This window comes from Labeo rohita, chromosome 25 (assembly GCF_022985175.1).
Source record: "Labeo rohita strain BAU-BD-2019 chromosome 25, IGBB_LRoh.1.0, whole genome shotgun sequence".
Classification (NCBI taxonomy): Eukaryota; Metazoa; Chordata; class Actinopteri; order Cypriniformes; family Cyprinidae; genus Labeo; species Labeo rohita.
This window is the reverse complement of record NC_066893.1, coordinates 16,657,519-16,729,607: the sequence shown is the minus strand read 5'-3', so window position 1 is coordinate 16,729,607 and position 72,089 is coordinate 16,657,519. Positions and strand designations below refer to the sequence as shown.

Below are 72,089 nucleotides of genomic sequence, written 5' to 3'. Positions count from 1 at the left end.
CACTCTTCCTCTGCTTTTACGCACACCATCTCTCATTTCAAAAAGAAATGGGCTGCATTTTTTTTTCTTGTGACAACGTATATGCATGGACTTAGAGTGGAAGCTATAGATTTTCATTGTGCATCGTAAGTGGTTTTCTGTATAAACAGAGTTTTTATTGTTTATTAAGGCACAGGTTAGGGATTTGAACAAACCCTTAAAAGGAATTATTCACCCAAAAAAAAAAAAAAAATTTTGTCATTAATTACTCACCCTTATGTTGTTCCAAACCTGTATGACCTTCATTCATCTTTGGAACATAAATAAATTAAGATATTTTGATGAAAATCAAGAGCTTTCTGAGCCTGCATAGACAGCAATGCAACTGATACATTCAAGGCCCAGAAAGGTAGTAAGGACATCCATGAAATAGCCCATGTGACATTAATAGTTAAACAGTAATTTTATGCAGCTACGAGAATACTTTTTGTGCATAAATTGTCCATATTTGTCCATTTTTTGCTGGATATTGCTTTAAATTTTAATATGTAAATATGTAATCTCTCTCTTTTTTTCTCTCTCTCTCCCTCTGTTGTTGCACTTGTCCCTGTTTTGGTAGCTGCCCACTGGTGCATTTAATAAAATAAAAAGGACTCAAGCGTGCTGTAGGCATGGTGCAAGGTGATAGCTGGATCTGCTTACTGTAAATACTGCATAAAACCCCCTCACCTCCGTCACACGCAGAGGTGACTGTGACAACGAACCCTAGACATCTTAAAGGACCACAGAACCTTAGAACAGTTAGTTGTTCGCTCTCCAATAAGAATGGCTGTTTATCTTGTTCTGCTTCATTACATGAGAATAATCACAGCATTTTGCTTCATTGCCTCAAGTGTTGAAACTGCACCGCAGACAAAAGGAGCGTGTGTGTTTGTTTGTGCGAGTGCGCGGGGAGGTGTTGCTAGTCCAAGGGGGTGCTTTCGGAGTGGGAACGTTTTGCTGAGTCCCTCATCAGCAAGTCAAGTTTATCCATCTGGGTTGGCAGGTTTACTCTCTTGTCCCTAATTTTCTTTTGTCCTCCGGCAGGGCCTCTCTGTGCGGCTCATATACACACACATTCACACACACACACCTCTGCCTGCTGACCTGGAGTGTGTGTGAGCCTCTCACCGGTGCTTTTAAGCCAAGCTGTGAGCTGCTGGCTGACCGAGGCCGAATCTCTGTGCAACCAAGCATGGACGTAAAAACAAACACATGTTGAATTTATTAATTTCTCACTCAAGTGGATCATATTGTTATAACCTGCACAGCTAACAGGATTTTTTTTAGATATCTGTAACTAGAATTTTTTTTTTTCATTTTTAGTGGCATGTGAATTATCAAGGGACCTGGCAATACAGTGTGCAAGACCGGTAAAAAATTTGCAGTAATATATTTTTTTTAATTAGCGCGTTAATGCAGGCGATTAATCTTTTTTACATTAATGCATTAAAAATATTTAACGCAGTTAATGCAGGGGTGGGGCTAGGTTTGACCTCCCCACCCACAGCCACTACAGAATTGCGTTTATTTAGATGCAGAACGCAATAACAAGCACATCAAACTGAAAACTTTTCAGTAATGCACTCCAATGTCACCTCAGCACCAGGTGCGAGTCAAACGAGCGCGGAAACTGTACCGGTGAGAAGGTACTTCAGTAAAACATTAGTGAACTACGGTCAGATGAGATGTTTTCTGGTCATATGTTAGTGAAAACGAATCTTCCTGTCCTGTCAGGCGTTATACTGTGTTCATAGCACATGCTCTTCAAGTGCACGCACAAATATGCCGGCGCGCGCTGTATTAGGCTATAGCCTATTAAAATATAGCCTTTATCATCTTCAAACCCAAATGAGACTACGAGTATGTAGTTAGTCATAGTTATGTAGTCAGTTAAGTCATTAAGTTGCAAAAAAGGCAACTAAAGCGGCCTTAAAACTGTACATGTAAGTGTTTATTATTTAAAGTGACATTTAAAGCAGTGTCAGATCCCCTTCAAGTTCAGCAGCAGCGGCTTTTAAAGTAACAGTAGCCAAAATATCCTAATAAACAGCTGCTGTGATGTCTGTTAATCAAAGAACAAAATTAAAAAAGAGAAAATCAATAACTTCTGTAGTTTTAAGCTTTATCTTTTATTTAATTTAGATTTTAGTGTTTGATAACTTTATTACATTTGGCTATATTTTCTTGCTGAAGGGCACAGGTTACTGCCCTGATAGCACAGGAACATCTCAGAGATGTCTGTTTGACATCTGCATTTACATCTGCAAGACATATTTTTTAGATTGTTTGCTCATCTGCAATGCATCTATTGGACGTTTCCTAAGATGTCAAATAGACATCTATTAGATGTCTTTAAGATGTTTATGATTTAAAATGTATGTAAAACTGACATCTTACAGACGTCTGCCAGATGTTTGTACAAAGCAGATGCTTTCCAGATCAAGTGTTCTTTAACAGACATCTTGCAGACATACACGTGCTATCTGGGTATATAACAGTTATTATAATGGGTTTATGTGAAGATTGTTTTAACCCAGATAGGACACGTACGTCTGCAAGCTATCTCTTGATCTGGAAAGCATCTGCTGTGTACAGACGTCTGTAAGATGTCAGTTTTACATACATTCTAAATCATAAACATCTTAAAGACATCTAATAATCGTCTATTTGACATCTGATAGGAAACATCCAATAGACATATTGCAAATGAGCAAACCGGGTAAAAAATACGTCTTGCAGATGTAAATGCAGACGTCAAATAGACGTCTCCGAGACGTACGTGTGCTATCAGGGAAGCTACTTAAATTACAAGTCTAATAAATGTTAAATTGAAAGCTCTCAATTATACTGTGATGTTGAATGGTTGTAGTCAATGGTTAAATATTAGGAAACGAGTATCAGTGATACTTGCCTCAAGATGGCATTAAATAAATATACTATAAATATAACAATTATACAAAAGTCTACTTCCATCTATGTTGTTTCTATGTTAATTTGAAAATTGAATGTGAAATTATTGCACTATAAATGTATAATTAAAAATTGTAATGTTAGGTGGGATTAATCGCGATTAATTTCAGAAAAAAGGTTCGATTATTTATTGTTTTTTTTTTTTTTTTCAAAAAAAAAAATGTATGTCTATATGAACGCTATTATTCATTTAAAACATGACAGTTTGTACCACTTATTACCATCCATTAGATATTCAGTGATCACATTTAGTGGCTTATTAACTAATCTGGCAACATTTTCCATGTCTGTAGTCAAGAGGAACTTAACAGTTTACCTACTGAAGCTCCTTAATCAAATTACTGATTGAATGATGCTGCTTAAAACCTGATTACATGCGTGGTCTGAGCTGAATTAAGACACTCGAACAGTTCCAAGGTCCATCAAACATTTGCGACTGCAATGTTTGCGATATTAGGTTAAATTGGTCGTAAATGTCTGGTTAGCGTTTCAAGAGAGAAGTCTCAGAGCTTTTTGCTCTGTCTTCTCGTGCCGTACGGGGCGACGGGTTTAGATAACTCGGCTCAATTGTATTCAGTCTCAATCAGTAATCTCTCTTTTATTGAAGTATTAAGGGCCTATAATGGCTTCTAAGCTCTTGTGGGTGGCCGGTGGTAGCATCTAAAGAGCTTCGGTGCTGCTTCTTTAGGTCTGGCAGATCTTCTCGCAAAGCCACCAGCACTGAATGTGTCTGAATGCCATACCTCTCTCTGATTAAGTCCCCTGGCCTCGAGCAGCCGAGCGTGAAAGATCAAATGTGCGAAAACAGAGGAGGGTCCATAGTGACGTGATAGTTATCTGTCCCAGTCAATGCAAGGGAGCGAGATAATGGGTGCACATGAAACAAGTGGGCAGCACTGACAACCCCGGACTTATTTGATCCTCCCCAGACCGTAAAGGGGGCTTAAGCCAGGCCCTGTTTCACATAAGAATACTCGGTGGATAATTAGCATACTCCTCCTCCCCTCCTTTCACAGGCCGGCTGCTCTATTGGGTTGGCACCGCTTTGGTGTTTGGGACTTCACCCTCAAATGACCGATCTGCCCCGGTGTTGACCTGATGGCCTCTTTAGCTGACCACTTGATTAAGAGACTTGGGCGTCCTGTCACATTGCCACAATTCACCTTCTGCTTTGCTCTGCTGAAGGGTCTATACTGAGGCTGTCAGATGATAACAAATTTGAATCGAAAGAATTAGAATTAGTTGCAATCAGTTATGCTGCGTATTTGCTAAAAAAGAGACAAAACGTCTCTTTAGATGTCAATATTTAGTTTATTGCCAAATTCCAATATCTATCTATCTGTCTATCGTTCTGTCTGTCGTTCTATCATTCTGTTGTTCTATCGTTCTATCTGTAGTTCTATTTATCTATTGTTCCATCAGTCTATCGTTCTGTGTATTGTTCTATCTATCTATCTATCTATCTATCTATCTATCTGTCTATATCTGTCTATCTATCTCTCTGTCTATTTGTCTATCTATCGTTATGTCGTTCTGTCTATCTTTCTATCTGTCTATAGTTCTATCTGTTGTTCTATCTGTTTATCGTTCTATCTGTGGTTCTATCTATCGTTCTATCTGTCGTTCTGTCGTTCTATCTGTACTTCTATTTATCTATTGTTCCATCGTTCTATCATTCTATGTATTGTTCTGTCTGTCTATCTATCTATCTATCTATCTATCTATCTATCTATCTATCTATCTATCTATGTACCTATCGTTCTATCTGTAGTTCTCTTTATCTATCTGTTTGTGTGTCTGTCTGTCTGTCTATCTATCTGTCGTTCTGTCGTTCTATCTATTGTTCCATCATTTTGTCTGTCTGTCTATCTATCTATCTATCTATCTATCTATCATTCTATCTATCGTTCTATCATTCTATCATTCTATCTGTAGTTCTCTTTATCTATCTGTCTGTCTGTCTATCTATCTGTTGTTCTGTCATTCTATCTATCGTTCTATCGTTCTATGTATTGTGCTGTCTGTCTATCGGTCGTTCTGTCTGTCGTTTTATCTGTCTGTCTGTCTGTCTGTTGTTCTTTCTATCGTTCTTTCTATCGTTCTATTTATCTGTCTGTCTATCTGTCATTCTATCTGTTGTTCTGTCGTTCTATCTATTGTTCCATCATTTTGTCTGTCTGTCTGTCTATCTATCGTTCTATCTATCTATCGTTCTATCTATCTACCGTTCTATCTATCGTTCTATCTATCGTTCTGTCTGTCGTTCTGTCTGTCGTTCTATCTGTCGTTCTATGTCTGTCATTTTATCTATCTATCTGTCTGTCTGTCGTTCCTTCGTTCTATCTATTGTTCCATCGTTTTGTCTGTCTGTCTGTGTATCTATCTGTTGTTCTGTCGTTCTATCTATCATTCTATGTATTGTTCTGTCTGTCTATCTATCGAACTTTGTTGTTTTATCTATCTATCTATCTATCTATCTATCTATCTATCTATCTATCTTTCGTTTTATGGTTCTGTCATTCTGTCCTTGTGTCTATCGTTTTATTTATCTGTCGTTCTATTATTGTATCTATTGTTCTATCTATCGTTCTATCATTTTGTCTCTATCTATCTATCTATCTATCTATCTATCTATCTATCTATCTATCTATCTATCTATCTATCTATCTATCCTACATATCTATCATTCTGTCTGCTGTTCTATGTATCTATCTTTCTATCGTTCTAACATTTTATCCATTGTTCTGTCGTTCTATCTATTGTGCTATCTATTTGTCATTCCATATATCTACCTATTGTTCTATCTATCAGTCCATTTTTCTTTCTAAATATCGTTCTATCAATCGATTATTGTTATATAGATGTTTTTGACTGTCTTTTGCCATTTTTTAGCATCTAGTGCCATTTTTTTGACAGTCAGGAGAAAGTAAACTCAAAACTTCTCTTACATCTATAAAATAGTAGTTTAAATGTATTTTTTATACCCATTTTCTCACAAGATAAATGATTACTGTGTCATTTGGAATTGCTTTTATTCCCCTCCGTAACTTTGCTTGCATGTTTAAGGCCAGCCTGTCGTGTTAGTTCCCCGGAGGTGCATTAAAAACCTCCACACCCAATAGCTGGCCCTCTCTACTACCACCTGCCCCCCTCTAGAACACAGCCGTGGCAGGCTACTGCCATTTTAGCAAGTTACTTAGCGTCTGCTCTAGGGAGTTATACCCAAAAACTAGACCACATTAAAGCCAGTGTCCCCTCAAAACACTCCCTCAATGTCATTATTTAAATATCAGAATTGAAATTACTTCCCAAAGTTTTTACTGCGTGTGCTCTGTATGTGTCTTTAGCTTTTGTCAAACTAATTTTAAAGTGTTATGTTTGTTGGTTAACTCTTATATTTACATATAGGTTATATTTAATGCAAATGCTACCTATCAAAAAGATGTCTATTCCTATTTCTAAAATGAAAGAATAAAACTTAAGGCATCTCAATGAGTCAGAGATTTAAAAAAAAAAAAAAGTCTCCATTTGAGTAAATGATTGTCCTGATTCTCCAGCAAAGGGGTATAATCCTCAATTGGGCCAATTAGCACAAGCCTGGGTTCACTATCCGCAGACAAGCCAACTGATTAGAGCTGACACCAATCTAGTTCTCACTGCTGCAATGCCAGGTATGATGGGTCTACTTCAAAGAGCCTCCAGGCATCAGCAGGGCAAAGGATTGGAGGCCAACTTTGGCCGGCCTGCTAATCTCCCTGCTGCTAAAGCCACAGCGCTCCCCAGTACTCGCACAAAACCAGCTTACAGTTGCACAATCAGGAGGTATTAAGGCCTGGGTCTGAGTCATGCCAATTGCCTTTGATTTTCTGATCGTCTGACCGAGAGGATGGTCACACGTCCTGTCATATGTTTTTAAGGCACGCCTATGATTATATGGCTAAGTAATGCAATAAAAATATCTTTCTGGGCAACTTATCTTTACATTTAGATCTAAACTCTTGATGGAACACAGTTTTTGATTAGTTTTGTTAATGATGGGTTAATGATTTATGTTTATTAGAAATGCACAATATATTGGTATCAACTATCTATCTGTCTATTTACAAAAAAAAAAAAAAACACTATTTCAGTTTCTACTTTCCAAATTTCACATGATCCGTTATTAGCAGTGTCTTTATAATTATTTGAGAAACTTGCCAGAAATTTCTGTGTAACTTTTCATCTAAAGCTCACTTAAAGTAATCTATAAAAACATTAATAATGTAATATGTATATGTATATGTATATGTTAACTAATATATATTTAATTTCTTTTTATAAATGTATTTCGACAAACAGCATAGTGTTTAAATAATGGCCATAGAGGACATTTTTGAATTTTTAGCCATAATTAAAATATCAGGACATCCCTATAATGTTTATTCATACAAGTGCTATCAAAATACATGTTATCAGTCCTTTTTTGTTAGTTCTTGTAACTCTACAAACATGTATGCTAAAAGTAGCTGTTATTTTTCATTAGTGAGTCTGCAGCTTGACACATGATTGACAGTTCTGTCTTTGGAGAGGGTTCAGGTAAGGGCTGATTGCTGCTAAAGGGAGTTATGCAACTTCTAATTGATGAATTCTTGATAGATCCTGACTGGCAGAATGAAGAGAAATATGTCACAAAGCTTCATATCCAGAGCACATTCATGATCGCTGTCAAATGACTCCATTTTTATTTTAATATAGCCTACATTTCCGGACTTATTGTTAAAAATCAATTAGTGTACATCAAGATATTCCCAGTTAAAGAAGCTTAATGTGACTAGTCTTTGTAGGAAACAAAATGTGTTACACCGTCTACACCAGACGCAAGCGGCACGCTGCGACACCACAAAATACAGTAGAACCCATTATAATCAGTCATGCTGTCTACACTGGATGCGACGCGACACGACAGGACAAATACCCAACAGTAAACTGATTCCTCATTCTATTTATAATGTAAACAGCCTCAAACTGTTGCGGCACGACACGACAACTGTCATGTCCGGTGTAGACGCAGTGTTACAGCAAATTGTTCCCACAACTGATGAATGAAGCTCAAATTTCAAGTATACTAAACCGGACCTGGACTAGGTAAAGAAACACAGTTGGCTTTGTTTACTGGTAGATTAGCTAGTTATGGGCTAGTGAGGATTGTCTAAATTTAGACCTTTCATTTGAACTTTGTCTCAGTAAAGGTGTTTCACACGTAAAAAAAATTAATTACGACCTAATGTTGTGTCAATCACGTTTCCACACTGCCTCCGAAACATTCGTCCATCATAAAAAAGTTTGGATCAGGTTCGATTTTCTGTGTTGTCACATCCTTAGCAAGCATTTTGATAGGAATAATAGGATGAGGAATACCTAAAAAAAAAACAAAAAAAAAAACGAAAAACGCATACGCATACGAAAACTTCGGACTCAGTTTGCAATGACCTTAAAGGAGAAGTCCACTTCCAGAACAAAAATTTACAGATAATTTACTCACCCCCTTATCATCGAAGATGTTCATATCTGTCTTTCTTCAGCCGTGAAGAAATTATGTTTTTTAAGGAAAACATTCCAGCATTTTTCTCCATATAATGGACTGCTATGGTGCCCCGATTTTGAGCTTTCAAAATGTAGTTTAATTGCGGCTTCAAACGCGAAATCCCAAATGCGGTTGTAAACGATCCCAGCCGAGGAAGGAGGGTCTTATCTAGCGAAACGATCAGTTATTTTCATTTAAAAAAAATACAATTTAAAATACTTTTTAATCTCAAACGCTCATCTTGTCATGCTCTCCTTGAACTTTGTGTATTCTGGTTCAGGACAGTTAGGGTATGTCGAAAAGCTCCAATCATATTTTCTCCCTCAACTTCAAAAATCATTTTTTTTTTTTACAACCTCATTTGGAATCGTTTGAAGCCGCATTTAAACTGCATTTTGGAAATTCAAACTCGGGGCACCATAGAAGTCCACTATATGGAAAAAAATCCTGAAATGTTTTCCTCAAAAAACATAAATTCTTTACGACCAAAGAAAGAAAGACATGAACATCTTGGATGACAAGGGGGTGCGTACATTATCTGTAAATATTTGTTCTGGACTTCTTTAATTCATAAATAGAATGTGGGGATCGGTTTACAGTCTGGGATTTGTCGTGTCGTGCCGCACCCAGTGTAGACAGCATCACTGATTAACCTGATTGCACACATACATCACAGAGAGGTCTATTTTACATTTGCATTAACATCTTGAAGATGTGTTTTTAGTGTTTGCTCATCAGATGTTCGTACACAGCAGGTGCTTTCCAGATCAAGTGATCTTTAACAGATCTAATCTTGAAGACCTACGTGTGATATTTTGCCGCATCGCAATGCGCCCGTGTTCCTCATTAAAACACAGTTTTGTCTTGTAGCTACTAAATGCTACAATTTGACTAATAGGACTAGTATAATGCTGAGCTAAGTGTAGGTAGACTTACAGTAACATTCAGGTACATTAGCCTGAGGCTACCGTTCAGGACAGGTGTTATGTTGGATTAGTTTCTTCACACAGGAAGGTAGGCTAGGGCTCGACTAAGAATGTGAAACAGGCATGTAATTAAACTGCTTAAGCGGTCAGAGATTGAAGCTAATGAGAACTTCATCACTGACAGGGTGAGAATTTGGACTACATGACTGGTTTCAAGTTAGCTCAGCTTGATTTGCTTTGGAATGTAATGCATGCATTGCCATTGTATTTCTCAGAGGTGTCATTTGTTTTGAAGATTCTGTTAAATCATTTTGAGAACCTTAAGATTTTGTTGTACCAAAATCCCAAATTTATCAGCCGCTTTCTTTATATCTTGCTTTATACTTGGTTTCAGGTTGTAATCGGATGGAAAATTGCTCTCTTGATCAGTCAGGTAGCAATTTAATATGCTTTACAAAATAAAATCAGTATTTTGTTTTGATTTTACTTTGTTTTATTTAGTGTAATAATCTACAATTTTGTAATGTGAGTCAAAGAGTTATTCATTCAAAAAGAGCGAACATGATTTATGTGAGTTAGAGTTTAAATGATGAGTTAATAATAAACTTGTTAAATATTATATGTACCAAACATGGCATCTGTATTATGACAGTTTTTACTTTCATGCAGCATCTGAGACACATCTTTCTGATGCACATAAGAGAATTAACCCTGGTTATGTGAGTATTTAAATCACCCATATAAAAAAGAAATTTTGTTTGTAGTTGACAACTCTGTAATGTGATGTGTAAAATTCATCAACGACCATTTTAGATGCTTTTTAGACCATCAAGATGAAAACATTTGAATGTTAGCTGTGGGATTAAATGGATTTATATATTCATGAGGTATTTTGTGTAGTGAAATAGCAAACAAATTGGAAGTGGTTTCTGTTGTTGGAAGCTCCAGCTACAAGCCGAGCTGCTGGAGTCTAGGTCACCAGTTCAGGTCCTTGTCACCTGGAGTAGCGCTCTTATCTGAGCTGTTTTGTCAGATCCTGTCATGACATCTGTGCTCCTATTGGCTGCAATCTAACCTGAAACATGTTGGCATCAGCCTGCCAGAGGTACAGCGATGGGAAGAGAAATAGATGAAGGAGGAAAATTGAAGGAGAAAGGGCAACGGTAAAGACGAGACTGCAAATAAGGACAAAAAAAGCGGGGTCAGATTGCGGACTTTAGATTGTGAATTCAGAGCTTGTATTTTGTTCTTGTGCTACATGATGGTGGGATTTATTATGGCCCATGTTATGTAAAATTTAAGGTGCTGTTTTGAACATCGAAATTAAGATATTTTCAAAAATCAAAGAGCTTTCTGACCCTGGATAGACAAGGAGAAGTCCACTTCCAAAACATAGATTCACATATAATGTTCTCACCCCCTTGTCATCCAAGATTTTCATGTCTTTCTTCAGTCGTAAAGAAATTATGTTTTTTGAGGAAAACATTTCTGCGATTTTCTATATATAATGGACTGGTATGGTGCCCCAATTTTGAACATCCAAAATGTAGTTTAAATGCTGTTTTAAACTATCCCAAATGCGGTTGTAAATGATCCCAGCCGAGGAAGAAGGGTCTTATCTAGCGAAACGATTGGTTATTTTCATTAAAAAAAAACCATTTAAATACTTTTTAATCTCAAACGCTCGTCTTGCCTTGCTCTTCCTGAACTCTGTGTATTCTGGTTCAAGACAGTTAGGGTATGTCGAAAAACTCCAATCGTATTTTCTCCCTCAACTTCAAAAATCATTTCAAAATCATCCTGCATCGCTGCAGAAGTACCGACCCAGTCTTTGCAATGTGAACATGCAAAGAAGACCAAACATCCTTAACAAAAAAGGTAAAACAGCAATATAGGACGATTTTGAAGTTGAAGGAGAACATGAGGTGGGAGTTTTTCGAAACATACCCTAACTGTCATGAACCGGAACAAAAACAGTCCAGGCAGAGTAAGAGTAAAATATATAAATCGTATTATTTTTATGAAAATAACCTCGTCCTCGGCTGGGATCATTTACAACCACATTTGGGATCGTTTGAAGCCACATTTAAACTACATTTTGGAAGTTCAAAATCGGGGGGCACCATATCAGTCCATTATATGGAGAAAATTGCAGAAATGTATTCCTCAAAAAAAAAACAATTTCTTTACGACTGAAGAAAGAAAGACATGAACATCTTGGATGACAAGGGGGTGAGTACATTATATGTGAATCTTTGTTTTGGAAGTGGACTTCTCCTTTAACACAACACATTCAAGGCCCAGAAAGGTAGTAAGTACATTGTTAAAATAGTCCATGTGACATCAGTGGTTTAACCATAAGGTTATGAAGCTACGATAATACTTTCTGTGTGCAAAGAAAAATAAAAAAAAATACTTTATTCAACAATTTCTTCTCTTTAGTCCAATGACATTATGGTTGAACCACTTTCTACCATCTTTGGGGCTTTAACCACCTACAGTATAAACATTGCATCACTTTTTATATGATTGTCATTGCAATCTTCAAGAAAAGTTAATTTTATGCTGTAATGGCGTATCTCATTCAAACTGTTGCATGGCACATTGATTCGGACATGCGTTAAATAATCATTCAAAATGCATATGCTTGTATGACTTTGCAGTAAAATGTTAAAGAGATTAATGTGTTTGGGGGAAAAATATGTTTGCATTTCATGCAAAGTAGATAACTTTAAATGAACCCAAATGCAAATTGAATATAAACATAACTGACTTACTCTTTAAAAACTGGCAGACAGGTGTTATCATTTTTTATAGTTAGTTTTCATGCTTATGAAAAAAATGTGAAACACTTCACAAATTAGTATTGTGAGTGGTCACAGGTCATAGTTTTTACCAGAGAGTAAACATAACGTCAAGTTTACCAAATAGAAAAAAAAAGACTGTGAAAGGATGAGCAAACACTTCATTTTGTTTATCTAGCAATTATATTAGCATTACAAACAAGTTGTTAAGTGCTTTGAATGTCAAGTATCAGTTGTGTAAAACCCCTAGTGTTGGATTGGAGGGCATGTGACTGGTTTTGGCTGAATTTATTGTTATCGGCATCCCATCCCATCATCCGCCACCCTCTTGTCCGTATTCAGAGAGGGAAGTCCAAAGGTGGAATTTTGATCCAGGCCATAGAGTGCCGTAGCCAGGAGCAATTCCTGCTTTGTCTCCTCTGGCATTTGACTTAAAAATAACTTTCCCACAGTTTGTGTCTCGTACAGATATGGCTGGTGCAGGCCAGGCTGTTTGGTTGGATGGAAGCTTTGGGGTTTTGCTTGGGGGGTGTGGGGAGCCCCTTTGTGTGACTCAAATATAAACTCCCTTTAGACAACTATTTGTTAGTTTAACTCAAATGCTTTTTTTGACATATGGAGTTAGGCTGGAATATATGTGATTTGACACTTGCAGTTCTAAAATGAGTTCTAAAAGGTAATGAGAACTAACTGGCAGCAATAGCACTCCTCTCCAAAATAATTACGTAGTGCATTTATATATGTTGTCTATATTTATTTTAATAGTCTAATACTGGAAATGACTGCAGTTCAAAGCTGTCTCCTGCTTCAGTAGAGTCTGTTGCAGCTTTAGCAAACAGACTACATGTCAGTATGCATTTTAAACACATGGGGAATTGTGTGGAAGTAATGGCGGTTTGTCTACATCAGGGTTAATGCCGTATCACATTTCACAACAGGAGATAAGAGGACGGTTGTGTATATTACAGTCAAAAATAAATTGAGTTTTTATACAGTTTAAAATATATTAAGTGTGTGTGTATGTTCTAATTTTTTTATTTATTTGTGTGTTTGTTGTATGCTTGTTATACACTGTTTTTTTGTTTTGTTTTTGTTTTTTTGTTTTTTTTGTTATGTTTAGTTTTTTTCACAGTGAAATATATTTTAAGTTTTAGGTTTTAATTAAATTCAGTTTATTGAGTGGCAAAACAGGAAAGTCGTATTCATATTTATTACTATATATATTCTGTATTTACAGTTTTATATATGTGTGTGTGTGTATTCACAATTGTATAAAAAAGGGCTGAAGGATTTTCAAAGGATTAATCACGATTAATTGCATACAAAATAAAATAATAAAAATTGCCTAATATATGTGTGTGTACTGTGTGTAATTAATATGTGCATATATAAATACACACCAATTAATGTATATATTTAAGAGAAATATGTTATTTATGTACAAAATATTTGTATCTATATATAATATAAATTAAATAAAAATAATAAATACATATACTTGTAAATGTTTCTTAAATATATACAGGAATGTGCTTGTATTTATATATACATAATTGCACACAGTACACACACACATATTAGGCATACTCAGACTTTTATTTTGTATGCGATTGTATGCGAATTTTGTAATTGTGATTAGTGTGTGTATGTATATGGGTGTGTGCGTATGTGTGTGTGTATACATATATATATATATATATATATATATATATATATATGGCAAAACAGGAAATTCATGATTTACATTTACATATTCATATTTATTACTATATATATTATGTATTTACAATTTTATATATGTGTGTGTTCACGATTTACATGTATTCATAGTTATTACTATACATTCTGTATTCACAATTTTGTATGTACTTACAGTTATATATTCATGTATATATGTATGTATATACAGTGTATATATATGTATATATATATATATACACACACGTATATATTCATATTTATTACAATATATTCTGTATTTACAATTTTATATATGTGCATGTATGTATACTCACAATTTACATGTATATATTCATATTTATTAATATATATTTTGTATTTACAATTTTATATATGTGTGTGTGTGTGTATATATATATATATATATATATGTGTGTGTGTGTGTGTGTGTGTGTGTATATGTATATATAGTCATGATTTACATTTATATATTCATGTTTATTACTATATACTCTGTATTTACAATTATATATATATATATATATATATATATGTGTGTGTGTGTGTATATATATATATATATATATACATTGAAATTTGGGTCTATACAGTTATAAATATATATTTGGATTAAAGTAATGTTTAGATTGATACAACTTTATATTTAGGATTTATAAATGTAGTCAAATTTCATGATCATATGGTCATATATGGTCATATATATAGGTTGCTACTATTTATTAATACTATTTCTACATTTTTGTATATATTATTTGTTTAAAACTAAAAAAAACATTTTTCTGTATAATATAAAATATTATTTACATTTTCCTCTCTGTTTACAGAAGAGCCTTCGATGATGACTTTAAAATGAGCTTTTTTTGTGTTTGTGTGTGTCTCTAGTGGAGGTTTAAGCATTGACCATCAGGTCCAAACCCCACAGGTAGCCTTTCAGAGAGGTTGTATAGAGATGTACCAGAGCACAGATAATAAGTATTGATCACCGAAGAATGTACCTTATTGTTGTGGAAAGATTGTTCACGGCCAGGCATAAAGAGTAACACTACTTCAAAAAAAGGGTGTCTGTGTAAGTAGATCCGCCTTCTATTTTGTGGAAGATTTTTGAGCCCCATTGTAAGCTGAGGATGATTTTAAATGTGTGGCTAAGATAAACTTTCCCATTGTCATTAATGAGGACGGCTAATACTGAGTGACAAGTGCATTTGGAGAGGGAGAAAAAAGAGCCGTTAAATTTGTCAAAGCAGATCATTTCAACTGAGCAAACTTAAGGCCTTTGGGGGGGGGGGTGTTTTTTTATACTCATGAAGCCGTAGCCTTGAACCATTTGCAAAACATACAGAAAAAGCAAAGAAATTCTGCAAGAATCTCAACTGTTTTAGCTGTGTCAAGAGAAATTAGTTTTCAGTATCATTTCGGCCTCTGCAGAAATCTGTCACTAACACTGAAGTGTATACCTACCTTTTTGTTCCATCATTTTAGTCTTTTTATAGATTTCAAATGCCAGTGACTGATGAAAGTGACATTTTTGCACTAGTATAAAATTAAAACATAACATGTTTGTTACAATCTGTACCTTTTTTTTAACGTTTTAAGTCTCTTACGCTTACCAAGGTTGTATTTGATCAAACATACAGTAAAACGCTGAAATATTTAAATTTAAAATAACTGTTTTCTGTTGTAACACATTCTGTGAAGGCAAAGCTAAATTTTGTGTCTTCAGTGTCACTTGATCCATCAGGAATCATTGTAATATGCTGATTTGCTGCTTGAGAAGCAATTATTATCAGCGTTGAAAACAGAAATCTGTAAAAAAAAAAAAAAAAAAAAAAAAAATTCTTTATATTATAAAATGTCTGTTTATGCTACATGCTGAAGACCATGATACTCCTAACCTGTGGATGAATGTTCTGGAGCTGAGACTTTTTTTTTTTAATTTCCATTTTACCTCATTGTAAAGTTCCTTACTCGCCCCCTGTGGCACCTCTGACACTTTTCGCTACTTTATGCCAGTCGAGCCACAACAGATGCTAATGCAAAAGCCACTATGTCCCTTTCAGCGTCTCCCTGCCACATTTCCACAACTCCCAAGTCTCTGCCCTTAATTCAGTCTGTTAGGCTATTCATGTGATAACTATCTGAGGAGAAAGCGACTTACGAGAGACTTACGAGCGAGCCATTCCCTGTTCACGGACCCCATCACTTTTGCTAAGAGCTAACCGATATCAAAACAAGATTAGAAATCTGTCTTATATAAGTCGCAAATGCCATTCTTTGTATTGCAAACCAAACAGAAATGCTAACCAAATCAACCCCGGTACTTCTTTTTATAACATCTCGCCTTACCTTTCATTCAGCGGCTTTGAAAATTGATGCCCATTTGGCAGATGCCAAAGCTCTTAGCCGACACATTGTGCAAGAAAATATGACAGGTCTTAATTATCAGTAATGAAGCAGGAATAAGCTGCGCACTTAGATATAATATACTAAACGACCTTTCAGGGGCTAGGAGTGATGATTAAAGGTATCCGTTTCATGAATCATGCCTCATTTAGTCACTAGTCTTTTGTGTTGGCTAATGAGCGCCGAGCGACGTTTTTAAGTTGGACGTGTAAATGGTTGGAAAGTGTAAAAGCTGATTAAACTGATTTAGTGTCTTGAGACCCGGCGAACATTACTTTAGTTTAGAGGAAGCTGCTAGCCGTCTTTATCGCAGGTTTTTCATAGCGCTGATAAGGACTCTGCTGTCTCATGCTGTTTATTTTATTAGCATACTCAGAGATTAGCATAGGCGAGGGAGAGAAATTGTACTTAGCTCTTTGTTTTCACGTAATGATGGTCTTTAAATGTGGTATTAATTCATTGTTATTGTAGAAATGGAGGAACCGTGAAATGGTGAAATGTTAAAAACTAAGCTGTAGCAGTTTGCAATGTCCACATCTTGATGGCTGCTTTTGAGTGGTAGTGCAGCAAAATATACCCAGTGGTATCTCACATTCAATTTGTACGGATTTGACAAGGTGGCTACTTCGTAAGAATTCGTACAACCACTTATTTTGATTTTGTACGATTTGTCTAGACCCCAATGAGGGGTGGGTCTAGCGTCGGGGTTATGTCGCTCGTACAAATTCAAACAAATTGGGGAACTCATATACATGTACAACTTTATACAAATTTATACTAGTGAGGTTGTACGAATTAGCCACTTTGTAAAATATTTATGAATTTCCATGAGATTGGGTTGAAATACCCAACCAGTGTTGTCAAGTCAATTGGGCTACTTTAACACTGTTGCCATGGGTTGATTTTCATGTCCACAGATTTAGGCGACCCCAATAACGTTATATTTTGCCCCATGAATGCAAATTTACCAGGGGAACCCTGACAAAAATGTGCATTTTACACCCCTGAAAGCGATTTTTAATGGGGGAGCCCCCTCGAAAAGTATTTGGACTAGTTTTGAGAAGCAACTGGGCGAGTTTTGTTGTGAAACCTGGCAACCCTGTACCCAACACAATCTCATGGCAATTTGTAATCATAGTTGTGTTTTCCTGTAAATTCGGGTTGGAATACCACATTTTGGTGTTCACAGGGGTGGGTACTTGTTTTCGCCTTCTTTCCATGAGCGTCAATAGTGCAGTGTTTGTGAATAATGTGGAGTTGGAAATATTGTAATTGTGAGTTCTGAGCACATGAATGACTCAGGAAACTTAGAATTGTGATGTTGGAAGGGTCATGTCGATTTGAAATGTGGCCGAACACCACGTTATTATACACATACACGTACACGTATATTATACACATCATGTATAATATACATGTATAATATTATTCACATCATGTATAATATAGCTATTATCTATAATCTCTATATAAAGATCAGCGGACAGAAAGTAAGCAACAATGTTCAGATTTATGTTTCCAACTTAAAGGGATAGTTCACCAAAAAATTAAAATTACTCCATGATTTATGCAGCCTCAAGCCATCTTAGGGGTATATGACTTTCTTCTTTCTGATGAATACAATCAGAGTTATATTAAACACTGTCCTGGCTCTTCCAAGCTTTATAATGGCAGTGAATGGCTGTTGAAGATAAATAAATTGCAACCATCCATCCTAAAAAGTAAGAAAAATATCCTTTTTTTAAACTTTGTAAACTGTAATCTTTACCAGTAAATGCCGTACACGTGTTCAAGAGAGAGTACCGTTCCAGTGGATGATGCAGGACGTAAGTGTAGTATACGTTTACGGTCTATGGAAATATTGTGTTTACGAGCTAAATGTGTATAAATGCCACCACAATGTCATAATTGCAAATGGAAAACTGGATATTCTTAGTAAGAAAACATGGTGGATGCTATTAAAGGAGTAGTTCACTTCCAGACAAAAATTTACAGATAATGTACTCACCCCTTTGTCATCCAAGATGTTCATGTCTTTCTTTTTTTCAGTCGTGAAGAAATTGTTTTTTTGAGGAAAACCTTTCAGGGTTTTTCTCCATATAATGGACTGATATGGTGCCCCGAGTTTGAACTTCCAAAATGTAGTTTAAATGCAGCTTCAAAGGGCTCTAAATGATCCCAGCCGAGGAAGAAGGGTCTTATCTAGCTAAACGATCGGTTATTTTCTAAAAAAATAAATAAATAAATAAATAACTTTTTATACACTTCAAACAGGAATTCTGTGTATTCCGGTTCATGACAGTTAGGGTATTCTGAAAAATCTCCCATCTCATTTTCTCTTCCAACTAAATCGTCCTACATCGCTACAGAAGTTTCGACCCAGTGTTCTCAAAGTGAATATGCAAAGAAGGTCAAACACCCTTTACAAAAAAAGGTAAAACAGCGATGTAGGATGATTTTGTTGGAAGAGAAAATGAGATGGGAGTTTTTTAACATACCTTAACTGTATTGAACGGGAATACACAGAGATCATGCGGAGACGAGCGTTTGAGGTTAAAAAGTAAAGAAATTGTACTTTTTTTTGGTTTTTTTTTGGAAAATAACCAGTTGTTTCTCTAGAAAAGACCCTTCTTCCTCGCATGGGATCATTTAGAGCTCTTTGAAGCTGCATTTAAACTGCATTTTGGAAGTTTAAACTCGCAGCCACCATAGAAGTCCCAATAGGGAAATCCTAAAATGTTTTCCTCAAAAAAACATCATTTCTTTATGACTGAAGAAAGAAAGACATGAATATCTTGGATGACAAGGGGTTGAGTACATTATCTGTAAATTTTTTGTTCTAGAAGTGAACTACTCCTTTAATGCAGCATCTGTATTTCATGATAAATTTGTTAATATATTCAATTATTGCATTTTACTTTACAGTAAAACTAGCCAAATTGCATGTACAAAATACAACGTAGAATACATAACGATTCAGTTTACAGAACCATCATAAATTGAATAAAAACATTTAAAAGCAAAAGTACACTTGATGTGCATTCTATATTATTTAGTAGAAATAAGAAAATAAATAAAAAGAAATAAAGATTTTATTTTGTAGAAAGATTCTTGATCATTTTTTATTGAAGTAGAGTTAAAAACTTTGCTGTATTTTTTGAGGAAATTATGCTTTGATTTGAAATCACTTGACATCAAATTTACAACTTCCCAGGATGACTTCAATGCACCATTAGAAGTTAAGCACCAAAAATTCTTAGTTAGCAAAAGTTTTAATGGTTTAAAACAAGCACTGTGCAGTAAAAATGCATAAAGACTCTGTTCCAAAAGGAAGAAGACGTGTGGGATGTAACATGACTGTTAGCAAACTCGCTAAAGCTCTTTTAAAGCCCGGAGGCTTGAGTTTGAGATTGTGCTCAGTATCTACCTCTTAACTACCCCCACCGACCCCAACTGCCTCCAAAGGATGATGCTGAAGGGTAACCAGCATCAAGCTTTGTGAAACTCTTTGTGGTTGTGTGCAACTCACTGACTGTAATGAGTATTATAAGAGATGAGTGGTCTCTTATCTTGAATTTTAAAGAAATTGTGCCAGTGTAATTCTGTTGTGTAATATTATTTATAGAAGATAAGAAGGATAAAAGTTGCATTTTGATGGTACAATAAAAAGACGACTTCTATGTAGCAGTCCGTTAACTCATCTAGAATATTAAAGCATTGAAATTTGCTATGGTAATATAGTGTGTATTCAGTTTCTGGCAAAACAATGTTGTTTTTCATTGCTGGAAAACACTAGCTGAACAATTAAGCCTGCGTTGATTAAGATGTAAATTCTTTTTAATTAGAATGTAAATTCTTACATTTATATGAAGACATCAACTGTCAACGTTCCATGTGATATCTGTGTTTTTTCAGCCCACCGCCTGAATGAAGCTTTCATCGTTCATTTACGATGCTAAAACAATTTTGCTCTCCCTTTTGTTTCTCGATTCCTGCGTTCCCTTTTGACATTACTTTTGTTTGTATTGCCACTCGCATCCCGTGCAGTAGTGCCTTGGGACTCCAAGGAAATTTGGAATGAAAATTGAGTTCATTCAGTGTGCACCAATTACTTCTGCTGAATATTCCTCAATGCAAATCAAGCCTGTGCTCATGAAAGGTCCACATGTATTTAAAATAATTAATTTTCTCCTCTTTGGGAAGCTCACGCCAGAGCTTTCTAATGTTTTATTGTGTCTTTATACATCGTGCACATGCGTGCACACAAACTTATTCATTCACAGCCATGTCAATATTTCCGTTGTCTGTCAATTTCATTTCCATTTTTAATTGTGGGATGTATATCATACAATAACTGTTACACACAACAAGTGAAATTGGCATCGTATATACTCTAGGGATCCGATGACAGCTTTAGCCAGATCTGAATCAAGATTATTTGGCTAAGTTAATGAATATTGGCTGTATCAGGCTTTGTTTAGGCCTAGTTGAGCTACGGTGCACGTGTTTAGGATAGAGAGTGGGGAGGTGGTGTTGACTCCCTGGCTGAACCCAGGGCCCGAGCTGGAGAAGAAGAGCCCCAGGGTGGATGGCTCGATCAGGGTTAATCTGGGCTGGGGCCTGCCTCTAAGCCTTCTGGAGCTGACAGGGTGAGAGCCAGAGGTGCCCTCTCTTTTCTTCACTATGTATATGTGGCCTTGTTTTTTGAAGCTGTTTAAATGTCTGTGTGTGTTATGATTTTGATGTCTCTGTTTTTCTATGATATTTTTCGTATTGCAACATCTTTCTAAAATATTAGTGTTATGTCCAGATGATAATACACGGATAGATGGTTGTATATCTTCCTGTATGTGTATCTGTCTGTCTGTCCATCTGCCTGTCTGCATATCTGTATGTCTTTGTCTATCTGTCATGACGTGTCATGATGTGTCTTTCTTTCTGTCTGTCTGTCCATCTGCCTGTCTGCATATCTGTATGTCTTTGTCTGTCTGTCATGACGTGTCATGATGTGTCTTTCTATCTGTCTGTCGGTCTATCTGTTTGTCTGACATTTTTCTATCTGTCTCTCTGAAAAAAAAATGTCTGTCTTTCTTTCTTTCTTTCTGTCTGTCCATCTGTCTGGCATGTTTCTTTCTGTCTGTCTACCATTTTCTGTCTGCCTTTCTAAAAATGTTGTCTGTTTGTCTGTCTGTCTGTCTGTTGATCTGTCTGTTCATCTGCCATTTTCTGTCTTTCTGAAAAAGTTTTGTCTCTCTTTCTGTTTGTCTGTCTGTCATTTTTCTGTCTGTATGTGTGTCTGTCTGTCTCTCTCTCTATCTGTCTTTCTGTTAGTTTATCTGTCTGTCTGCAATTTTTCTGTCTGCCTGCCTGTCCATCCATCATCCATGCATCTATCTGCCTGTTTGTCTGTCATTTTTATTTCTATCACTCTGCCATTTTTGTCTGTCTTTCTGTCTGTGTCCATCTGTCTGTTTGGCTGATTGTCTGCCATTTTCTATCTGTCTGTCTGTCTAAAAAAATTGTCTGGCTGTCTATCTGTCTGTCTGTCCGTCTGTCTATGGTCAGTTTGTCTGTCTGTTTGGCAACCATTTTTCTATCTGTCTGTATGTGATTTTTCTATCTGTCTGTCTTTCTGGAAAAAAAGTCTGTTTATCTGTCTGTCCGTCCATCTGTCTGTTTGTCTGTATGTCTGCCATTTTTCTATCTGTCTTTCTGAAAAAACTGTCTGTCGGTCGGGCTGTCTGTTCGGCAACCATTTTTCTATCTTTCTGTCTATGATTTTTCTATCTGTCTTTCTTTCTGAAAAAAAAAGTCTGTTTATCTGTCTGTATTTCCATCTGTATGTCTGTCTGTTCAGCAGCCTTTTTTTTTTATCTGTCTGTCTGCCATTTATCTGTCTTTCTGAATTTTTTGTCTGTCTGTCTCTCTATCTGTCTGTCTGTCCGTCCATCTGTCTGTTTGTCTGTATGTCTGCCATTTTTCTATGTGTCTTTCTGAAAAAATGGTCTGTCTGTCAGTCAGTCGGTCTGTCCGTTCAGCAGTCATTTTTCTATCTGTCTGTCTGCTATTTTTCTGTCTTTCTGAATTTTTGGTCTGTCTGTCCATCTGTCTGTTTGTCTGTATGTCTGCCATTTTTCTATCTGTCTCTCTGAAAAAAAATTGTCTGTTGGTCGGTCTGTCTGTTCGGCAACCATTTTTCTATCTGTCTGTCTGCCATTTTTCTATCTGTCTGTCTTTCTGAAAAAAAAAACTGTTTATCTGTCTGTATGTCCATCTTAATGTCTGTCTGTTCGGCAGCCATTTTTCTATCTGTCTGTCTGCTATTTTTCTGTCTTTCTGAATTTTTTTTGTCTGTCTGGTGGAGGGCGTTGCAGTTTCTCATTACTTTTTATCTGTGTTTGTGTGTGTGTGTGGGATGTGGCACAACCTTGCTCTTGCTCTTCCAAATCCCTCTTTGGCCCCTTTAAGCTAACTTGTTGACTAACAAGTTGTGGCTCTTTTCTCCTCTCGGCACTTGGTTCAAGACAACTACTTGAGACGAGAGGGGAACATTTATCCTAGAGGCCACTTGTGGCTACTCAGGCAGAAAGACGTAACACTCTCTCTCGCGCGCACGCTTTCTCCTGCTCTCTCTTTCCCTCTCTCTCCACAACATTCCACATTTTTAATGAGTTTCTTCACAAACACTCTAGGGCCGCCTATTCTCTCTCTAGTACTGGCTAAAAGGGGATTTGTCCTAATTAAGAAGGCCGGACATGTATGTGATAGCCCACAGTGCCCACACATTACTTTTTAATCACCTTTAGTTTGCAAAAACTGATGATGACCCTAATTTTTATTTTTTAATTTTTGATTAACTTTTAAATTTAATTGCCCCCTGACAACATTCCTTTTTTTTCCACTTTACATTTTGTCACGTACTGAACATACATGCAAGCTGATTTTTTTCTCTCTCCGTCTCTCTCTCTGATATTTGGCTTTCAAAAGGTTTTTGTTTTAAAGTTTTTCAAGTCTCTTGAAGTGAGATTACCCCTTCTTGTTTGTATTTGTGTGTCCTTCGTGAAAAGAAGCGTCCCTTCATCTGCGCCTCCGCAATTACCCCACGGTACTCCTCCATGCATGCGACGGCGCTTTTGAAATGGCCCTCTTTTCGAGCTATATTTCTTTGTTGACGCTAGTGGGCTGTGTCTATGTATTTAGAGGGTAATTGGTGGGAGATACAAGGAGCCAGTGAAGTACATCCACTTATCTCACTTCTCTTTTTTAGCCCGCCCGAGCATCTTGGTGAGCGGGACAAAATGCCCATAATGTCTGTTTTATACCTAGGTGGACAAACACAATCAAGGGCTGGTTCGGCATTGTCCTCGCCGCTGTTTGAAATAGTCTCCGAGTGCATCGTTTGTGCCAGGGCTGGCTGCGGGCCCTCCAAGACGGCAACCTTTTGAAAACCCCCTCCCTCCTGTCGCTGAATGGCATAATCTAATGATTTCACTTACACCTCCCTTATTTAACACTGTCATGGAAAGCAAGGAATCAGCCATTTATAATTTACATGTCATTTGCTGCCTCATATTGTGTGAAATTTAATTACGGCCCCGCTCCGATTGTGGCCGGTGCTCGTTTGTCTCTGGCGGGGCTCACAATGCGGCATTGATGTGAGCCGGGGCGGCGCTGGCTGTGTCTCTTTTTATCTCATCACCTTCTGCTGTAGCCTTCAAGTCTGCTTGGTCCCTTCCTTTCAGTCCTTTGTGAGGAAAATGAGAGAAGTTGACCCCTCATTTTCATTTAAAAATCCAGAGGCCATCATATAAAAGATTCGCGTTCTTTTCAAAGGATCCCATTCAGGGCTTTTAGCACAATGGAATAAACTGATATTTTTTGCGCAGAAAGCGATTACCGCTTTTAATCGCGCTGTAAAGATTTTCTGAAACTTTTGACTATGAGTGAAAGCGGCTAGTCACAGGTGTCTGACTAACTAGTGCAGACGTTGTTTAGTGACGTCAGACGGTTTTGTGTGTGCGTGTGTATGCGAAGGAAAACTTCAAGGGAGGGTGGGCTTCTTTTCGGGCTCTGGCCTTCAGAATCTCTAATGGCTTATTATTCAACATTTTAGTCAGTTTCTGAAAGTTTCCTTTAAATCAAAGGCGCCGCCGCGCTGTAATTGCAGGCTGCTCGGCCTCCTGCGGAGCGATTCATATGACTGTAATCCACCTGACAACTCAGACTCTGCTTCGAGCTGGCAGCCGGCCCGTTTCTCAGCCAAACACTAAAGTCTGAATTAGGAGGATGAAGAGGATAATTATTAGATTCAGAAACAGTTTCCCAGCAGAGAAAACTGTTATTCACGGCTGGGAAATGTGCTTATGACATTGGTTGTAAAGAGTGGTTTTGGGCTTTGGTGTATGATGTCGTAGTGAGGAGAGGTTTACTGAAAACAGCGAGCTGGAACGCTAATGGCCGAGGCCCTTTGTGAAAGGGTGTCGAGAGATACAGAAAGGGAGAGAGAGAAAGGGGCGAAGGAGCGCTGCTTGGGGTTGGATTACAAATCAAAGTTTGCTGAAGTGGAATAACAGCATTCCACTGTGTGTTTGATGCTCACGCATTCATTTCTCAAAATACTTTACAACTCATCCCACACAAATCATTGGTTCATTGTATTTATGTTCAAATGTTAATGAGAAGCTGTGGTTCAGAGTCACATACATTATTTATTTGCAATGGCAGATGTTGCACGGTTCATGGAAAAACTGAAGTTTTTGTACAATCTAGTGACTGTTTCTGAACAGGTTTCCTGCACCGCTCCCAAATTCTGTCATTGGATGGCCACGCAGCTGGCCCCGCCCCAAAGTCAAGCCATTGGCTGAGCCACTGTTGCTATGTTGAAGCTGGTCGGATGTTTAAACAAACAGAGCAATGTTTTGAAAGTGCCACTGTGTTTACACCACAGTTCAAAAGTTTGGGGTGAGGTTTCTTAAAAAATAATTTTATTCATCAAGGACATGTTTCATTTTTTAAAAGTGACAGTTCAGATATTTATAAAGTGACACTATAAATGTGTTTTCTATATTTCTACATAGGAAATATTTCACAATCACTTTCATGTCTAGTCACCAGTCCCTGCAGGATTTTAATGGTTTAAATCTGCACAAATAGTCGATTGGTTATGACAAAAAAATTGAATGTTTTTTTTCTCTCAAACTTCTATTAAAAAGTATATGAGAAATTAAATTTATTTAAAAGTATAATGTATACATTTCTGTACAATCAAATAACTGTTTCCAAACAGGTTTCTGTAATAGCACTCTGAAATTCTGTCATTGGATGGCCACACAGGTAGCCCCGCCCCAAACTCATGCCATTGGTTGAGCCACTGTTGCTATGTTGAAGCTGGTCGGATGTTTAAATAAACAGAGCAATGTTTTGAAACCGCCACAGTGTTTACATTACATTTCAAAAGTTTGGGTTGAGCTTTCTTAAAAAATAATTTTACTCATCAAGAATATTAAATTGATCAAAAGTGACAGTAAAGACATTTATAATGTGATACTGTAAATGTGTTTTCTGTATGTGCTGGAGCGTTTGCACATAGGAAACATGTCATAATCACTTTCATGTCTAGTCACCAGCCCCTGCAGGATTTACCTGGTTTAAATCTGCACAAATAGTAGATTGGTTATGACAAAAATGTCATTTATTTTCTCTCAAACTTCTTTTAAATGTATTAAAAAGTATATAGTGAAATTTCTGTACAGTCAAATGACTGCTTCCTAACAGGTTTCCTGTAGTACCACTCCCTTATTCTGTCATTGGATGGCCACACAGGTAGCCCCGCCCCAAACGCACGCCATTGGTTGAGCCACTGTTGCTGTGCTGGAGCTGGTCGGATGTTTAAACAAACAGAGCAATGTTTTGATAGCACCACTGTGTTTACACTACAGTTCAAAAGTTTGTGGTCAGGTTTCTTAAGAAATTACTTTATTCATCAAGCACATATTAAATTGATCAAAAGTGACAGTAAAGCCATTTATAATGTTACAAAAAAATTCTATTTTAAATAAAATGTTTTATTCATCAAAGAATCCTGAAAAAAATCAAGGTTTCAACAAATAATAAGCAGCACGGCTATTTTCATCGTTGATAATAAGAATTATTTATTGAGCAGCAAATCAGCATGTTTATTAAATAATGCAATACAATATTTCACAATATTAGTATTTTTACTGTACTTTTGATCACATAAAAAGCCTTGCTGAGTAAAAGAGGCTTTTCAAAAACATTTTCAAATAATTATACTAATAATACTTTTGAATAGCAGTGTACTGTTGGTAAATATTAGGCTCTTATTTGAAATAAGAAAAAGTATTTTAACAATGAAAAATGATGTTACCTTTACATTGTTCTGAAAACGTAGAATGAAAAATCTGGGGAAATTTTGATGAGGCGATTCAGATTCAGCGACATGCCGGCACTGTATACTTAAAGATGTATGTAATCATTTCAGAGCCACAAACCCATATCCAAAATATGTTTATTGGTTTTCCCTTTGGGAAAATTAAGCATTGAGGCGTTAAACACCATTGATTCCTTATGCAGAATCTCATGAATGAAGTCTCGCTTGCCAACAACATGCAATATTCTCTGTGCAGCAAGTCATTTTATAGTAAATGTTCCCAACAAATGGCAGTCAAAGGTGACACTGTAAATGTGTTTTCTACATGTGCTGGAGGCTTTGTACGTAGGAAACATGTCACAATGTCACAATCACTTTCATGTCTAGTCACCAGTCCCTGCAGGAATTGACTGGTTTAAATCTGCACAAATAGTACATTGGTTATGACAAAAAAATTAATTTATTTTCTCTCAAACTACTTTTAAGTATGTTTTAGAGCAAAATCAGCATCATCATCCTTCAGTAAGAAACACATGAGTTTTGTAGTTCTATGTGAGAGAAATGCTAAGTGGTGTTTTTGTTGGGTGAGGATAGTGACTGTGAATATATATCACCCAGAGGGCCCTGATGGCTATTGTTTGGCCTCAACTGGTTAAAGTTATTGAACAATAGACTTCAGTGTCAAGAATACCAGAAAGGGCAAGGGAGGTTACTACTGACAACACCATCTCTGCATGTTAGGTTCCACATAGCTGAAATACTGAATGCTGCTTTGCATTTGTCAGATATCGATTGTAACATGCTATCAGAACCATATTATAATCTCCTAACAGACTTTCTTACTGTGAATGGCATGATAACCTAAACATGACCTCCACACTGTAAAACAGCAACTGACCTGTTTACAAACTGTTTGGTTTCTTTGTGATATAGTTTGTGACAGGACTCACAGTCACCTCCTTGCATCGTCTAGCTTGTAAAAAACGTCACTTCTAAAACCAGCTTGTGTTCTGAAAAGCCAAGAATAAATAAAACATCCATCTAATGCATCTCCTCGCTGTACTCAACATAAGATAATACACATCTTGCCATGTACAAAATGTAGGAGGGTCATTCAAATAGAAGTGTTGTTTTCTCTTTTTTCCCTCAGAAATGTGTTTCTGCGCAATAACCGAGAGCGAGATTGTCGTATGCCACTTGTGGTGGTGGTTTCTGGCTTGAAATAGCCTCCTCAAAACTAGTTTTGAACTACTGGTGTCACCTTTATTCAGAATTCGCTTCTATGTCTTATGAATTTCGTCAAAGACTTCAAACCTGTGCAAAATGTTGCCTGTTGAGGAGAAAAGTAATGCATAAATTCAACATTTTGTTACATATCTTGTTGTCAGACTATTCTGTTTTCTATTTTTTTTACACACCAATGGGATGTGTTTTGTCATCAAGACGTTATATATCACAAAAACAAACAAGCCTAGCTCGCCCTGTGGAACGAATCCTTGTCTTGTCATGATCCTGTCTAACTTTAGGTCATCGGACCACAACAGTGACCTCATAAAGACTAGATTAGCATTGTATTTTACGGCTAATTAACCCCCCGAGCTTACATCTTTAGGCTGGATCTACACACTGATTCTGTTGCCGGTGAAATGAGGTGCATCGCTGCGTGCCGACGTTAACAATGCTGTCATTAAAAAGCTTGTTTCTGTTGCAGTTATTACATGCTATATCACACGTTTTTAACAGAGATTAGCATCTATATGCGTTACGTCAACATGTACAGAAAGTGTGACTGAAGAGGATTAGATTGGATTTGTCCTATGAATATTCATTTTCATAAACGCCTGCTCATTAATATTCATGCGTTCTCTCACATACAGGTCCTTCTCGACACCTGTTTAAATGCTTATAGATGAATTTCTGTTATTAACTCATGTTATTGTTTTAATGTTTGTGTATAATAATAGTAATAATATTTAATGTGGTTGTTTTTGTGCACTGGATTATGGGATGTTTGTGTATATGTGTGTGCACACAGTGTAAAATGTAAATAGCCTTCAGATGTGTTGTCAAAGTTCATCCCATTGTAACATTTGCAATGCCTGTGTATTTATTCTGAAGGCAGCACTTACATGTATTTTGCTCATGCAGTGTGTCTTGCTCTCACCCCCAGGGCCAAGCCTCACACTCTTCAAATATTTAACACACACACACACACACACACACTATCTGGCCTGTCTATGCTGTAGCCCATTCTGCCCTTGATTCAGCTTAAAGCACCAAACACAAACACATAGTACACACTCATAAGTATGCACAAATATCCACATAGGTGTACATGCTTGCATTATTTTTCGCCATATACAGAATCTCATGTGATTTTTAATGTTTAATTGCCTCATTTTAGAAATTACTTCTTAGAAAAGTACATAAAAGTAAAAAATATACTCACTGAGGAGATGCTGTACTGTTTACAATATTCAGTATTGTAAGTATTTCTACTAAGGATGCACAATATGTTGGTTATCAGCTTTATAAAAATGTTTAAGTATTGGTCTAAATTGTTTTATTTGTTTTTTTTTTTTTTTTTTTGTTTTTTTTTTTTGTTTGTTTGTTTGTTTTAGTACTTACTGTGAATACATAACAAAAAAATAATTATCAGCATTATGATAAATAATTTGTATCAGCCAGGATTTTAATGTCAGTACATCCATAATTCCTACACTACAATTAGTTATTTTATTGTTATATTCTGTTCACACCAAAAACGATACCAGTAACTATAAAGCTAACAAGTCATTTTAAATTTAAGAAAATAGCACAGTTCACACCATGACTATAACACAAACTATACGGAGGAACATTATCGTTTTTTTACAGCTGATGAAAAAAAAACAGTAACAGCCAATCAGAATCAATCCTGTTATCACAAGCTCGAGAATTTAAAGCAGCAGACACACGTGTGCTTATGGTGTGTGCACACCAAAAGCTAATTTAATTATTTGCACAAGTAGAGTACATATAAAGTCAATGCAAAGACTAAATAGATATATATATAGAGAGAGGATTACTTACATGGCGCGTTGTCGCACAAGCCAGTCAGTGAAAAACGTATTGACGCATCCAGTTTGACATGTCCGGTTGTATCAGAAAATGGAGAAAAGCATTAAGTGATGATTTTATTTGTGTGAGTGACATGAAAAACATCCTGCGACTAATCTAGAGCGATAAAGTGATGACAATATTCTCTTCTTGTTTGGTGCACAGCAGTAGAGTAAACAGACAATATTGTCCACTGGTGTGGACATTAATATAGTTATCTTTATAGTTGTCTTTATAGTTACTGTCCTTGGTGTGAACAAGTATTGTAACTACAACTATACAGAAAAACAATATCGCTGACATAACTTTCAGAATACTTTTTTACAGATGATGAATGATAAAAACATTGACAGCCAATCAGAATCAATCCTGCTATCACAAGCTCGAGAATTTAAAGCAGCAGACGTACATGTGTTTATGGTGTGTGCACACCAAAAGTGAATTTAATTATTTGCACGAGTAGATTACATACAAAGTCAATGAGCAGACACGAATAGATGGGAATTCACGGGTGACACAAGTGAGGCAAACTGGGTGATGCAACTTGGAACTTGGATTTGCTTTGCGTTTGGTGTGCATGCAGCATTAGAATAAACAGACAATATCGTCTGCTGGTGTGGATGCTAATAAAGTTATCTTTATAGTTATCGTTCTTGGTGTGAATGGGCCTTATAACGATAACTATACATATATCGTTGGGATCAGTTCCAGAACGTTTTTTTTTTATAGCTGATGAACAATAAAAATGCTGAGAGCTAATCAGATTTAACTTTATACTTGCACGTATAAACGTAAAATGACCTCAGGTATCCAGTGTTAGTTTCGACAACGTTGTCTTGCCTTCTTTGAAGCTGCAGTAGAAAATACTATTCATTGTTTTTATTCCACTACATTGACAACGTTAGCTAAATTCACTGACAGAGATCAGATAGGTTAGACTCGCTAGATTCACTGTTAAGATGCACTCAATCTACTGGTTGATGTTGTGTAAATGCAACAAGAACAACAAAAGCCTTTATTCACTGGTGCGGTGCAAATATGGTTCTGGCTGTAAGCCATTTATAGTTAAAGTTATTGTTATTTATTAGAAAATATTCTCATCATCTCATCAGTGTTATTTCTAAACCCATATATATTAATATTTTAACACTTTAATTTTCCAGTGCTGCTACATGCTACATGTGCACACACATAGATTAAGCCATTCTCAGTTTAAATAACCTGTCTCGACAGGAAATAGCATGTTCTTTTATCTAACTTTCTCTACCTATGTGGCCATAACTGTGCTCAGTTCAGCATATTCCAAAGGTCCTTTTACTTCCAGGTGAATATGTTGCTGATATATTACAAATGACCTTTTCATGCAGGCAATCCTCAGAGAATCTGTTTTTCAAATCTGAGCAATAAGAAGAGAGCGTCCCTAGCAAGCAGTGTGCCCTTTACAAGGTCTGATTGCCAGACAGGTAAATATTTATAGAGTTGTGTGTTTCTCCATTCAGTTTCCTGATCCATGCATTTTTTGCATATGGGTATTACAGATTTAGATAAGACAACATTCATTGCCTCTTCTATTATAGTATATTTGATTTAATTACTCTCTCACCTTTAGGATCCGTAGCACCCAAAGACCTTACCAGTCAGGATGTTTTAATGTAGTTTTGAAGACTGTTCCACCCTGGTAAAACATCTGCTCAGGTGTTGTTCCTGTGTCAGGAGTGCAGAGTCATTCAAAAGTCCCGGGGAACAATGGCGCGTAACTCTAGATGACTCAGGGCTTATGGGCAGGCTGAGAGATTTTTGTGTTTTTAACAGTAGGGTTGAATTTCGGTTCAAGATTACTGCCAGACAGAGGTGGTGGGCCAGGCTCAGAGCTTGGATTGCTGAAAAACAAGCTTAATCATCCCCTTCAAAGGAAATCCAAGAGCGCGCACAGATGTCTAGATGTGTCTTACGAGTTTCCTCTGAATGGCTTAAAAATGGCTTAACTATGGTGCGAGTAGTAAATGTATTAAAATTTAAAAGTATGTAAAACAAGTTTTACAGATGCAATGCACAGTGCACATGATCTGTATTTAACTTTGAATCTATCTTATTTGTTGACTTTTTGTCTTTAATTAACAGTAGACATATGCTAGTGTTAATGCTATAAATCATGTTCATTTTCAAAATTTTGCACTATTTAAATTGGCTAATGTCAATGATAAAGGTAATTGTTACCAACACTATTAATTTAATAACACCATAAAATGTCATCTTAACATGAATATTAATTTGTCATTCTGTAATGTTGTAATGCTTACATTCACTTGTAGCACTTGTAACACTTTCTCCCACCTCCTCCTCCCCAGACACGATGCACTTGCTGGTTGCCAGACTGAGAAAACAGGAACCAGTGCAATTGAAAATGGAAGGTGACAAGCCTTAAAGGAGAAGTTCACTTCCTGAACAAAAATGTACATATAATTTACTCACCCCCTTGTCATCTAAGATGTTCATATCTTTCTTTCTTCAGTCATAAAGTTTTTTTTTTTTTTTTCCATATAGTGGACTTCATGAGTTTGAACTTCTAAAATGCAGTTTAATTGCAGCTTCAAATGGCTCTAAACGATCCTAACCGAGGAACAAAGGTCTTATCTAGTGAATTGGTCAGTTATTTTCTAATAAAAAAAGAAATGTCCAATTGATATACTTTTTTAACCTCAAATGCTCGTCTTGTCTAGCTCTGCATGAACGTTCTGGTTCAATACATTTAGGGTGTGTCAAAAAACTCCCATCTCATTTTGTCTTTCCACTTCAAAATCATCCTACATCGCTGCAGAAGTACCGACCCAGTGTTTACAAAGTGAACGTGCAAGGAGGGTCAAACACCCTTTACAAAAAAAGGCAAACAGCGATGTAGGACTATTTTGCCTAATATACAGGTGCATCTAAAATTAGAATGTCGTAGAAAAGTTCATTTATTTCAGTAATTCAACTCAAATTGTGAAAATCGTGTATTAAATAAATTCAGTGCACACAGACTGAAGTAGTTTAAGTCTTTGGTTCTTTTAATTGTGATGATTTTGGCTCACATTTAACAAAAAAACACCAATTCACTATCTCAACAAATTAGAATATGGTGACATGCCAATCAGCTAATCAACTCAAAACACCTGCAAAGGTTTCCTGAGCTTTCAAAATGGTCTCTCAGTTTGGTTCACTAGGCTACACAATCATGGGGAAGACTGCTGATCTGACAGTTGTCCAGAAGACAATCATTGACACCCTTCACAAGGAGGGTAAGCCACAAACATTCATTGCCAAAGAAGCTGGCTGTTCACAGAGTGCTGCATCCAAGCATGTTAACAGAAAGTTGAGTGGAAGGAGAAAGTGTGGAAGAAAAACCCGAGAGAACTGCAGCCTTGAGAGGCTTGTCAAGCAAAATCAATTCAAGAATTTGGGTGAACTTCACATGGAATGGACTGAGGCTGGGGTCAAGGCATCAAGAGCCACCACACACAGACGTGTCAAGGAATTTGGTTACAGTTGTTGTTAAGCCACTCCTGAACCACAAACTAACATCAGAGGCGTCTTACCTGGTCTAAGTAGAAGAAGAAATGAACTGTTGCCCAGTGGTCCAAAGTCCTCATTTCAGATGAGAGCAAATTTTGTATTTCATTTGGAAACCAAGGTCCTAGAGTCTGGAGGAAGGGTGGAGAAGCTCATAGCCCAAGCTGCTTGAAGTCCAGTGTTAAGTTTCCACAGTATGTGATGATTTGGGGTGCAATGTCATCTGCTGGTGTTGGTCCACTGTGTTTTTTGAAAACCAAAGTCACTACACCCGTTTACCAAGAAATTTTAGAGCACTTCATGCTTCCTTCTGCTGACCAGCTTTTTAAAGATGCTGATTTCATTTTCCAGCAGGATTTGGCACCTGCCCACACTGCCAAAAGCACCAAAAGTTGGTTAAATGACCATGGTGTTGGTGTGCTTGACTGGCCAGCAAACTCACCAAACCTGAACCCCATAGAGAATCTATGGGGTATTATCAAGAGGAAAATGAGAACAAGAGACCAAAAAATGCAGATGAGCTGAAGGCCACTGTCAAAGAAACCTGGGCTTCCATACCACCTCAGCAGTGCCACAGACTGATCACCTCCATGCCACGCCGAATTGAGGCAGAAATTAAAGCAAAAGGAGCCCCTACCAAGTATTGAGTACATATACAGTAAAAATGAACATACTTTCCAGAAGGCCAATAATTCACTAAAAATGTTTTTTTTTTATTTTTTTTTATTTATTTTTTTATTGGTCTTATGAAGTATTCTAATTTGTTGAGATAGTGAATTGGTGGGTTTTTGTTAAATGTGAGCCAAAATCATCACAATTAAAAGAACCAAAGACTTAAACTACTTCACTCTGTGTGCACTGAATTTATTTAATACACGAGTTTCACAATTTGAGTTGAATTACTGAAATAAATAAACTTTTCCACGACATTCTAATTTATTGAGATGCACCTGTACATTAGGAAAACTTTTTATTTTGTATGCGATTTATCACGATTAATCGTTTGACAGCCCTAATTTTTTTCAAGTAGAACTGGCTGTAGCGTTGTTTTTCTGAAAAACAAGTATGTAAACTTAGTATGTTTTCTGGTGTTTATGACGTTTTTATTCTTTGGTAGTCAAAAATTACATACAGCACCTTTAAAGTAACTGATTTTAGTTCATAGTCATTTTTTTATTGGTTATTAGTCACAACATGAAAATATCTGTTAGTATCTGGATACATTTTTTTAGACTGACAGTTATAATGGAGAATAGGAATCAGGAAGATGGAAGGAAAAATAGGGAATGGAGTGGTTTAAGACTCAAACCTTCACGTCCATTTCAGCAGCACAGCTTATTTTGTGAGCATTAACCACTGCACCATAACTCTACTTTTTTGTAATTTTAAATCAGCATGCAATATTTTATGTGTACTTCAATTCATCCAACTAATGCTAATGCTCAAACCGCCAAAAGCGTTAAAAAATGCTAACTTTACTTACAGTGCTAGTTGTGTCAGAACTCCTTATTTGCTCAATATTGTTCTTATATTTACCCTTATAAGTACCTTATACGTTTGTTTTATTAGCCATTTTGTGTTAATCGTCCTCACTAGCTTAAATGCTGTGTGGAAAATGTCCCAGGAACAAAAAAGTGACAGGAATTAGCACCTAATACGTCTGTCATTAGGGACTCTGGCCAAAGCTTTGGAATTCCTTTGATGCCGTTCTTATGGTAAGGGCTGTTTTGCAAATCTCAGTTTGAGGAAATCATGGTATTTGGGTCACAAATTATTCACTCACATTAGTGATATAAACGCAGCTAAACTGCACAAGGTTGTTAGCGTGGAACTCCCTCCTGATCTCCCGCTAACACGCAATCCTCACGCTCCTGCAGTGTTTTTGTTGAGGGATTTGTTTATGTCACGACCAAAAACACGTGTTCGGGGCAACGCACTGCTGAGCCATCAATAGTGTAAAGATAAAGTTACATTCTTGTAAGACTTGGGCCTGAGGTTTTGGCTCTACAGTAGTAGCTCAGGTCATTCATTGTTGTTGTTTGTTTTGTTAGCATAGCTGTTTTGTTTTCATGTTCTGCTATTCATGCGGCTGCTGCTTCTTTTTCTTTTAGCCTGGTCTGAGTGAGTGTTTAGAGCGGCGAGGTTTATTTGAGAGGAGAGTTGGGTCTTTGCCCCGTCCCACAGTTGCAGGTGGGGGGTTGGTTACAATAGAGAAGCACTGCCATGCTGCCATCGCCATGACGGGCTCTGGCTCAGAGGACTGTGTCCTGGTCCAGAAAGATGCCGCTTTCTGTCTGTCTCACAGACTGGGGTGTCCTGAGACACTCCAAAAAGAGGAGTCAAGGGTGAGGTGTATAGACTAGACCCCTTTCCATCTGCTGAGTGGGTGTATTTGGGTTTAAGCTGAGCTTGTGTGCGAATGTGTCAGTAGTGGCGGAAACACAGCTTCTACATGATATTATATTATATTATATTATATTATATTATATTGTATTATATTATATTATATTATATTATATTATATTATATTATATTATTTTATTTTATACAAATTTAGTTTGGACTTTTAATTTAATGCACTTGGGGACATTTAGCGTGTGCATTTATATTTAAGTTGAGCTTCTTGAGTGAATGTTTATGTGTGTCAGAAGTGGCGTAAACCCTGCTTTCCTAAATGTAATATACAATATAATATAACATTTTTGTTTGAATTTTAATTTATTTTTTAGATATTGCAAAAATACACTTCTGTGCAATTTGTTAATTTGTGTAAAAGCTGTCAACAGTGGTGGAAATAGAGCTTATATTTTATTTTATTTTATTTTGTTTTATTTTATTACATTGTATTATGTTATATTATATTAAATTATGTTATACAAATTTAGAATGTTTTTTTTAAGTATTGTAAAAATACACTTTTGTACAATTACTTGTATTTAAGTTTATCCTTGTGAGTGAGTTATTTATTATTATTATTATTATTATTATTATACACTTAGAAGCTTGGACAATTATTTTAGTTATTTAGTATTGCATTTATTAATGGATGCGTATGTGTATATGTGTATATACACACACGTATATATTAAGATATATAATAGTTGAAAAAATTCAATAAATATTTTAATAACAAATAAAGTTATATAATATATATATTATATATATAAAATATATTAATATATTTATACTAATAACACACACACATATATATATACATATATATATATATGTGTGTGTGTGTGTGTGTGTGTGTGTGTGTTATTAGTATAAATATATTAATAAATTAATATAATATTATATATTAATTATTTAAATATTATTTATTATTTTTAATTATTTTATTATATTAAATAATATGATTTATTTATTTCATATAATTATTTATATTAATGTATATTAATTATTTATTGTTAATTACTATATTATTTATATTAATATTCATGTTAATATTAATTATACATTTTCACACACATCATATTATATATTTAATAAATGTATACACACACAGACACATAAATATTTGAAATATCTTAATATATGCATATATTACAATATATATTAAAATGTATAAACAAATTTAAAAACATTATTTTTATGATTTTTTATTATTTCTATTATTATTATTTTAAATGTTGTAAAAAAAAAAATAAAAATACACCACTTCCAGGCTTGGACAATTATTTGAATAATAAAAAAATAATTAATATAAATCAATATTAATTATTATGTTAAATAATGTATAGTAATATTTTTATTAGAATATATATACTTCTATTACTTCTTAACACCGTTCCAGTATCTATCTATCTATTCTTTCATCCATCCATCCATCTATCCATCTGTCCATCCGTCCATCTATCTGTCTATCTATCGATCAATCTATCGATCTAGTAATATATATATCATTTTTTTCTGGGATTGTAGTAATAGTAGTAGTATTTTTAATAGTAGTAGTATTATTACAATAATAAAAATTATTTCTGATTTTTTAAATTTAATTTTTAAATGTTGTAAAAAATACACTTCCAAGCATGGACAATTATTTTTTGTTGTTTAGTACTTTATTACAACTAGTAACATTTTTGTACTGTTCAGTAGTAATTTATGAAGCATTATCTTTATCAGCAGCATTTATTTAATCTTTCTAAATTCTATCTGTGTTTCTCCACTGTTGAAAAGCAGCAGCTGCCACTGTCTGTGTGTGTTATTTAATAATTGTGCATGTGTGAGTGTTTCATTCATGCTCAGCGTGTCTGGCCTGTTGTTTCTCCAGCTCTTTTTGCCAGCTGCTGTCACTCATCTGTCCTTCCTGTTACAGCATTGACGCTCATCCCACTATCTGTTAAAACCTGGCCGGGGCCAGCCAGCTTTCACTACTGTAATCAACTGTAGGATTTGTGAATGGAGAGGTAATATGATTAAACACATTTATAGGTACAAAAAAATTACCAAAATCCTTTCTCTGAAAATTCCACCTTATCAACATCATAAAATAATCACAAAGAGGATGTCAAGACTCAAGGTCACCTGCTTTTCCATGCAATTACAACACAGTTTTGCAAGTCTTAAGCAACTTAAGTGCACAAAAGTATTTTATATATTTACTACAAATTATATTATAGTATAATTGTATTTATTTTTAGATTTTTTTTTTATTTTTTATAATTTTTAAAAAATAACTTTATATATATTTTCTAAAATATTTTTTAACTATACAATATTTTTATGCACACTTTTATGCTATTAATTTTTAGAACTCGTTTTTTAGTTTTTTGAGAGGCTGTTTGACTGAATTCAGCTTGTTCTTCCACTTTAGGTGAGCTGAAGTATCACTTCACCCGCCGACTCACAAGTGTTCACAAGTGGTCGACTGCGAGGCCTCTCAATAAAGCTTAGCTGTGCTGGTTCATTAAGAGAGCGGTAAGTAGCAGTATTTGGTCAGCAGAGCTTGTCTCTGCAAGTGGGCATCGAGAGGAGGGGTTTGGGCTTTCTGAGGACGTGTGAAGTGGCTATTACTCTAAATTACAAGCTTCAGTATAAAGCACTGGCAGGCAAAGGATACACACACTCATACAATGCAATGCTAAAGCATTATTGCTCAAGTACCAACAGCCACTTGTCTTTTCCCCTCTCAGACAGACTGATAACCCTTCTTTACACTCTCTGGAAAACATTCTGTGGGTTTACGCACAGGGCGTTCATTGGATAGCCTCCCACTAGACTAATAGCATTTTGATGGAACATACCGTCATTATAAACCTCATTCAGTGAAACCAATCTTCTTCTTCTGTTATTTCCTTCTTTCGTTTATTATCTATCTTTTCTGAAGCATGCGCAAATGATTATTCAGATTCAAATGCCTTATATGAAGTTGAAAATCTAGATTCTTTTTTATTAGTGTTATTTATTTAAGCTTTAATGAAAGAAATCATATTGAAATTTAATATATTTTATGTTAATAAAATAAATATATGAAATCTGGAATGTTCTTTTTTTATTTGTATTATTTATTTAGGTTTTAACTTTAAACAATCATATTAAAATGTAATATATATTATATTGTATATAAATATATCAAATCTGGAATGTTCTTTTTATTAGTATTATTTATTTAAGTTTTAATTTTTTTTAAATCATATTGAAATTGAATATATTTTATATTATATATAAATTCTGGAATGTTTTTTTTTACTGTTTTTTTAAATGGTACATTTTATTATATATATTACAATACAAACATGTATTTAACATATAATATATATAATAGAAATATTTATAGAATATTTGCCAATGAATATCTTAATAACAAGTAAAATAACATTTATATTAATGTCATAAAAATATAATATATTTTTTAATTAAAATATTTATTATAGAAATTAAATAGTAATAAATATATCATATTTATATACTCAATTTTATCTGTATTTAGATATATTATAAAATACATATACAACATATATTACAATATTACTATAGATATATTAAGATATTTCCTAAATATATCATATAAATATTTATAAAATAGTTCCAAATAAATGCAATAAATATTTTAACATCAAATTGAATAATAATAATTATATTTATAAATTTTATATTATATTTCTAAAAAATATATTTATAAATTATATTTATAATATTTATATTTTTTAAATAAATGTTTTATTAAACAATTTATAAATTTTTTATTTTAAAAATGTAATATTTATTTATTAATAAATATATCATATTTATATACTCAATTTAATAGGTATTAAGATATTTTGTATATGCATTGTATAATATTACAATATGTGAAGATATATTAAGATATTTCCTAAATATACAATATAAATATTTATGTAATAGTTGCAAATAAATGCAATAAAAAATTTATAAATTAAAAATATATATTTATATTTATAAATATTAATGAAATAAATGTTAGAAATGTGTAAAATAAATGTTTAGTTATTAAACTTTTTATAAAATGCTTATCTTAGAAATTAAATATTTAATAATAAATGTATCTTCTAATTATGTACTCAATTTTATATGTATTAAGATATTTTGTCTGTGTTTTTTGTAATATATATTACAATATATGGAAATGTATTTTAATAACAAATAAAATAATATTTATATTTATTCATTGAAATAAGATATATATATAATGAATAAAATCATATTTATTTATTTTTTTTATTTCAATACATATATCAGGGATGTTATATGTATATAAAATTGTTTATATATGTTAATATGTACAAAATTGCTTGTGTGTTCACTTTTTGCACAATTTATTTATTTATAAATAATGCAAAATAAAAGCTTTCTCAGTACATATTTTACAGACTACAGTATAGATTCACAGCCAACAATAGAAGTTGTTAACTGGTTGGTTTTACTGCCTGATACTGTTTTTTTTTTTTTTTTTTTTTTTTTGCGTCTTTGTCTTTTCGCCTCGTTTCCTTTGTGTTTATCATTTCAAACACAGCTGCATTAACTCTATTGTAGGGGTCTGCAGTGCAGAGACCCTTCAGACTGATGCTCAGAGCAGAATTACAACAGAGCGCACGCATCTGCAGCCAACAACGGAGCGAAACATAATTGTGTCCTGTCATATTTAAATGCTCCTCAACTGCAGAAAAGGGACAAAATATCTCCCTATCTCTAGCTTTTCATTGGTCTTTTTTGCCTCCTCCTCATCCTCTCTGTCTCTCTTTCACTCTCTTTCTCTCTTTGAGCAGAGATGCAGCTTTAGCCTCTAGACTTGTCAGAAACAGCCTGGCGTTTGAGCGAACAGGCTTTGGCAGAATCAGTAAGTGCTGGGGCTGAGGTGGGGGGCAGCACAGCACAGCTCAGCACAGCCATGGGCTAGAAGCACCTGGGTTTCCTCTGCTCCTATTTTAACTGCTTCATGCAAACAAGGCCTGAGCTTCGAACTAGAGCAGACCTCAGCCAGATTCACTCCATTAGCACATAAACAACCAGCAAAACAACACACGGCTTCACATCTTAAACTGACCATCTTAAATGGATCAGTATCATTCATCTCTGTTATTTTGTTTTATTTTATTTTATTTTTTTTTTATTAGATTTTTTATTTTATTTTATTATTTATTATTATTTAATTTAATTTTATTTTTATTAGATTTATTTTATTAGAAGATAACTTCAGATTAATTTTAATATATTATATTTTATTATTTTATTTTTATATATTTATATATATAAATTTGCCCGTGAATATGAATATGCACTATGAATGTTATTTAATTTCAAATTGATAAGTATTCTATCCTGTTATTTTAGTTTAGTTTAGTGTAGTTTAGTTTTAGTATATTTAACTTACTATTATATAAATTAATTATAATTATTGAGTACTTATAAATATATCCTTATATTTTGTTTTATATTATGAATATATTTCATTTAAAATATTTTATGATTTTACACTTAGTTTAACTGTCTTCTGTTATTTTTATTTATTTATTTAGTTTTATAGATTTTATTAGATTTTTCCTTCAAATTAATTTATTATTTTAATATGTTATATTTTATTCTTTTATTTTTATATATTTATATATATATTTGCTATGAATGTGTTATTTGTCAGGTTTGTTCTTCCATGTGATTATTTTATTTATTTATTTATTTATTTTTTATTAAAATTCACTATGAATGTTATTTAATCATCTTAAATCAATAATATTCTTTCCTGTTATGTTATTTTAGTTTAGTTTAGTTTTAGTATATTTAACTTACTATTATGTAAGTTAATTATAATGGTTTAATGCTTTAAATTTAATATTATTATATTTAGTTTTATATTATTAATGTATTTCATTTAAAATATTTTATTATATTTTATAATTTTACCGTTTAACTGTTAAACTGACCATCTTAAATTAAGTATCATTCTTCTGTTATTTTTTATTTCATTTTTATTTATTTGCTACGAACATGCTATTTGTCAGTTTTGTTCTTTCATGTTATTTTTATTTTTTTCTTGTTTTATTTTATTAAAATTCACTGTGAATGTTGTTTAATCGTCTTAAATCCACCAGTATTGTTCTTTCCTGTTATGTTAGTTTAGTTTTAGTATATTTATTTAACTTACTAACTATTATGTAAGCTAATTATAATTATTGAATACTTAATATGTCATTATATTTTGTTTTATATTATTAATATATTACCTATTTTACAGTTAGGTTTAAATGTTAGTTGTGACTTTATAGTTTTAAATTTCATTTTGGGGGTCGTTCAGAGGACGTAATGGGGAGAAGAAGGGAAACTGAAAATCAGTAAATGTCATAAGCTAAATAGGAGCTTGTGTCTCCCAGATGAGCAACACAGCTCAAGGCCTTGTGCGCAAACCACTAGGCCACGTCTCGTGGCCTCTTGTCATGACTGTACACTGAAATCCTTTGCAGATGAACCTAAATGAAAGGTCTGTAGTTGTTTGTTCCTCAGCTGGAGAAAATAAAGTCTAGCCTCACTTTCGATCAGAGGTATCCTCCACCTCTGAAGTCCTCTTGTGACTAAACATACAACCAAATCAACTCAAATTCTCACAGCCATGTACATGAAACAGACATATCTGGGGTTTCCATTTCGAAGTGGGTTAAATGTGATCGCTGCAGGCTGAACTCACGTCCCATCGCAAGTCTCCGTTGTGCTCGCTGGTGTGAAAACACACCCGACAAGCCTCTTTCTACATGGATGGCTTTTAGTTATGTATAAAAAAGAGAGAAAGTAGGATTTGCCATGCTTTGTGTAATAAACATTCTAGGTTTTCAAACTATTAATATATATTGTTTGCGGCTGTTTACAGGGGAATACAGTTCATAGACGCTTCATTCATCCAATAAATCCCACACCGTATTATATCATGAATTACCTGCAATTAAATTTGATGGTACATTTTATGCTAACGTTAACAGTGTCATCTCATAAATTCAACAGGCGTTTAAACCGTCAGCTTGAAGTTTAGCTCTCCGTTTCTTTTTGTTGTCTTTAGCATCAACAAATTTGCGACGCTAACTTCTACTCAGATCTTACTAATTATATCAATAACAGAAAACTTAGATGATTGTCATTTATATAGGGTAGTTACGCAAATTATATATATTTTCCAGTCTACTGTATCATTTTTTCTTTTTTGATGTTTTTGTTGACGTGCCTGACGTTCGTTTTATTTTCGGTACGTGACGAACAGGCCAATCGCAGTCACACGTACCTGACCGTGCTCCTGTAAGGATTCTTCTCTACATTTCCTTCCCTGCTGGGTCTCCCGAGGGGGCAAAATCACATATTTTACCCTGCAATCATTCCTTACACTTACTGGTAAGATAAATCTATTGTTTTTTATGCTTTTGATTTCTTCTTTGGAGTAAACAGTTGCTTGAGTTCGTTTTGTTTGCTAGTCTGCTTTTCACATTATATCCGTAGTGGTGTTTTGAACATATTTTTTTTTTAAACATTTCTTAAATGCAAGGCGATAGCCAGTGTTGCCAAGTCTGCGGTTTTCACGCGAAATCGGGCTATTTTGACACCGTGTGTACACCGGATGTGAGCGGCGCTACGCGACGCCACAAAATTCAGTAGAGCCCATTATAATCAGTGATGCTGTCTATGCTGGATTCGGCAGTAAACTGATGCCTCCTTCTATTTATAAAGTACTGAGACAAAGTTCAAATGATTTGCAACGGTCGCTTTGTCGCGTCCAGTGTAGACACTGTAAGCCGTTTTCTGTGAATGTGCAAGACTTCCGGTTCATTAGCTGCTGTAGAGAAATAGCGAGAAGAATAACAAGCGTTGTAAACGGTAAAATAGTTTGAACTACAAGCCACTGTGTTCATAATTAAGATAATACATTAAAATAAGATGGTAAGACACCAGTTTGCAATATCAAGCAGAAAAACGAGCTGTTTTTACAGCTTAAAAAAGCAGCGGATGAGACCGGAAGCAAGAATTTACGGAAAAAATAAGGTGGATATTGTCTGGATTGTCTTATAGTTCGCGAGTTGAAGCGAAACTACTACTGACTATGGAACCCCACTTCTTTGTTTTTCATTCTTTTTTGAAACAATTTAACTTAAATGGTACAACATTATTAACATGCAGGTCATTTTAAAGAGAAACAGGCTTATTGAAATATCACAAGAATCACATATATGAACGTTTCAAGTTTCTTCTGAATGGAAATGTAGTAGCCTATCATGAATGCAGACTTGGATAATTATGGTAAATATATATGAAGAGTTTATTTGTAAAATGATATCATGTTTATTGTGTTAGCTGTATTTTTTGCTATTTTTACTTAATCAGAATAACCCAACTGTAGTATGCCTGAGATTAATTGGAATGCACAATGGAAAAACATTTTTGAAAATTGTTACAAACTGAGTTGTCTGTTTTTGCAAATGAACTCTTCATATATTTTCAGTCATGTCTTTGGAAAGGCTGAAAATGTTTTTTTAAGTTTTTTAATTTAATTTTGCTAAAGATGAAACAAAATATGTTAGTTTTGTTTAGAAAGTGCCCTTGAGTGAAAAGCATGTATTGAATATTCAGAGAATTATAAAATGAAATTAATTTTATTATAGAAATTGTTCTGCGAGACTTCTAGGGAAGACAAATACTTACATTTTGACATAAACAAAACTGAATTATACCGAAGACACAATCTACCGTTTTTAAACTACCAAACATTTTCCTCCTCCGGTTCAGCAGTCACCATGTTCAACAAATAGCTTACTTTTGTCTGCAAGCTTTGGAAAGCAAACTCTGGGTTGGCTTTCTTTGAACTCTGTTGCTATTTTTGTCCTGAAATGATACAGAGATTGTTTGTTTCTACAGGTCCACATTTGAAACAGAAATGGGCAGTTCTTGATATCAGCTGATGATGAAAAAGAACGATGAATAAGCCTGCACAAATGATCTTCCTCTTGCCGATGCAAGACCAACTTGGTTTGACAGTCCATCCACGGTTGTTCAATTTTTTTTTTTTTCCTTTTTTTTTTGTCATAACATACAATTGGCCATTACATGTACAAATACATCAAAATGACTTAGGTTGGAAACTGAAAAACAGAGATTTTTTTTTTCCATTTTACGATATAATACCGGGCACTTTACAGAAGTCTGTTCTCTTTTATTCTTCAAGTCTTTGTGTCCAAAGAATGATAGAGAAGTGGCACTATCCCAGTACAAAAAGGTCCTTTAGAGTCTCCTCTTTTCCTTCCATAGTAAAATACTGCTGAACAGCCCTGCCTTGAAGCCAAAAGACGTTAGGAGGTGAAGGAGCTCCTTTCTCTTTTCCTCTCCTCTGTTTTCTTTTTCTTTTTTGTTTGCATGTGTCTTGTTCTCACTGTAGTCTGGGCCAGTACTGGGACATGTCTGGTTCACTGCCTGGCACTTGGACTGGTACAGACACTCCAGGCGAGATTAGACCTGTAGCATGAGGAAAAAATGCGGAAATATTTAGGCTTGTTGTATGTAACTTAAGAACATTTCTCCAAAAAAACAACAACAACAAAAAAACACATGCATACAGTATGCATATTTTACATGTAATAAATCAAAATATGAAATAGAGATTTTAAATAAAAATAAATGTTTAAAAAAATAAATAAAATTTTAAAATAAATTTGAGAAAAAGTTCCAAAAATGGCATACAAATTAAAACTATTTATTTAATATTTAAATTTATTTTTTAAAAAGAAAATAACATTTAATAAAATACTTTTTAGTTTTTTGTATTATTATAAAATATTAAATCATAAAATATGAAATAAAAAAATTAAATAAGAATACAAAAATTATTATTAAAATATTTAATACATTTTTCCAAATAAATTTCAGAAAACAATGAGGCTTATTATGTGCCACATATGACTTCAAAATGTATACACAGTTTAATAAAAAATATTTAATATTTCAATTTATTTTCATTCAAAATGTAAAAACATTTAATAAAATATTTAAAATGTTTAAAATATTTTTATTGTTCATACAAATTTTATTGAGAAATTAGCGCTTACCCGTTGAGGTTGTGCCTGAGGTGGCCATTGATTGGCTGTTCATATGTGCCTGCATGTGTGGGGGTGTGTATGTGTCATAGCTCCGCCCATTCACCGAAGGACTAGTGGGCAACATGCAAGAGTAGGATGAGGTCTGGCTGGGCTGTGGAGGGGGTAAAAAGGAGGGCAGACCTGTCAGCAACATTCCCATCTAATAGAAACAGCCTTACAGACCCGTATGCTGTAGTTGCGTAAGATTTTACAGTGCTCGGAAATATCTAATTACTAATCCTTTGAAACAAGGCAAGCACAACATAGGACAAAATAGTACAGTGTGAGGCGCTAAACTGACAAACATAGACATACTTGCATAGGTAGGTTGTTGGCCATGGTGAAGCTTGGCATTGGTGGCAGGGCGCTGTATGTGTTCGTAAGGGCTGTGTCTGATCTTCCCAACATGGAGCCTGATGTGAAGGATACTGTTTAAAAAAAAATGAAAAATGTCTTAAAAATGTATATTTTTGTGTGTATTTGCAGTAGTGTTTGCTTATGGTCATCTGCTTTACCTGGCGTTGTGGGCTGAGGGATTGGCTGATAAACGCTAGTGCTGAAGCTGCTACTGATGGGTATGTGACTTGAAGAGTTTGTGGCTTGTCTTCTTTGATTTCTTAGCTTTTCCTCCCTTCTCCATTTTGCTCTTCTGTTTGAGAACCACACCTGGAAGGACGTACTTTAGTTAGTTATCAAAGACATTTTAAAATAACGTAGAACAACCAGTATTTTACAGGATGGAGGAAAGTGGGACACTTTTCCCTTTAGATCTTCAGCTATTTTAAAAGCCCCATGAAATCAGATGGCAGTTTTCTTTCCTGTGTTGACGTATTTCCTAGTTCATTTTATTATAATTATTTATTTATTTTTTTTTTTTAAATAGTGATAGTTTTAGTGGCCAGGATGTTCTCACAGAGAACATTTGATTTGTAGTGCAAAACGAGTATTTTAGTGTAAATATTTCTTTTAGAGGTATATCTCCTAAAAATGAATTTTGCCAATGTAAACTCTAAAGTGTAAAACTTATTTTTCTTTTTTAAATCTGCTTTTCACTACGCTGCCTTGCACTTTCTTTTTTGCTACTTAATGACAGTTTTCTTTCCCATGTTGACGTATTTCCTAGTTCTATCTATCTATCTATCTATCTATCTATCTGTCTATCTGTCTATTTATCTGTTTATCTGTTCATTATTATTATTATTATTTTTTTTATTATTATTTAAATAGTAGATGTTTTTATGGGCAGGACGTTCTTACAGAGAACATTGGATTGGACAGAAATCATTGCAGTGCAATAAATATCAAAGTCACAAATATTTTATTTTATGTATTTTATTTAAACACCTACCTCCTAAAAATGAATTGTCAATGTAAACTAGCAAAGTATAAAACTTTTTTTTAATCTGCTTTTCACTACACTGCCTTGCACTTTTCTTTATTTGATACTTAATGGCAGTTTTCTTTCCCATGTTGTTGTATTTCCTTGTTAATTTTATTTATTTAGTTATGTATTTAGTTATTTAATTTATTTTTTTTAAATCGTAGGTGGTTTTAGTGTGCAGGACGTTCTTATAGACAACATTTGTTTGGACAAAAATCTTTGTAGTGCAATAAATATCAATAAAGTCACAAATATCTTTTTTTTTTTTTTTTTTTTTTTTTTTTTTTTTGCTACTTAATGACATGTTTCTTTCCTGTGTTGATGTATTTCCTAGTTATTTTATTTTATTTTATTTTATGTTATGTTATTTTATGAAAATAGTAGGTGGTTTTAGTGGGCAGGACCTTCTTATAGAGAACATTTAATTGGAAAAAAAAAATCATATTTTATTTTATATATTTTATTTAAATGCATATCTCCTAAAAATTCACAAATTTCACAAATATATACACACACACACACACACACACAAAACTCTTTAAAGTGACGTTTGAGTGGCTAAGCCACTTTTATTTTATCAAATTATTATGAAGTGTCCCATTTTATCTCTGTTCATCATATTCATTTGAGTGTTTTTGCTTACCTGTATTCTTGCTTCCGGTAAATCTATTTTCGCAGCTAGTCTCTCTCGTGCAAAAACGTCAGGATAGTGCGTTCTCTCGAACTCTGGTGAAAATGTAAAAAATAAGTCACGAGTTAAAAAATTACTCATTTTCTGTTTAATTGCACAATGAAAAATGCTTAAACATCATGCAGAGTAATTTAATTTAAATACAGAAGTTTGCATTAAAGTTTCATCCTTGAAATGAAGTGTGTTTATACTGTTACTAAGAGTGCTTTAATATTAGCTCTATACTTCATGTTTACCTTTTTCAAGTGCTTCTATTTGTTCTTGTGTGAAAGATGTGCGGTTTCTTTGCAGTTTTCGTTTTAGCTGAAGCCTCATTTGGGTCTCATCTGAATCCTCTCCATTGGAGCTTATCGAGTTTGTGTTCTCACCACCTCCGTCTGATTGTTGGCAGCCATCTGGAAAGGAAACGAAATATGAAATGTACGTTTGTTCTGTTTATTCACACTTCTCATTCTCTGTTCAGACTCTAGGCTTTAATTAAGATATATTACGGTTTGCCTGTCATATTTAGGTAGGGAGAATTCAGTCGAAAGTTAGCCGAGCAGCTACTGTATCGCCCTCTGCGATGTTGTGGGAAAACATTTCGAGCACGCTCACTTAGATCTTTCAGCATTGAGTCACAAAGGCTGACGAGCTTGAGGGCCTTACAGAAATGCGCTAAAATGTCCCAGAAAGCTTTTCAGATCCTCTGAAATGTTTTTTAAAAACCAAACACCCTCTCCCCCCCCCTTTTCATTCCCGAGTTCTTCAATTAGGCTACGGCCACCATATGGGCGTTTGCAGAGCTATTGAGGTGACCACCAATACTTGAATAGGAGAGGGATGCTTTCACAGCCACACAATGCGGGAGAGTAAGGGTAACTCTTAAATACTCGCTGGGAGGACGGATGGCAAACTTTCGTGGGTTGAATTTTGAGGACACAATTGGACCGGCCGACAAAAGGATTCTCTCCAGCAGTCATTGTAGCAGGAGGATTCCAGTCAACAGACTTTTCAGCTCGGCGTGTTAACCTTTATGCTCTACTGTCATTAATCACTGTCCCCAGGGCCGGCCCGTTCAACCTCACTTAGGATTTATACCTTCTTATAGGCGCAGGAAGAAAAACAGCCAGGCCACCGTGAATGAGACATCTAAATACGAAGGCTCTTGTTTGTCACAGACAAGGGGACAGGAGTGCCAACTGTGAGTCGATAAGCTTTAACCTGCTGTGTTGTTGGACACCAGTGCCTAATTAACGTATCTTACCAGATACATTTGAAACTAAATTTTTAATTCGAAGTTTGAAAATTCTAAAGAAACTTGTTGCAGAGAGTTATGAGGTATTAATGAAACCCCAAACTATTTGGACTTTCACATTGGTTGGTAGTGTAAATAGTCACATGGCCACCCAGCTGCCCTTTTAAAAGATGATTTGTGTCCTATACAAGAAAGTAAAGTATAACCTGTCATAATTTGGAATATATAATAAAATGTAAAGGCTCTGTTAATGCTTATTGCTTACAGGATCTGTAAACATCACATTTGTCACCAGTTGGAAAACACAGACCCTGTTTTTTCAGTCCATTTAAAAAATAATAATAATAAACTATTTTGTCAGTTATTCCATTTTTCTCTACAACTACCTCAGAAAAAAACAGAATCATTTTACATTTAAAAAATAAATAAATAAAAAGGTTACAACAAAGAACTTTTTTTTTCTTTTGGAAAAACAGTTTCTTTCATTGGACCATACATAAAAATACAATTTGGGGTTCAATTAGTTAAAACCGCTGTGCAATAAAAATTAGTGTAGTTTTCTTGTATTTTTGGACATATATGATTTGCCTAACCTGTTCATTATTTTAGATATGTGTGACCCTGGACCACAAAACCAGTCTTAAGTAGCACAGGTATATTTGTAGCAATAGCCAAAAATACATTGTATGGGTCAAAATATTGCATTTTTGCTTTATGCCAAAAATCATTAGGATATTAAGTAAAGATCATGTTCCATGAAGATTATGTAAAATTCCTACCGTAAATGTATCAAAAACGTATTTTTTTTATTAGTAATATGCATTGCTAAGAACTTCTTTTAGACAACTTTAAGTGTGATTTTTTTAAATATTTAGATTTTGCACTCTCAGGTTCCAGATATTCAAATAGTTGTATCTCGGCCAAATATTGTCCTGTCATAACAAGCCATCAATTAAATACATCAATGGAAAGCTTATTTATTCAGCTTTCAGATGATGTATAAATCTCAGTTTCAAAATTGACATCATGACTGGTTTTGTGGGTCACATATTTTCTGGAAGCGCTGAGCTGCGAGTAAAAATTATTTAATTAAATTAGAACCTAAGTTGAAGCTCATAACATGCACTTATAACCATTGGAATTTGTGTCAAAAGTGTATTTTTTCGTACTTTATGTTGATATGATGTAAATTAGACATTGTTACTCTTCTACCGACAGACATGTAGCGTAAAATAGCTTTCCTTTTCTTCTCCCAAGTTATTTCATTTTCAAAGACGGTGCATTTCTATGTTCTACGAAAGTTTTAAAAGCTCTTTGTGTTTAGTATCCACACTTTTCAAGAGCTAATCCGAATGTGTGGCCTGTTCTCAAAAGCCTGACCAACTGTCGCCAGATTTCGGATTTGTTTTCTCTGAGAAAGGCGCTGGGAAATAAAATCATTCCTTATTGGGGCGTTGTCGTAACCGGTGAGGCGGAAGGCGAGCAAAAAGGTGGCAAAACAACCGCGGCATCTTTCAGCTGTGGAGGCCTTGATCAAAACATGCGAGGACCCTTGGAAAAGGGAAAGTGTCCAAATCCTTTAGACGGCTTTAGCACCCCGAGCCTATGGCGGAGGGAGGGGCTGCTGTGAGTCCTCTGAATGCGATAGAGTTGTCTCTTTTAGCGTCCTGTCAGCCCAGATGAATCCGCTGTTTTATTCAGTGTTGCGTGACATTCATCAGATTGCGACCATATTTGTCTCGCTCAGAAACCTCTCCCTGACTAATAGCCTACTTTGAGAGTGGACTTCGAAATGATAGTGATGAAAACGATAGAGCAGCTACTAACAAATAGCATTATGTTTGTATACTCGCAAAAAATACCCTATCAGATTAATTGTTTTTATTATATTTTGTTTTGTTTTGTCGTAACAAATCAAAAATTAAAAGCTTTAGAGTGCTGGCAATTAATCCACCGAATAAAACAAATAAGCACTTTATGAATAAGCATGTAATAAGTTGTCGTCTCAAACATAGTGCGTTCAAGGCAACATGTCAATAAACTAGAATAATAAATATGTAGGTTACGTAGCACGCTATGCGAGCTCAAAATAATCCATAGGCGTATTTGAAGTAAATATGTCTAATTGTATTAATTAAAAACAAGTTAAATATTACATAACGTGATTTGCTCATATGAGCCAGTTTTAGGTTACTCTCCTTTGTATAAAACACGTTTGTTTTGATTTTTTTCCCCCTTCACAAAAGTTGCTGTAATGATTTGACAGGCCGATATTACTCAGACATTAATTCTGGTTTTGTCATATCTTTTTATATGTCTGTCTTTCGTCGTGTAGCGCCTTTAACAGTGACAAGTCTAATTGGCAGACGCTGCCATATCATGTCCAGGGTGTCTCCGGTGGAACGTTTCCACAGCTGTCTCCTCAAACTAAACGCGTTTTTATGTCGCCTTAATGGGAAACAAAACGTTCTCTAATGAGCTATTACATAGCAACAGAACTGTTCCCATAACACATTTTTCTGTGTGACAGAAACATGTTTGGTGCGGGGAATCCACACACTGTTCTTGTTTATTTCGATGTCGCGTTCTTTAAGAACTGTGCAGGTGGATTGCAACTCGCGTTATTATTAGTCATTATTATGTTAGTGTTATAGTGATGGCATATAATGTATTTAATAATTCATTACATTAAGTTCCGTGTAACATGCACAAGATTCCGTCTAATAATACTTAATAATAACAAAACGAACTATTATTATTATTATGTGAATTGCTTCATCTATTTAAATAATAATTAATTATAATTTACTCCAGGTAGCAAAATAACCAATTTAGCGAATTAAACGCCCCTTCTGACAAAGCCTTCGTCTATGGAAAGTAAAATAGCCGTACCTTGATTGGGCTGTCCTGGCACTGAGGTTCCGGGGTACCAGCCCGGCCGGGTCCCCCACGTGCCGGTCTGACCGTTCAGCATCCTCAGCTTTTCATACATGCCATCTGCGCCCATCTGTTGCTTTTCGCTAGCCAGGTTGCGCAGTACTCTGTTTATCGATGACACCTGAAAGACGAACCCAAAGATGCGGCACATTAATTAAAGAGCGCATCCGCGATGTGGCATGTTGGCTTTTGGAACGATTGGCCCCATTTCTGCACAGGCCTACATGCCAGAGCATTACATCGCATTGCATTGTCCTCTGGTGAAGAGTAGATTACAGCAGCGGCCGGGGAAGACCGATGTTAGAGAACGTTCACGTTCAAGGTCATTAGTGCATGCTTTTTAAACAGTGCATCAAAGTATTACGCTTCAAGTTCTCTGAATGAACTTACACTGGGTATATTATCGTTTGTGCAGACCCCCTCTGATAGCAGCCTGTCTCGGATTTCCCACGCGAAGATTGACGGACACTCCCTCTTGTACTGGGCAATTTTGCCGACCACCTCGGGAGTCGCTACTCGTGGTTTACTTCCTCCGATCGCCCTGGGTCTGATGGAGCCCGTTTCATAGTATCTACCCAAGATTTTACTCACGCAGCCGTTCGACACCTAGATGGAAAACAAAAGAAACAATTCACATACATTATTTAAGACTAGTGTGAAATGTTAAGTGTATGCTGCAAGCAATGATAAGCTTACGTTTTCATTGTCCAGCACTTGGACTTTTGCATCAGCATGGGTCTATAACACAAGAAATACCTTTAACACGAAAAATACGTCTTTAGTGGTACGAGAAATATGCACTTTTTAAAATGCATGTCGGTCGCCAATTTTAAAAATTGCCAAATGGGGGGAAAAATAAGAAGTGCTTCGATCCATCCACAAGATCGCTGTTTAAGCATTCCAAAATGAATTTGAAAAGAATTCTCGTTGTTCGCTGGCATTAATAATGAAAGGAGTTTTTATTGGTATTATTAAAAAAAACCTTCTAGCTGAAACAAAATGTAAGTATGAAAGCACAAAGGTACTGTAAAAATATTTGAATGTTTGGTGAAGAGTTCACATGAACGGAAAACATGCATTCTCATCACCTGCAGAATCCTGGATATGTCACACGGCCGCGCACCACTGTGAGCGAGTTCAACTATTTTCTGTCTTGTGGAGTCGGGCAGCGGTCTGCCGTTGACGAACACACCGCCGAGCTGGTTCACTCCACTGTGACCTAAAAAGAAGAAGGTAAGATCCCGTTGTAGTTCACCAAGCCTTTAGAACAGAAGCCTCAAAACTCTATTTAAACAATCCAAATCATAGCTGTTTTCAGTATAAGCTTTCAGGTCGCGATTGTCTAAAATGAGTCAAGCATTACAAGAGCATTGTCAACAAATCTCAATTTTCAGAGTAAATCGCTTTTAAATCAGCATAGGCGGTCATTATTGCTGTTCAGCTGTCATATGTTTTCGACTGTTCTCCAGATGTGCTCGTAATATCATAATCTCCTAATGCACAATTGTAATATAATTACACATGCAGAACATTGATTAAGCGTCAGCGCTCTGGTATGATCTGGAGCAAAACATCTCCAACCCACTGAGCCGAGATTTGCGCATCTTTGCAAAGCCTTAAACGGATCAGATGGCGTAATGCTATTTTGTGGCATTATATTAAAACTTCTTAAACGCTGCCATGATTTAAACCATAGCCTCACATAAAGTAAAACAACTTTTAAAAAGAAAAAAATAAAGCATCAACAAAGGCACAGCATTTAGTGGAAAAGCTCCTAAAAAGCAGACCAAACGCACCAAACCTGAAGCCAAAACGGAAAAGCAGCCTTCCCGGTTTGCTTTACTTCTCAGCTCCCTTCCCTCCGAAGCCTCGCGTTAAATTGAGTCCAAGAGCACAAGCTCCTTTGCAATAAATAAGCTCCAAATATAGAAGAGGGGGAAAATATGATGAGCCTGCCTGACATTTGTCTTTAAAATAAAGCTAGCTGCACGTCAAGTTTGAGCTTAATTTCTGGAAATAGGCGGAAGTCGCCCTGGATCATGCATGGAAGGCTAATTGAAAAGATCAGTTGGAGCACTTGTGGCAGGCATGTCACTTTATGACATCGCTCTGCTTTTGAAAATCGCATCGTCACGACAAATAGTAGCATGATAAAACGACCCTTTCTGTCTGCATTTGGATATCACTCAGACTAAATTGGACTCTACTCATTTCCCCTTTAAGGGAAGCTTAATTTTAAGGTAGCCAGGGGCTGTGCGCGTGGACGTTCACGGGGGCGCGCCTCGCCCTTAATATATTAAAAGTGACATTTCTTTTTTTCCCAAGTGACAAACCTCCACTGCCTATATTTACGCACTGGGAGCGAGTCTGCGGGATGCTGTTTTGTTCTGTAGGTTTATGCATAATAAATCTGCAGAGCGAAATATAAATTCTAAATTATGCACGAATGTTTTATTTTTATTAGGCACGCTACCTGAGAATTACTTCTGATCATATTTCTAAGGCGGTGAGAAAATCCATATCTCTTTTCCGAGTCGAAATTAGTCAATACGCTGTCCCCGTAATAGACACATTTAAATTTATTGGCTTCGAAATCAAATGCCGTATGGCTTTAAAATGCAGCCACTCGATTTGAGCTCGCCAACACGCAGATTAGGATATAAAATCAAACTTTCGCTTGAAAGGTTAAGTCTTAATCGTTCTATAATTCCCCACGGTGAATGGTGTCGGTCTCGCCCAGTGGCAATCATTGCGTGCGCGGTACTCTGTTTCTAATCAATTAATAAGAAGACATATGGTGTCAATTTGGACGCTCCTCTCTATATACACCCAAGAGTTATTAGCACAAAGCTTGGATTGCCGCCTGTGACCTTTAAACAAACCAAAGGCCTAACCCGAATGATATCTTTTTAGTAATACACGCGAGACATCACACGACAATCAATTGTGTACAACACCGTTTATCCCTAAGAATAAAAGGAAAACAACTGTTTCGCCGCGTAGTATTTTATGATTTTTATCTCTAGGCCAATTTAATAATAACGTTTTTAATTTTTTTTATTCATCGCTTATATGTGCTCCACTTCAGCTGACCTATTTAAATGCTCCGTTAATGGACGTCAAAATTAGTGACTAAAACAGCACACCAGTCGTTAGTATGAGGACAGAGCAAATATCTGACACTTGACAACAATAAAATCAATAGAAATGAGAGGATGACATTCAACACACCTTCGTTACAGATGTCATACACCTCTTGTCCAGCATTAAGAGAGAAAATATGTCTCATTTATTGTAATCATAACTTACTCAGTACTTTCCACAAATGCCTAAGTATATGTTGTGCTAGTTGGCCTTCACACATCTCAAAGACAGACACATCCGCGCATGTAATTTATTCATGCTCTACAACACTCAATGTTGCATCAAAGCTCAGTCTATTATTTCACTCTCGCGGTGTTTCATAAACATGATAGACGTTCCATCAGAATCATGCAATGTCAATTTCGTCTCTGCTAATGGACTAGGTGGATTGGCCGCCAATGCTAACATTAATTCAGCAATTATTTAAAAGCAAGTCAAGCAGAAACATCCTCTCTCTCTCTAACACACACAGGCACACAATTATGCAAAGAGCATATGGGTTAGACACTCTAACTAGGTTGTGTAGCTATGCAGGCGTCCATGTGAGTTTTTATTTTGCATTTCAAGGAATTTCTCACTTTTGCTCTCTCAAATGTAGCCTGTAGAATTTTAAACAAAATGTAAAATTGGTAAAGTCAGGCTTAAGCAATTTAGCTTACTATGCAGGGTTCAGCTACTTTGAGGGAGCTGTATGAATGACAGGCAAAAATTTTGGCAGCATGCACACGCCCAACACCCCTGACGTACAGTGTAAACTGCCTTCACTAATATACCAAAACAAATGCTTTGCTGGCTAGACGCCCCTCACGTTTTTCTCATCTCGTTTCTTTTTTTTCCCCAAGCACACTTTTCATTTTAAAAACAAAAACGCATTTCAGAAAAAAAAGAAAAGAACTCCACTTACTGTTTTGCATCATGGACGCGACGCCAGACTCCCACGTGGCCCGGTTATAGTATTCTATTAGTCATAAAGAACCAATGATAATGGTCAGTTTCACATTTTTAAAACAAGTGTATTGCAGTGCATTGTGTGTAAGACTTGTGTGCAAAAAGTTACGGACAATAATTTTGTGGGCTGAAGCCTCACAATTTTTGCATTCATGCTGCAAAAAGTGAGAACAAAAAATACTGTCTACACAAATACACTTATGTCCAGGATTTAAACTTGCCTGGAAACAGAGTTGACTGTCCGCTTAAAACAATTTATAGACTCTCATCTGCTTCACTCTATTAAAATATCCCTAGGACAAAGCAAAACAATTTATTAGTACACCTATCCGTAATTATTTCTTTAGCATTACTACTAAATCTAATATTTGCTTTTTTTTTTTTTTAGGATAGCCTAGTGTTTTTATGACTAGTAATTAATTTGTTTTTCGGTTTAATAAAAAGTTAAAATCGTTTAATTGTATATTCGAATTATCATTATTATACAAATTATTTTCGATCTGCTTTTCCCTAACCTTCGTGATTAGGAAACTTCAAATGTTGTGGGCAAGGCCTACTTTTTTTTCCCTCCTCTCCTTCAGATACTCTGTTCTGGTGACACACGCTGTCTACCTCGCCTGGCTGCGCTGGAAAAGTAAAGCCAGGAGGGGGTGAGGGGTCCCCGACAAAGCCCCGCTGAATTTTAACAATAGCTTTCTTTCTCCCTCTACACCAAAACCCAGAGAGTAAAACCCGGGCTCCCTAACTAGCTACACCGCTTCCAACTAAACGTACCAACAACTCTCAGAAAATACAAAGAGCTGAAGGGAGCGAGCCCCCCTCCTCCTCCTTCTTCTCCTACACCCGGTCCAGCATATACCCCCCTTCACCCGCAACAGCCAGTGCAGCTCTCACTATGACCCGGTGCCCGTTACCTCAATGCCTTTTTGTTTGTCTCGTTGCGCGAAATAGAAAAGTAATTTCTTGTTATAAGTATCTGGAGGTAATTGTGTTACTGGTATGTGTCGTTAAGGGCTGTAAAAAATGTACAACAGCGCAGTGGGGCGCTCAATTGGTAAAAGACAATTGCAATAAAGAACCCATTCAATACATTTACCGAAAAGGAGGCCACTGAAGAAATACTCACTGCTTTGATTTTTTTCTTCTTCTTTTTTTTTCTTTTTAAGAAGATGGATTGTGTGCGCGGTTTACAGTGCACAGCAACAAATAAATACATACACCAATCGCTAGCCGGCGTTGCACGTGTTTCACGAAATAACATTTAGATTTTAATTATATATTTTATTTTATATTTTACTGCATTGCTTTTTTAAATTATTTCTAACTCTTTAGATATATTCATATTAAAAATAAAACATAAAAACATTTTCTCAATTTTTTTCAAATTACAATGATTCTAAAACATTTATTATTGCAATTAGATATTTTTAAGGTCATAATTTAATTTTATACGAAGGAAAGCATTCAGTATTTCTTTCCCACGTGGGCTATTTAAGGATTTCTGCCTGCACTCATCTTTTTAGTTAATGATCTGTTTTAATAGTGCTATCTGTAATTGACAGGGCCTAATCTGCATTTTGTTCGTTTTAATGTGCAACATGAAAGCTCTTAATTAAGCACTTATTTAAGCCTTTGATATTCTTCGGAAAGTAGATTCTTCTAAAAGTTTAGTAAGTTTAAAACGATTGTGATATATATCACAACAGATTTATAAAGCCTGTAATATAGCAAAATACTGACACTGCAAAATCAAAATAGAGACGTAGAATCAGATGCATTTAATTTCACATCATAGCTGTCAGATAGTGTTTAATTTAATCTCTTTATAAATCAACGTATGCACATAGATTTAGATTAGATACAAAAATAATATCGCTAATATTTTCTGTTCGTTTTTAATACAAGCTACACAACAAAATGGAGTAACTCTAACTGTTAAGTTTTAAGTTTAAACATTGATGTAATTTCGCATTTTAATAGTTAGTCTGGGACAAAGAAAGCAGCGTTTCCCTGACTGAAAAGCAAAACACCAAGTTCACGGTGCGATTTGGTGCTGGCGCCCGGCTGAATGTGATGGTGTGATTCAACCTGACACTCCACCTCATCGGGTCATTGCGTTCCCATTTTCAGGACTGATCGCGGTCTTGGCCTACTGTGACTTTTTGCTTTCCTCTGTCATAAATAAGAACTTTGCTTGGCACAAAACTCGACATAGCTACAGCATAAAAAGGCAAAGAGCGTCGGTGAAAATCCTTGATGGAGCTTGACACCACGAGGCTATGCAGCTTTTCTGTTTGGTGCTTTTCGTTAAAAGTTTTTGTTTTGGTAAACAGTTTTTTTCAAGGCCGTAAATAACTTCAGAATTATTATTTACAAACCATTAGTTTTTATTTTAATGTTTAAAGCTAGCGTGCACATTTAGCAGTTTAGTAAGTGGTGCATATGCGTGCAAGTTCCTCAAAAGATAAAAATATCTTAACTTACCTTTTTGAGGCATAGTTCCAACAGCCTTCGTATCCTCGCTGATATACTTCGTTTACAATAAGGAGAAGACTCTGAAGTTCTAGAAAATCGTCCTCAAACAGTTTGTCTTTTATAGTTTCCAACTGATCTCGGGTGGAAAATTTAAATTCCCTGCGAAGGAAACAGAGATTGACAATAAAATGGGATGTCAAGACTGTGCGAGACTGAAAAATGTGCGCTCGTGGGAGTGAGTGAGAGAGAGGGGGAAAGAGAGGGAGAGGGAGCGAGAGAGAGAGGGCGCGCACCTATGCTGATTGGTGATAGCACTCGTGTATTAATGTATGTGTTCCTGGTCTGTGCCTCGCCTCCTCTCCTCTTCAGTGGCCCATTAGCTGAGCCTGACCTCTGTCATCATCTCCCAGCAAAACACTTCCTCCTGCCCCGGTGACAGAGCGGGAAACAGGGCCGAGCAAAAAGCTAGTTTTCAACCTTACTTAATCACTCCTCATAAGCATATGATTCTCGTCATAATTTATCCATTGAAATGCCTTAGGGCGTTCACGTTATTGAACTCTGCTAGACTAGACACTCGGACAAAAGTACCAGGAAGTAGCATGGTAATGTGTTTTTTTGGCACATAAGCATGTTCTTGGAATATACAGTGACATATTTATAAGAACTGCCTAGCGAATTTGTATAAGTAGCTAACTATTTCTTAAATGTTAGCCTAGCCTGTTTTATTACTTATGTTTTTACTTAACTCCTTTATTATTGTGTCAGTTTACGCTGCTCTTGTCGATTGAAACGAGCCCAAACTTTCTCCACGTGTCATTGTTGACTTGGCGTCTGAGAATGTCATCCGCCTTTACGGCGTGCGCTCAACGATCAGTTGGGAGACCCCATACTATTTACATTAATAGCGTGATTTGTTGTCGTTTTTCAGCGGGAGAAAAAGAAACTCTGTGTCGTGGGTTGCCAAGGGGGAAATGAAAATATCATTACGTCCATGGCCGGACACTTAAACTACATTTGTTGATTGCTTGGACATTAGCACACACCTCGGTAAACTCCAAAGCAACCCCTCCGCGCCTGTGTTCGAGGTTACATGCGCTGCACTCTCAGCTCGCCACTCGCAGCTTGGGGTGTTCCACCCGTTCACTGGAGTGGAATAGATTCCGGGTTGGGATACAAGAAATGGCGAGGGGAGGGGGGACGTATAGCATGGTGGGACAGCTTTAAAGAGAGACAAAATGTGTTGGGACGCACGGAGCATAAAATTAAGCTGTGGTTGCATACACTTGACTTCGCTTTGACATGTGAAAAGTGCTAAAAGTCGGAGCTCATCAATAAACTATCGCGAAAGTGAATGCGAGCTCTGACAACCATTGCATTCCCCACTATAGCACAATGAGGAAACAAACGACACTGCCAAAGAGTCTGCATCGCAATGAAAGGCCGCTTGAATGGGAGTCGGATAATGAGCTGGCGCGACCGTCATGCACTGTCATCTCGGGTCCTGCGGTGCGACCCCGCCACGCCGTTTGATATTTTCGAATAATTTCCCTCTCCTTCCCATTTAAAGTTTTGCTAGTTCCTCGGGAGGTGAAAGTTCAGCTTGAAATGCAACACGTTGTGCTGCTGCACTGAGATTCAAATGCTTATTTTTAGTTTTTATTGAGTGTGTGTGCTAAACGATTCCATCTTTTTTAAAATATTAGCTAATTGAAAGCTGTTCTTAAAATAGAGCAGTTTTAACATTATTAGCTACATTTTTAAATTACAGTTATTGTTTCGTTGTAGGTTCTTCAGAACCGTCTATTTGTTTTTAAAGTACAATAATTGGAGAATAAAAAGTTGTGTATGGAAGATGCCATGACATCACACTATTTTGGTTCTAATTGGAACGTTTACCCTATTTTAAGAGTGTATATGTTCAAAACATAAAGACAGAAATAAAAAGCTACTAAAACATGCTTATGGAAGCCAAAGACGCGCTACATATTTGCTTTATCGTTAAACCACACACAACCTGTTTAAAAAGGCTTGTCGACACCAAATATTTGACTAGTTCCAGACTTTTCACACGGATGGACTCTTGTAGTCCTCACATCAATTAGCACAGTTCGGATTAGCAGTCAGTGGTGTTTGGTCATGAAAAAGACCCTAATCTTGTCGCTATTTCCCTCAGGCAAAATAGACGGTGCCTCGCCTCTCTCTCTCTAAAAGTTTTCAACAGGGAGAAAAAAACTAATAATAAGGGGCGGGGACAGGGCTGAATGCAGCTGACGTCAGAGCGAGCGAGGGAGATGTGTATAGAGAGAGTGAGAGAGCTAGAGATAGACTGGCTGTTATTAAGGCAATGTGGGAAAAGTTTATCGTTATGGCCAGTGCAAGCCCCACATCCAGTCACCATGTTCTGGGGGAGGGGGCCTACCAAAGTTTTTTGGTGTGGTTGCCCACAGCGACATCGGCCACCTCACTGGCAAAGGGCCCTTCTGTGTAGGCTAACTCTAGGCGCCATGACCCAAAAGAAGCAAGTTACACATTATTCCATTTCATTAGACATAACAGACAGAAGTTGTCTCAATAATAGGCTGATAATTTAATTGTTATTTCCGTTCTGCCTTTTTCTCGCTATTGCAGAGTAAATGTTTTGCAGCCTTAATGTTTTATTTTTATTTAGTAATTTTTGAACTAGTTCTTGAATGTGGATTTCTAAAAAGCTGCGTAAAGTGTAAGAATTCAGTTATTTCGAAAACATTAAGTGTTTTAGGTTTGATGTAATTTATGGACCGTGTAATCTTAATTCAACGCAAGGTTTATGCATTGCAGGTCAAATGGGAATGTTAATCTTAAAATGAATTTCTAATGACTGTGTTTTATATCAGTACTGAATAGTGCAATTTGCATAGTAGTCATTGATTGTACTACTTAAAATCTACTTTCTTCTACACAGTTGTTAAATACACAAATTCCGCTTTAGAACTGTATTGTAAAATGGAAAATGAAAATCTTTGTTTATAGAAAATATTCATTTGTGGCAATCATCCATTATTTTTTATTTAATAGTACTATGTTAATTTTAGTTAATTTTATGTACACACTAATTTTATTCTGTAACTTACTGGTGAAGGTATTAAGTAAGATATAAAGTAACTCAAATACTTTATTCTGTTCATTTAGTAATATTAAAAAAAAAGCTTTACTGATGTGCGACGTCCTTGATTTTTAAAATAATGGAAACGCATTATAAAAATGAAAACAAAGTTTTAACTTATTTAACTGATTAAATGTTTAAATTGTGTTTACTCTTACCTGACAGATAACATTACTCATAATCATTCCTCGTAAGCATGTCCTGTTTACAAACATCTTTCAAATATTTTACACGCCAATTAAATGGAATTACGTTGCACATAAAGCAGTTAACTGACACTGTGTTAGAACGTGTATTATGTATCGAAGAATAATAAATACATTTAATGGAATAGTTTTAAAGAAAAAAAGTTCTGCATGGCCGTCATATTTATGATAGGTATTGCTCGAGATTATCAGACACCTAAATGATGTCAGCGCAACAATCTGATGTCATAACATTGGTGAAAACGTGCAATTTAGAACCTTGTAAACTTGCTTACCTCAAAAAACGGTATACCCCGTTCCGCTAGCGAATCACATATGAGTGATTTCGTTATGAGAGGCACGTCTCCAAATGAGCCTCGAGATGAAAGTAAAGAGCGTCTAGAGAGAACCCCTCCGGATCCGTTTCACAAAACTAGTCCCAAAGTAAATAATATCCAGTCCAACACGCCGAAAAAGGGAACCACGGGAAAAGTTGTGAGAGATTGTAAACCCCTCTTTGTAGTGTTGATGAAAATACTAGCCTATTTAACAGATGAAAGCACGTCCAACTTTGGACTCTCCCTCGTGTTTCTTACGACACACGCAAACCTCGCACGTTAACTGTGTTGTCTTGTTGAAAATACCTCTTACTTTAAACGTGGTTCGGAATAAAAAAAAAGACGTCCTCGTCTCACCATCAACTTTCTCTTAATATTAATCTCAACATGGCAGTGATTGGCTAGAGTGACGGCACACGTCACAATTGACGCCATTTATCATTCCCCAAACCGGGAAGTTGAAGGAACTGCTGTCTGTTGTGTGCGGATTTGAGAACCTATAAACCATACATATGAAGTTTCTTTGAGGTTCATCTTATTTATGACTTCAGTCTGTTTAAATCCATCCTGAGAAGAATGTTTGAATTAGTGAGGTATTATTTTGTAGCCTAGGCTTCCTTTGCAAAAAGGAAGACTTTTTGTTGTGAATGGGTTTATTTTTTAAGACAGGATTAAAATGAAATTTAAAAACACATCAAATGAGCAACATTGCAGTTCATTAATGCTGTTAACAAACTGTCACCAGCAGACATGGTAACCTATATTTATATAGGCCAACAAAAAGTGTCTCAAAACTCGCGTTTGTTATTTAAGCCAAATGACAACACAAAATAGGACTTAAATCGCCTGTCACGGGACCCCGTTTTTTATATGTGTGCACTGATGCAGTCAACATAGATTTTTTCAGATGTATATATAGATTATACAATTCCTTATTAGCGTGTTATTGTGTCACGGAGCGATGCCACCAACATAACTGTGAATATTTACCTTATTAAAGATTATATATTTGTATAAAAGATTACGGTAGATTCTTATGCACATTCTGAAAGGCAGAACGCAGAGATGAGAATCAAGTGCTGCCGCCGTTTAGACCCCGTGAAACCGGTGCAACCCAGCAGAGTTCTTGAGATCTCCACTGGAAACCGCACGGCCTGGCCCCGCTTATCAGGCTGTCAATAAAGCGAGATGGGGATGCTAAAGCCGGGCCAGGTGCTGTCTCTCCCTCTCTCCGCTGGCCTGCACTCCAGAGCGCGATCAGGCGTAAACTTAAATCTGTCCAGCCAGCTTTCCCTTACGCCGACCCTCTGCTTCCAAGCATGTGTGTGTGTGTGTGTGTGTGTTTGGGGAAGAGAGAGAGGAAAGCAAGGGGAGCCCCCCCGGCCCACATAACCATTTTACTTATCACGGGAAACCATCTTATCATTTCCACCGGTTTTATATGGTGGAACACCAGCGAGTGTTAAAAATTCAGTATAAAATTTTATTGATATTTACTATTATTATTTCTAAGAAATAATATTATTTCAAAAATATAGTATTGTTACAAATTAAAGAAACTTCTACTACTGTTTCTGCCTGACTTTTTATGCTACATTTTGTTGTTAAAATGTGTGTGTGTGTGTGTGTGTAAGAGAGAGAGAGCGCGACAGAAAAAGATGCTACTTAAATATGAATTAAAAGTATTACGTAGGGACAGTTTGCATGAATGTTTATGATCATTAAATTAGCGATGTATTGGCTTTTTCAGCTGTAAAGAAACATTTTCTTGTTGCTTGGTATTAAAGCCAATGTTATGCTTGTGGATTTTGTGCTCTTCTATTTATTAGTAGCTAATCAAAGCAAAAGCTACTTCGATTTTACAAAAAAAAAAAAAAAAAAAAAAAGTGACGGCCCGTTTAATTCATCATGAGCACAGAATCACTCATGTGGATAATTTATCCATAGCAAAAGCTTTCCTGACTTGTGAAAACACCTGACAAAATATTTACGGCACTAATCGTGATTTTATTGGAGGTGGATTTTTGGTGATTATGAAGTAATTTAATAAGCATGCTTGTGTGTGTATATATGGTTTTATTTGTTAAGGCGATATTAGTTGAATTCCCTCGGGGTGATTGGATGTAGTTTGCTCCAAGTCGACAGCCACGTCCTGTATGTTAGAAATTCATTTTTGCTCAACGCGACAAGGCTGAGTTCGATATTCAATGTATTTAAAGGCGCGTCAAGCGGAAAGATCTTTGATTATTTTCGTCTAATCCCAAACTGTTTGCAGAAGCCGCTGTGTTTGTGTGCAAAAATACGTTTCGTTATCTTCATTAAGACTCACCGCGGCATTCAGGGGCAGAAAGATGTAGCCGGTGCGTAACCGTGTTTGGATAAAATCAACAATTGTTCCTCAGTCAAAAGAAAGCTCAGACTCTGAGATTAGATATTGACAGGGTCCAATAGCATAAAGCGAAGACTGACACCTGCCTCCGAGTCGAAGCATACAACAAAATTATATGAGAGGATCGAGCACGTTTGTCATTTTCTTGTCAAGAAAAAAGGACAAAAGTAAAGACATTGTACCTACATGACTGACATTAATGGAGTAATTGATTTTTTTTTCTGCACACACACACACAAATTGTTTTATATCAGAGGCATTTTGACTGACCAGTTATGATTTACCTCACAGATATACCTTATATATAAAGTAATTTGGTGTGTAGTATTTCACATTGTGCATTACAGGTTACTGCATCCAAATGAAGAGTGAAGATAAGTTAGAATCTATTTTCCTGTGTGTTTAAAATTAATTTCTTGAGCCAGTGTCAGTTTTAGTATGTTTTTTTTACTCTGTTACCTTAACGTGGTACTATTCATTGTCTATAGATTCTGCCAAAGTAAAATTATATGAGCAAAAAACTCTCTAACTGAAGACCCCTAATGAAAATGACTTTATGGAGTCCATTTTACCCAGAACAAGGTCCATCAACCTCCAAGTTGCACATTAGATTATCAAATGACTTGGAGGAGAATGTCTCTCGCAGACTGTGATGTAAAACATCACAAAATTGAGTAATGACTAACTGATGAGTGCAGATCATTCAGTCCAAAATTCCACTCCATAAATGGACAAATCCAGCATTCTTTGTGATCGCTTAGGTCAGACATATGCCGCGTGGCTGTGGAAAAACCGCTTTCTCCTGAGATCATCCTCCTCATCATGAGGAGAGCTGCCATAATCATTAATGCTTCTGCGCTGTTGGTTTTAGATCCAGTTCTGTGCATTTGTTTCTTATCTTTGTTCAAATATTCTTCATTTGACCCTAGTTGCCCTCTTAAAAATGATGAAGACACCTAAAAGAAAACAAGAAAATGGGTCAGTTTGTTAAGGAAAAATTACATTTCCGATGAGTTTGAATTGAATATAGATACATTTATTTGTAGTCATTCCAAAACATTTTATTATATGTCATTGTGTCTCAATTTCTAAATGTCTTTCCATCTAATTGCTATTGATGGACAGCTGTGCATTGCATCTAATCAAATTTTTGTTCATAAAGACAATGAAAGCACAGTAAAGGCCTCTGAACTTGGAAACCACCAAGGAGAAATGTGGACACTGTCATAAATGTATTTTTTATCTCCCAGATGTAATTGCAAGGAAATTTATGTCTTACACACGCCTTCTTCTCATGGTTGTGCAAAGGTTGAACTTAAATATTCCACATTTTAAATCACTGCTGAAAGCTATTTGTAGCTCCACTAGATCCTGGATTTTCTTTTGCTAGTTTTATTTCAGGTTACAGAAATCTAAGCATGACCTTACAGCAGTGGGTAGATATTGTAGATATTCCTCTGCCCATTCCTCTAAATTAGGCCCACGCAGAGGCAGGGTAAGCAACGTAAAGCAAGACATCAAGTGGTGAATTAGGTTTCCCTTTTGCCTGCTCTCCCTGGTGACTCTTTCCATTTACATTATAATTTCAAATGCCACATCGCTGGGTGTTTTATACCATTGTTGGGGCATCCAAGTGTCCACCGAGACCAGGACCCATGGCAATTTCTTATAATTAGCAACCCCCATCTTGCCCATAACTGAAAGGATTCCATTTCATCCCAATCTTAATCCATGCTAATTTGGCCTGCGCACCTCCAGGTGTTCTTTCCCAATGCATGCATTGGAATAAAGCTGCATGCTTTGCGCCTCAAGGAGCGATATTATGACTAATATGAAATTTTATCCTGCTGAGAAATCAAGTTTTTATCACAGTTCTTATTATTGGATAAATAAACATTTCTCTTTGTGTCCCAGAGATAGCTAGTATGTCTAATAGATAACCATTTTAAAAGACATGGCGTGTAAGGGAAGGTAATGTCGATCTAGTATGAATATGTGATTAATTATGAATATTGGAAACTGATTTGTGAATATCATAAGTGCAAAGAGGAGGACGAGTGATCGAAAGATAGAAGAGAGAATTCCGACATATTTGTACGTTTAAATAATCTTAAAAAGAACATACAATGTGTTTGTATGGATTTGTACAGTTAGCCTACACATTATAAAGGACACTAGAATTCACGTTTGTCCATTTAGCCGTATTGTCTGTCTGAGAATCTCGTTAAACGTGTGATGAGAAAGACCGAGGATTGTTATGTTTTGTGAAACCGCAAAGCAATTTTCTAGGAAACCTGAATAACAGGAGGGAGGAGATTATGAATAAAACTAAGGTCATTAAATCGGGCTGCGTAGCTCGCAGCGAAGCGAAGACGAAATGTAAAAACACCTAAAGTGACAAACTCAACACAAATCTGGCTGATACATTTAAATAGATGCAGCAGCAGCGCCGCTGTGTTTGAATAACAGGAATACTAACACTAAATCAGGCAATAACAACGACAAACCGCCTGGAAAATAGATTCATGGAGTAATGAGATTTTTCCGGTTTTATCTAGCTGACAAATTTTGTCCTAAAGTAAATATTTTGAAGATAATTGAACTGATTGCTGCTCGCTTGCTCATCTGAATTTCTGAATGCGAAATACAGCATTGTAAAACAGAATACACTTTCAACAATGCGCAATTTCAATCGTTATTAACTCAGTTAATCAAGTGATATTATAAACAATGTCACGAACTGTTAATGCAAATTCACTCGTATCCGTTGCATTTAGATTTAAGTCGGAATACATTTTTAGTTTTTAACACTGAGTGTCTGTGAGTCTCAAAATATTGAAAATGATGCAAATGTAAACTTTGTTATGGAGTAAACGGTTTTATTTCCGCGAGTTTTACTGCATTGAACGAATTTTAAATAAATAAGTTTTAGCGATAACGACGGGGGTTTGTCCTTATATTATCGCATTACAAAACGAGATAATATGCGTCCATCGAATGAATTCCTCAAAGCTCGTACTGTTGACAGAAAACCATCTGTTTACGTTCCTGCCTCTGACAGAACCTTAAATATGCTTTTAATTAAGGACGGGTTAAAGCTGTAGACCTCATGATGGGCAATAATTACAAATTACACTACAAATTCGACAGATGTGACAAGGGGCCTTCGTCTGCAGGGAGAAAATAAAAGACAAGGAAGAGCAATTTGACAGAAGTTGTGCTGAATTCATCTGGTGTCTTGAGAAACACCGTCGCGTCTTTGATTATCCAGACAGGATTTTTTGCCTTCTTCTTCTTCTCCGTCATGATTGTTTTCATATTTCTTTGACATCCATTGATTTGGAGGCAGCTGTAAGACTTTGTCACAAGAGAGAGGAGCAGTCACAACGCATTAGTCTGATGGCATAACTCGAACGTTAGGGGCCCTACAGAGCGCATGTTGAGAGACCATGTGATGGCTTGTCTTGGCTCCCACCTAAACGGATAAAAGGTCTAATTAGTCAATTTTTTAGTCAGTTACAAATCTGATACAGGATCATTTAAATTGTGACGTATACTTCATCAGTCATTACTACTGTAAAATATGATGATCTGGGCCTTATGGGTGAAATAAGCACATAGCTTTGAATTTAGGTTCGAAATTTGTTTTGAAATTAGTTCTCAAAACTCGTGTTACACTTACAAGTAATGTGCAGTGGCAGAAAAAGACTGTCTATGAACATCTAAATTTTATTTCCAGTTTAGCCATCAGTTTTTTTTAAACAGTTGAACCCATGTTTTTAAATAATGTATATAGACTACTTTTAGTATTTCAATTAAAAATAGTGAATCTAGCAGATCACCAATTTGTAAATATTGTGTCAGTGCTATATACAGAACAGATATTTCAATATTTATTTGTCTTCTCATGACTTTCAGACAAAAATCTGTTGTTTTCAGATAATACAAAGTCACTTTCCTTCCTTTTGTTACATTAGCTTATATAAATATTAATAAGAACCCTTGCTTAGTGTGGTTTAAAACTTTACTTTACACTTTTTATATTTTGCTTATTAGGTTAGACTTCCTTCCACTTTAACTTTAAAACAGTTCCAGTTCTCCCATAACGTTATTGCAGTTTTGTCTGTTGCATGTGGCGGATGCTCTATAAAGTTGGCGGTGAATGATGAGTTTGACAACATGCATAAGCAGTCTTTCGTGGAATCATTTGGCTGTAGACTGTACCAATACTTATATACCGTGTCAGTGTGGGTTTGTCACCTTCAACAATGCTCGATCGCCCTCTAGCGGTTCATCTGCAACAGAAGTGAAGAGGGGGAAAGAGTCAAATCACAGATCCGATTATAGCAGACTCAATGGATTAAAACATAGTCAACAAACGTACACAAATCAAATTAAGTAACAAGTTCAAAACACACACACACTATGGGTTTACACAAATGCTGAATTTCACACAAATAAAATTTGATGTTCTTACCATGCAAAATTAGAGCGGTTTAATGGCTGTTAATGCATCCATCTGCTTGCATAATAGAATCAATATATAAAAATCCAAAACCTGTTATTTTTCTTGCGAATAGCCTACTGATTTCAAACTCACTGAGGCCACCTCTGATAATGCTATGGGGAAAATACATTCTGTAGGCTGCATGGTGTGCTTGCACACGTTTTTGTAGATTCTGTGTTTTTTGGCATATGTAGGCTATAACCAGTTCTTAAAGTTGACAGAACACAAGTCATTTACACTAATTAATAAGTGTCGTGCATGTACTGGAGTCTGTTGACTTCTACAATGGTTGAGGCGTTCGTGGTGCTGAACGGACAGCGACAAGTAATAAAACGACCGGGGTGCGAATTATGGGAAGGGGGTTTGCGGGGTGGGTAGTAAAATTAATAGGTTGGGGTGTCTAAGAAACATGTAGTCGTTTAACATATAAGTATATAAAAACGTTTCATTAATCAAGAAAGTTAGACAATGCGCTCACGAACGGCGTTCGCCTGAGGAGTAACCATAGCAACAGTACGCTTCTTTAGCGCTTTCAGTTCAGAATTGATCGTTCTCACTTTGTGAACAGATTTTCGTATGACAGATATAAGTACAAAAACGATAGCGTTTTGTTTTGTTAAAACGCTTAAGGCTATGTTGGTTATTGATTCTTTTTTTGTTGTTGTTTTAGTACTTGATTATTTTCGCCTTTTAAATCTATTGATACATTATTCGTTGTAGCCTAGCTATTTGTGATTGTGGGCTGCAGGTTCAAGCTATATGACAGTGCGTTTAAAATCACGTAAGGATCAGAGTATGTGTTGTGTTGCTCTCTAAGAAACCGTAAAAGACAGTTTAAAGCTTTTTGCTTTCCGTCATTTGAGTTTCACAACTAATCCACGAAGTTTGCAGGCCTATTTTTTGAACGCGCCCACGGTAAACACTGTGTGCTTCGGGACCTTTTGGATGGTAATGCCCAGTCAATTACATTTCTTTCGAGATCATTAAACACAAATCCGGCTTGTCTTTTAACAAGGCAGTCCCGTGTGTTAATGAGGGTCACGGAAGGTTAGAGTTACTTTTAATGGACGTTTTTTCCTCTGCAACATCACTGTTCAGTGTGCTAGACTGTATTTTACGCGTCTGCGTAAATATGACAAATCTTTGAGAAAATACGAATTCCCTTTGATTCCCAAATGTTGATGTTGTTTACTTGGGCACATTAGTGTTCATGCATTATTAATAATGATTTGAACCTTTTTAAAATTACCCCACAACGACAACACTAAAACGATTTACGAGAAGAAGAGAAACGAAATTATTTATCCACCTTATTTTTCCCGTAAGAGCGCCCTGGTGAAAAAACCAGCATATGCTGGTAGGTATGTTTTGATGCTGGTTTAAGCTGGTCCTTTGCTGGTTTATGCTGGTCCTTAGCTGGTTTATGCTGGTCCTTTGCTGGTTCATGCTGGTCCTTGACCAGCAACATGACCAGCAAAAACCAGCAAAGGACCAGCTTAAACCAGCATCAAAACATACCTACCAGCATATGCTGTTTTTTTCACCAGGGTAGGCATACTTCCACGTTTAAGAAGTGGTGGATGCTTCATTTTTATACATTCATTTTAAATTTTACACAGTATTGTAACACTGGCGATCTGCTTCACACATAAAATTGCACTTTAACACCTTTTTTTTTCATGTTGAACTTGAAGGTAAGCCACCCTGTTGTCTATACACTTCACCAGTCATGAGCTGCCATGTAACTAGAATGCAATTTCTTCTCGATTCCGACACGAGAGCAGTGCACCGGTCTATAGTGAGTGAAAGAATTGCAATGTCTAAGTCATGTTTCAGTGTTCAAGGCCCGGTAAATTACAAAGAGAGAGCAATTGATTTCTGGATTCGTTTCATGATTCATTGCGTAGCATTAATTCTGTAGGATGACATGCATGAAATACGCTGTTGTCTCAGTAGTGATGAGGAACCGAGCTAAAAGTGATACCAGATCTGATGTACTTTTAAGAGTAATTGGTTAGAAAATGTCTACATGTTATAGGAACGATGGAATTGTGTAAGACATGTCTTGTTGTTGATTTCACCTCTAATACACATAGCAAAATACATGTTTATCAATCATTTATCATTCGAGGTACAACTTTGGCCTTCATTTCCGTTTTAAGCTGTGCTTGTTTATCGAATTCAACCCACAGTGTTACATTTAGATGTTTTATGGAACAGATTTTCTGCACTGATTAAAAAAAAAAAAACTTTGATTGTGTGTCAAGCTAGCATAAGTCAGAGATCTTCTCTACTAAATGAGGTGCTCCACGCTTGGCTAATGATGCTTAATGAAGTATTCGAAAGCGAAATTATCATTCAAAAACGTGGCAAACAATCTGAAGGGTTGTAACACTCAACCACTCAACAGACCAAAGAACAAAAGTATCATGCTGAAAATTAAACTAATGATGAAAAAATGTGCATTAATTTTGCATTTGAGAGGACATGGAAAATGTCAGACATATTTAAAAGGTTAATCTTTAATTCAACCACTAATAAACACAGCAGGGGAAAAGGAGAAATTAATCAAGTCTTCTTTCACTGGACATATTAAATAATCTTACGAATTAATAACTGTCTGCCCTACAGTGTGTTTTCCCCCTAAATTAAGTAATTATCAGCCGTATCAGTGGATCAAATCGAAAGGTTTGCGGACAGTACAAAAAGAGTTTGTAGTTATTTTTGCA

At 35.8% G+C, this 72,089-nt stretch overlaps 1 protein-coding gene across 8 annotated transcripts; it reads right to left on the bottom strand.

The window, feature by feature from the left end:
• Positions 1 to 44,488: 44,488 nt before the first annotated feature.
• On the bottom strand, positions 44,489 to 62,822 carry pax6a (paired box 6a). Of its 8 annotated transcripts, none has more exons than XM_051100093.1 (14): positions 62,423 to 62,822; positions 58,806 to 58,955; positions 56,278 to 56,331; positions 55,461 to 55,484; positions 53,318 to 53,448; positions 52,926 to 52,967; positions 52,620 to 52,835; positions 52,185 to 52,350; positions 48,292 to 48,450; positions 48,008 to 48,090; positions 46,499 to 46,649; positions 46,299 to 46,411; positions 45,954 to 46,095; positions 44,489 to 45,363 (listed from the first exon to the last, which is right to left on the bottom strand). In XM_051100093.1, the coding sequence occupies exons 2-14, from the start codon at positions 58,816 to 58,818 to the stop codon at positions 45,278 to 45,280; spliced, it is 1,380 nt and encodes a 459-aa protein (XP_050956050.1). In that variant the 5' UTR covers positions 58,819 to 58,955; positions 62,423 to 62,822; the 3' UTR covers positions 44,489 to 45,277. The 8 variants fall into 8 exon arrangements, with proteins under 8 accessions (XP_050956050.1, XP_050956051.1, XP_050956054.1 ...); XM_051100094.1 differs by lacking the exon at positions 62,423 to 62,822 and adding an exon at positions 59,090 to 59,108; XM_051100097.1 differs by lacking the exon at positions 62,423 to 62,822 and adding an exon at positions 56,543 to 56,614 and having other exon boundaries at positions 58,806 to 59,070.
• Between the last annotated feature and the right edge of the window lie 9,267 nt (positions 62,823 to 72,089).

Bases quoted from the DNA above. Each gene is read 5' to 3' on its own strand.
- pax6a (XM_051100093.1), bottom strand. The intron at 48,451-52,184 runs GTACGGCTATTT...TTTCCTTTCCAG, and splicing joins GCCAGGACAGCCCAATCAAG to ATGGCTGCCAACAATCAGAC. The intron at 46,650-48,007 runs GTAAGCAAAAAC...ACGTCCTTCCAG, and splicing joins TACCGGAAGCAAGAATACAG to GTGTGGTTCTCAAACAGAAG.